The sequence below is a fragment of the Lepidochelys kempii genome, chromosome 9, assembly GCF_965140265.1.
Source record: "Lepidochelys kempii isolate rLepKem1 chromosome 9, rLepKem1.hap2, whole genome shotgun sequence".
NCBI lineage: Eukaryota > Metazoa > Chordata > Testudines > Cheloniidae > Lepidochelys > Lepidochelys kempii.
In genome coordinates, this window is record NC_133264.1 from 83,270,003 (window position 1) to 83,342,091 (window position 72,089).

A 72,089-nucleotide genomic window follows, 5' to 3' on the forward strand; every position below is an offset into this window, starting at 1 on the left:
TTTGTTGTTCTTCTCTGGATTTTCTCCAATTTGTCCTTAGCAGTGTGGAGTAGAGCAGAATTACTTCTGTTGTCTCTCTTACAATACTCCTGCTAATACATCCCAGAATGATGTTTGCTTTTTTTGCAACAGCATTATACTGTTGACTCATATTTAGCTTGTGGTCCACTATGACCCCCAGATCCCTTTCTGCAGTACTGCTTCCTAGACAGTCATTTCCCATTTTGTATGTGTGCAACCGATTGTTCCTTCCTAAATGGAGTACTTTGCATTTGTCCTTATTGAATTTCATCCCATTTACTTCAGACCATTTCTGCAGTTTGTCCAGATCATTTTGAATTTTAATCCTATCCTCCAAAGCACTTTCAACCCCTCCCAAATTGGTATCATCCACTCACTTTATAAGTGTACTCTCTATGCCATTATCTAAATCATTGATTGAAGATGTTGAACAGAACCATACTCAGAACTGATCCCTCTGGGGCCCCACTCATTATGTCCTTACAGCATGACTGTGAACCACTGATAACTACTCTCTGGGAATGGTTTTCCAACCAGTTTTGCATCCACCTTACAGTAGCTCCATCTAGGTTGCATTTCCCTAGTTTGTTTATGAAAAGGTCATGCGAGACAGTACCAAAAGCGTTACTAAAGTCAAGATATACCATGTCTACTGATTTCCCCCCTATCCACAAAGCTTTCCTGGACAGGGCAATAAGCCATCAGGTTGGTTTGACACAATTTGTTTTTGACAAATTCACACTGACTTTTACTTTCACCTTATTATCTTCTAGATGTTTGCAGATTGATTGCTTAATTATTTGTTCCTTTATTTTTCTGGGTACAGAAGTTATGCTGACTGGTCTGTAATTCCTTCGGTTGTCCTTATTTCCCTTTTTATAGATTGGCTCTATATTTGGCCTTTTCCAATTTTCTAGAATCTTTCCCATCTTTCATGACTTTTCAAAGATAACACTAATGGCTCAGATTTCTCCTCAGTCAGCTTCTTGAGTACTCTAGGATGCATTTCATCAGGCCCTGGTGACTTGAAGACATCTAACTTGTCTAAGTAAATTTTAACTTGTTCTTACCCTATTTTAGCATCTTCTGATCCTACCTCATTTTCACTGGCATTCACTACGTTAGATGTCCAATCACCACCAACCTTCTAGGTGAAAACTGAAACAAAGAAGTCATTAAGCACCTCTGTCATTTCCACATTGTCTGTTATTGTCTCCCCCCACACCAATTGAGTAACAGGCCTACTCTGTCCTTGGTCTTCCTCTTGCTTCTTATGTATTTGTAGAATGTTTTCTTGTCACCCTTTATGTCTCTAGCTAGTTTGATCTCATTTTGTGCCTTGGCCTTTCTAATTTTGTCCCTATCTACTTGTGTTATTTGTTTATATTCATCTTCTGTGATTTGAGCTTGTTTCTACTTTTTGAAGGACTCTCTTTTGATTTTTAGATAATTGAGGATCTCCTGGTTAAGCCAGGGTGGTCTCTTGCCATACTTCTTATCTTTCCTACGCAGTGGGATAGTTTACTCTTGTGCCTTTAATAATGTCTCTTTGAAAAACTGCCAACTGTCTTCAGTTGTTTTTCCCCTTAGACTTGCTTTCCATGGGATCTTACCTACCAACTCCCTGAGTTTGCTAAAGTCTGCCTTCTTGAAATCCATTGTCTTTATTTTGCTGTTCTCCCTCCTACCATTCCTTAGAATCATGAACTCTCATTTCATGATCACTTTCACCCAAACTACCTTCCACTTTCAAATTCTCAACCAGTTCCTCCCTATTTGTCAAAATCAAATCTAGAACAGCCTCTCCCCTAGTAGTTGTCTCCACCTTCTGAAATAAAAAATGGTCTCCAATACATTCAAAGAACTTATTGGATAATCAGTGCCCTGCTTTGCTATTTTCCCAACACATGAATGAGTAGTTGAAGTTCCCCCATCCCCACCAAGTCCTGTGCTTTGGATTATTTTGTTAGTTGTTTAAAAAAAGCCTCATTCACCTCTTCTTCCTGGTTCGGTGGTCTGTAGTATACCCCCACCATGACATCATACTTGTTTTTTACCCCTTTTATCCTTACCCAGAGACTTTCAACAAGTCTGTCTCCTATTTCCATCCTAACCTTGGTCCAACTGTATACACTTTTAATATATAAGGAAACATCTCCTCCCTTTTTCCCCTGTCTGTTCTTCCTGAACAAGCTGTACCCTGCTATACCAATATTCCAGTCGTGTGTATTATCCCACCAAGTCTCTGTGATGCCAACTATGTCATAGTTGTGTTTATTTACTAGCATTTTGAATACTTCCTTCTTATTTCTTATACTTCTCACATTAGTATACAGACATCTAAGATACTAATTTGATTCCCCCCCGCCCCCAGTTCTGTCTTGTCTCTCCTTTATCCCTGCTATAACAGCCCATGCTCCCCCCAAATTCTGAATCTTCTCCCAGGTCTTCATGTTCTTGACTTACCTGTGGGCTTTGGTCACCTGCCCTCTTCGAACCTAGTTTAAAGCCTTCCTCACTAGGTTAGCCAGTCTGTATCCAAATATGCTCTTCCCCTTCCTCGAGAGGTGGACCCTATCTCTATTTAGCAGTCCTTCTTCCTGGAACAGTATCCCGTGGTCAAGGAAGCCGAAGCCCTCCTGGTGACACCATTCTCCCAGCCAGGCATTTACCTCCAGGATGCATCTGTCTCTGCCTGGGCCCCTACCCTTAACTGGAAGGATCGAAGAGAACACCACCTGTGCTCCCAGCTCCTTCACCCTTACTCCCAGAGCTCTGTAGTCACTTCTGATCTGCTGAGGGTCATACTTCGCAGTATCATTAGTGCCCACATGGGTGAGCAGCATGGAGTAGTAGTCAGAGGGCTGGATGATCTTTGACAATCCCTCTGTAAAGTCTTGGATATGGGCCCCTGGAGACAGCATACCTCCTGGGATGCCATGTCAGGGTGACAGATGGGTGCCTCTGTCTCCCTCAGAAGACAGTGACCAACCACCACTACCCTACGTTTACTTCTGGGAGTGGTGGCTGCGATTCTCCCAGCCATGGGAGTACATGGCTTCTCCTTCTCCACTTTTGGGTGTGATTCCTCATCGCTCGTTGCCAGGGCAGCATATCAGTTTTCCATCACCACGGTGGGTGTGTTGGAAGTGGGGGTGGAGTGCTGCCTGCTGCCGGAAGTAACCAGCAGCCCGTGTCCTCCCTGGGACAGAGCCATATCCTCCTCCATTGTGGCCAGCTTACACCGAGGTTGAATCTGGTCCTTAATTTACAAGATGAACTATGGCTGAGCACATACTGGCTGCTGTGTTGGTTTATAGTCCCCGGACAACTCGTCTCTAACTCATCAGTGTAAAGTACCTCAAGTTGAGTACGAAAGCTGCTATGTACAATCAAAACCTATTCTGGATTTAAACAAATGGAGCCAATATTTTTAACATGGGCTTCAATTCTTGCCCTCATGACCCTTCCCCGTGTCCTAACTTTTATGTCTGGCATTAGTCCTTTCCCATAATAGTGACTGCTCATGGTGTTCTTGGATAGTACCTGATATTGCTGTCTGGAGGACTGTAGCCTGTTCTACCCAGTGTCATCAAGCAGCCCTGGTTGGAAGCATTCAGCATGCTCAGAGTTAATTCCTACTAGGTAGTGAGGCTTGAGAACTCCTCCCCTCCTTCCCAAAGGTGAGTGGCTGCACACAGGCATCAGAGAGGAGAGGAGCTTTCATTACAGTGCCAGTGTGACTGGCAGAATGTCGGAGAGCAGCAGAAGTTTCTCACATCACAACCTGACAGGAGAGAGACTGATTTAGTGGTAAGGAGATTAATTTGCAGTCTGAGCTAAATGCATTTAAAATTGCCATTAAGGAAGCTTTTTACAAGCTCAGGGCTTTAGCAGCATCTTAACCCCAGTCTATTCATTTGTTCTGTTGTTACATTTTATTTTTTTATTTCATTTTGTTTTATTAACAAGAGCAATGTCATAGGGTGTTTGTTTTTTTCCTAATCCCATCTGTTTTGCTATTGTTTGTAGAATATTTACCTGGGATTAGAATCAGGATTTCACTTTTCCATTAACACACATCAAAGACTTAAAGGTAAAATGATAGCAGACTGAGTATCTGAAAGAGAGAACTTCCTAATGCGATAACACTACAGGAGTTAAATAAATGTATCCACTGGAGCTTGGTTCAGATAATCGGCTTAATCATGCACAGTGTTTATTGAAAATATGGAAGTTAAATTTCAGTGAAATTAAGTTTACACAAATTTCACATTTATTGCTCTAAAATTGCTTGTATTCCCTTAACAACCAGACATTCTGTAATGGCTTATGTGATTTTTCTTTTCTTTTTTTTTTTTTTTTGCCTGTAAAGAAATGAAGGAAATGACAGCTGATGGCAACATAATATGTCAAATCAAAGAGCAGAGGTCAGAAAGACTAAGTACAGTTATAAAATAATGTCTTCCAATAGTTTTCCTTACTCTAGAAGTTTGCAAAGGGGCTTCTATAAAACATGGTTTACTTGCAACTTTTTCTTTTTGCATTTAAAACTACTCCAAGGTTGGACAAAATGCCATGAAATGTTCAGAATGGAAAAGCCCTGCACGAGCACTATATGAGCGAATAGGTCTTTTTCATCTCTAGATCATGGTCTAGGCTCTGTGCTTTATTTGATAGGTGCAGAGCAGGGGAGGGTCGAAGCCACAGATCGAGCTGTCTGTCTATCTTGTGGTTTTATACAGCTGCCCATCACCATCGTATCTGAGCACCTTCCATGTAAAATCAATAGCAGTAATGCTGTCCCTACTGGACTTCATGAAGTCCCTGGAACGGCTCCTTGACTAGGGCTCAAAACGTTGCTTGGGGTAGAAGTTGATGAGCTAACTGGGGAGGTAGTATGGCCTTGTGGATGGAGCACTAGTCTGGGACTCAAGAGAGCAGGGTTCTCGTCCTAGCTCTGCTGGTGGGTAACCGTTAGCAAGTCACTTCCCTGGATGTGCCTTAGTTTCCTCTTCTGTAAAATGGGGATAATAATATTGACCTCCTTTTGAAAAGTGCTGTGAGATCTACGAATGAAATACGTTATCTATGAGCTAAGTGGTATTATCCAGTCCTATGATGACCCAGGCTATGGCATACTGTAGGTTCTGCTCTAAAGTAGGCAAGCTAACTAGGACCACCTGTGGATTGCTGGTGGGTAGTAGTGCTCTGGTCGTGCTCCCTCCCATGGTTTTCTACCCCTGACATGCCCCCTTCACTGGTGACTACAGGACATGTGGCGCAGCAGCCAGCTACACCGACTTTGCACCAGCTGAGAACTCCCCCATGTGGTGGGAATCACCAGCTGGGAGAAGCTGGTAGCCTTCCAGCCCCTTTAGGCCGCCAGAGCAGCTCAAAGGAGATTGATAACAAGAAAGGCCCTGGCTCTATAATTCAATGATTTATGTTACATCACAGGTATGAGGCAGTTGCAATATGATGGCTTGTGTGTGTAACTTTCTGTCTGTCTCAAGTACTATATACAAACATGTTTCTGCTCTGCCTGGAGCGAATGCACGCAGAGGATGAAGGTCTTAATAGTGGAACAGTTATTAAAGATTATCTCTTAGATCTCGTGGTAGGGGTCTGTGGTTTTTTTTTTTTTTTTTTTTTTTTTTTTTTTTGAACAGAAGGCCCTGAGTTCTGTGCCTGCTTGTGACCATGAAGTCCAAGTGGCTACAGGATGTGGAATGGGTAGTGATGGCAGAGACTTCTACGACCACAGAATCATTATGGAGGCTGGCCATAGGCCTGTCCACCACGTCGGTCATGTGGGGACCCTTCACTCTAGAGTTCTGCTGTTTCCTGCTTGAGTAGGGATTCAGTAAACTACAAAAGGTCCTTCCAGCAATAGGCCATGGCACCTGCCCCACTGCCTCTGCCTCCATCACTTGGGAAACTGCCTTCTGCTGCTGCTGGGTGGATACTGCCTGGCTAGTCTTTCTGCATTGCTGCCTGCCTCCTTGCTCTGTGGGGCTGTGACTTGTGCCTCTCAGAGCGTGGCACAGGAGCTGCTAGGAGGAGTTGGCTGGCGCCGCTCTCCTCTGTTGTGCTAAGGAAGGGTGTAGAAGGAAAGGCAGATTGGGGGAGCATGAAGAGTGAAAGGAAGAGATGTGGGGTTTAGGTGAGTCATTTGTATGTTGTTTATTCATGTTCCTGTATGATGATCTCTTGGCGGATGCCCCACAGTGCTGTCTATCTGAGGGAAGATGAAGGCAGAACAATATTACTCTGGGGGCTTGGGGAAGGACCAGATTTTTGAAAATGCTCAGGTCCCAGTTAGGCAGCAAGAAGAAGGGAACAGATTTTCAAAGGGGTTCAGCATGTTGGGGGAATGCGGAGGGCTTCTGGAAATCCGGCCAATTCCCTTAGGCACTTTGGAAAATCTGGCCCTAACTTTTGGGCAGGTATGTTCAAAGGGGACATGTCCCATAGAGTAGATACAAAAAGCACTTCATCCACCATATCTCACTCAGAAATGCAGTCATCTCTGGAGTGGAGCCCAGCAGCTGTTTATCAGTATACAACAACATTACACCTCACAAGTTTTAGCGCAGGAAGAGAAGAACAGTGCATGTTGAGATGGGTCTAAATTACAGAGTTTGCATCCAAACTGGAATTTTTCCAGTGTCCAGCTGTGTCTAGACCTGATGTGGTGGTTTGGTTTGGATTTGGATCTGAATGTCTCCCACCCCTGCTGGTGTTCGCATCTGGGGTTCCAGCTCAGGCCCATCTCTAGCAGTATCTAACGGGTACTAGAGGAGGGAGTTTAGGCAGGGATATAATGTAATATTCTATACTTCAGTTTGGCCAGGTCAAAGTGGCTAACACCCCAATTCCAGCAAAAACCATTATGGGGTCATTTTATCTCCTTTTAAAAATTGTTTTGTATGAATTTAGTGCCATGGAGACTGAAGTCCTCGGTCAACAGAACAGGGACAGCATGAGTAGCAGCACAGAAAACTTCCCACTCAGTACTCTACCCTGAACTGCAAAGGTCACCTCTAAAGGGAAGAGGCTACTCTCTTTTCTGTGCCCATTCACTCCTTGGCCTCCCGACTCAGATTGCCAGCTAGGGTACTTGTGATGGTTGTCCTGCGATGTAGACATCCGCACACTAGGAACGAAATGGAGACCACAAACTCATTTAACATAGGAGACAGAACAGCCACCAGATGGTAACAAGTTCCAGTCACTTCTGAGCTGGGTTGGATCTGGACCAGTGAAGTAGATTAAAATGGCAAAATCTTTTTTTCTACTGAACTTTTGCTGTTGACTTCAATGGGGCCAGTATTTTACCCAAAGACTGTATAGCCTAGGGTATTACTGCCTGTCTGAGCTATTCAGGCTCCTCTGTCATGGGACTGTTTAATAGCACAAGAGTGTGTGGTAGGGAGGTAAACTTGATTCCAAAATGAAGCCCAAACCAACAGATTTTAGTCTGAAGTTGCCTAGGGCTCATGCAGATATAGTACAAATTTAGTTTGCTTCTCAGTGGGGAAGAGGAAATTCTCCACTGCAGTGGGGGAGGGAAAGAGTGCCTATAGAAGTAGCAACCAGAGCCCAAAAGAGCCACACAAATCCCACTGTTTTGTATTCACCAGACGACTTGTTACTGCAGCTGCTCATCTGTTTAGCTTTCTTCTGTTTGTTAATTGCATTTCATTGAAGAAGCAAGAGAGAGATCATTCCAAAGTTATACTGGGTGCATTATAATGTGAAAGGACAAAAGATGGATTTTAATGACCTGTCGTATATCTGATGTGTGTAGAGGAGATGGATCCTGGAGAAATGACATGGGTCCTGGTTTGCTTTTTTAAAAATTCATTTATTCTAGGTCTCAATTTGAATATTTTTACTAAAATTAAAATAATAATAAAAAATCACTATCCACTAAACTGGAACATTGACTTTCTCCCTTCCCTCCCTAGATGTAACTGACGAAACATTTTCAACCGGAACATGCTGGCAGGGAAGAGCAGGAGTAGAAATGACAGCTCCTGCTGCTCCTGCTATGCTATATTTTAATTAAAAAAACCCTCAACCTCTAAAAGTTTCATAAATCAAACGCCTTTAACATCTGTTTGAAATTCTTTTATTAAAGCGCAGAGTTCCAGCATGGCTGTCATTTCACCAATGTCCTCAAAGGGCTCTCTCTCTCCTTAATTAAAAAAATACCCACCGCCACCCCAGTAATAGAGTTCAAGGGGAAGGAGTTTGAGAGGGAGAGAGGCATGTTAGTGCTGGTGTGGAACTGGGATTGTTATCCATTGTTGTGACAGGAAGAATGGTCCAGGGCTAGCTGGGGACTTGAGAGACTCAGCTTCAATTGCCTGCTCTGCCAAAGACTTCCTGGATGGCCTTGGACAAGTCACTTAGGGTATGTCTACACAGCCCGTGGAAGCGAGCCTCCCAGCAGGGGCCGAGAGACTTGGGTTTGCGTCCTTAAGCTTCAGGGTCCAAGCTCCAGCCCAAGCTGGGTGTATTCAAAGAGCTGTCTGTGCAGCTATTTTTAAAGTGTTAGCAGAAGCCCCGCAAGCCCAAGTCTCTCAACCCGGGCTGAGTTGCTCGCTGCTGCAGGCTGAGTAGATGTGCCTGTAGGCTCTCTGACAGGTTTCAGAGTAGCAGCCGTGTTAGTCTGTATCCGCAAAAAGAAAAGGAGGACTTGTGGCACCTTAGAGACTAACCCGTTTATTTGAGCGTAAGCTTTTTCTTTTTGTGAATACAGACTAACACGGCTGTTACTCTGAAACCTTTCTTTTTGTAGGCTCTCTGTGTCTCAGTTTCTTATCTGTAAAATGTGGATAATAGCACTGCCCTACCTCTCAGGCCTGCTGTGATGGTAAATATATTAAAGTTTGTGAGGTGCTCAGATATTATGGTAATGGCAACCACATAATACCGCTCAGTATAATTCTTCTTGGGATTGCTTTGAGGCCATCAAGTAAAGAAAGCAATTGTTGCCTAGAAGGCACAAACCTGCCTGTCTGTATAAATACAGTGCAATCTCTTCTGTAAAAAGAAAAGGAGGACTTGTGACAGCTTAGCGACTAACAAATTTATTTGAGCATAAGCTTTCGTGAGTTCACAGGTCTTCCTTTTCTTTTTGCGAATACAGACTAACACGGATGCTACTCTGAAACCAATCTCTTCTGTGTGATTGGAGTGCTCGCTGCCCCAGTTCCCCTAAGAATGCTCAGTGGGGGAATACACATTGCTATATAAAGTCTCCGTTTGGTTAAAGGAACATGGTCAATATTCAGGTTTCAGAGTAGCAGCTGACTCATATGAGAAACATTCTTGTGTCTGAGAGAGGCCACAGGCATTGAGGGAACAAACTGAAGCAAAATGCAAATGACTATTCGTTGCTAATTTCTTTCAGTTGCAATAACTTGCAATTCGCTTTTAATTTTTAATTTAATTTCATTTAACTTTTAATGTGTTTAACTTTTAACTATGGGAGTACAAGACTGGGCCCATGGTTTGCATATATAGGAGGATCTTTAAGTGACATTAATTCCTAAACAACCTTTCTGGAGTGAAGAATTTTTGAAACTTACAATGTAAAGTATGAAATCGCTTAGCCAGTAATCTGGTTGGGTGGCTTTTCTATTTCAGAGATTGCAGCTGAACATAGGAATGGCATCAGAAAGACCCGCTAGCACTGTCAGAGTCGGCTGTGAGGTCAACTGACAACGACACAGCAGAATCAGAACTTTCAGCACCCTGAGCAAATAATAAACAAATGTTTCCAACAAGAGACTGTCTCTGGGCCCAAATGTATCAGTCAGCAGGCCTGGCCGGGCCCAGCACTCAGGAAAAGGACTAAGAACACAATGGAGTGAAATAAGAGGGATGCTGTTGGTTTGTTGGGTGCAGGAGGAAGTTGGCAGGGATCCATAGTTATTTGCAATATATAGATAAGAATATTTTTAGGACTTTTTTTGAAGAAAAAAAAAAAAGGATAATTTTGCCTGGAGGAAGCTGGTGGCTTCAGAAAGTAGAGAGGCAGACCCGAGCATGGTTCCTGTTTTCTCTCTGGGCTGAGTCCCTTCTATTGGCCCTCTTTTGTCCCTCTCTGAGGTTTGTGAAGACCCCTGACAAGGAGACACTTTGAATGCCCTGAGGCAGCTATCTTTAATTTCACTTCTAACCAGAGATCTAAGAAGATGGGCAGCAGTTTGACGCTGGTTGGGGCCCTCTGGGCTTTCCTATCCTTTCTCACAGCAGTTGCCAGCTCGGCCAGTTATTTTGTGCCCTGTTGGCTCTTTGGTTCCCAGCTGGGGAAGCCAGTTTCATTTGGCACCTTCCGACGGTGCACGTACCCAGCTCAGATGGAGGAGAGGCACCTGGTGATGGTGGAAGAATGTGGGAGGTATGCCAGTTTTGGGGCTATCCCCAGCTTATCCTGGCAGATCTGCACCGTGGTGACCGGAATTGGCTGTGCCTTGCTGCTCCTGGTGGCGTTAGCAGCCATCCTGGGTTGCTGCGTGGAAGAGCTCATCTCTCGGATGATGGGACGCTTCATGGGGGCAGCCCAGTTTGTAGGAGGTAATGGAAATCGTTTGCATTATGCTACATACGTGAGTGGCTTCAGGTTGCTGATTAGCATATGCTAATACTGTACAGTGATCTTCAGAGCACTGCTCAGGACACCAACGATCACTGAGCTGGAAACATCTGTACTAAACATCTGAAGTAAATCTTGGTAGCATGAATATGATTTTTTATTCCAATACTTGACCTTTCTGTTTTCATGTATAGTCTTTAATTTCCTGTTGGCTCTACATAAATACCACGTCTGTTACGAGAGACACTCTCAGTACATTAAATGTTCTTCTGGTTTGTTACCAGGCCCAGAGCTGTAACATTCCCCAAAAGCCAGGAATCTCTGTGGGAAAACATTCTGCCTACTTCAGCTGCTGGTTCTTTCTGTTTAATACACGTCCCCTGATGACAGTAACTTCAGCACTGTATTTCCACTCTCGTCTTTAACACCTCTGGTTACTTCAGTCATGCCTATTCCAGAATAAGGAGGACCTGGCCTTTCTGAACCCTCCTAATGCTTGTCTGCACAACAAGTTGCTTCACGGCAAGCCAGGATGTGACTCCACAGTGCCTTGGCTTGCTGTGTGGTAGCGTCTTATGTGGATTCTGCTACAGCGCAGTGAAAGCCCCAGAGAGCGGCTTGAAATACTTCCGGCAGTAGTACGCCGAGCCGTGCTTCGGCCCTTTCACTGTGCAATAGCAGTGTCTGCGCGGGCCATTACTGCGCTGCAGGCTCAGGAGTTGTAGATTCACTCCGGGACATGCCATTCGGCAACTTGCCGTGTAGACAAGCCCTGAGAGAGTTCAGAAGGGCCAGGCCCCTCTCACTGTAGAATGACAGGTTTCAGAGTAACAGCCCTGTTAGTCTGTATTCGCAAAAAGAAAAGGAGGACTTGTGGCACCTTAGAGACTAACCAATTTATTTGAGCATAAGCTTTCGTGAGCTACAGCTCACTTCATCTGATGCATACTGTGGAAAGTGTAGAAGATCTTTTTATACACACAAAGCATGAAAAAATACCTCCCCCACCCCACTCTCCTGCTGGTAATATTGTAAGGAGAGTGATCACTTTAGATAAGCTATTACCAGCAGGAGAGCGGGGTGGGGGGAGGTATTGTTTCATGGTCTCTGTGTATATAATGTCTTCTGCAGTTTCCACAGTATGCATCCGATGAAGTGAGCTGTAGCTCACGAAAGCTTATGCTCAAATAAATTGGTTAGTCTCTAAGGTGCCACAAGTACTCCTTTTCTTTTCACTGTAGAAGAGGCTTGCTCTGTAGACAATCCCGTGGCTATGTTTTCACTGCAAACAAGAGTTGCTGTCTTGTTGGGTGAGGGAGGGAAGTTGGCAGGGACCCACCATAGTTTGCGAGACAAAGAGGATAATATTTGTAGGTGTTTTTTTGGGGAAAAAAAGGATAATTTTACCTGTGGGATGCTAGTGGCCTCTGGAAGCAGGGAGATAGCTCCCTCTGGTGGACACGGGACACTGTAGTTTTCACCTCAGCTAATCGAGGTCCACTCCAGGCAGGGCATATATTGTCGATTTTGACTAGCTACATCCAGGTGAAAGCCACCTATGCCTTGACTCCACAAGGATGTTACGTTGTGGCAGTTCTCTGAGGTTAGCTATCTCCACATATAAATACACCTCTTCTTGCAGTCACGATATAGCTGTGGAGAGGTTCCCCCAATGCAGCTTTCTACCTAGCATAAACCCCCTTGGCATTTTATCAGTCCTGCCCTTGTCTGTCTCCACAATTCTGTTATCATTATCTGTATTTCAGGAATGTGTCAAGACCCCATTGTCCTGGGCACTATACACACATACAGCTAGAGACAAACCTGCCCTGCAGCGCTTACAATCCGAAGAGAGAAGACAAGAAGAGGGAAACTGAGGCACAGAATGGGACAGGGACTTGCCCAGTGGCAGACAACAGGCCAGTGTCGGGGCTGGCAACAGAACTCAGGTCACCTGAGTCCTTGTCCTGTGCCCTAGCCAGAACCCATTCCTATTCATAATGTCCTTCCTCCATACATATGGACCAGTGTAACCCCAGTTTGACATCCGCATCACTCCTTTGAAATCAGTCTGGTGTGAAGCTGGAGTGACACCTTGGTGAATCAGGCTCATTGTCTCCAGAACTGTGGGATGCCAAAAGAATCCTACCTCTATCTCTGTCCTCTCTTCCCCATGCTTTGTTCAGTCCAAACTGATCAACTACTTGTCCCCTTCCTGTTTGCCTTCCATTCTCAGCTCCAGGCCTCCTACCCCCTCTGCCTTCATTCCCTCTCTGAGACCGCTCACCATGCTCAACCTTCTCTTCTCTCTCCTTCCCAGAGGGTTCCATACCCTCCTTGAGCCAGTTAGTAAATTACCATAGATGACTGATGGAAAATAAAAGGCAAAAGCTTCCATCAGCTGCAGCAGCATTGCTCAAGGCGGGAGGTACCTCAGTATACAACTACCAGCAGTGATTTGCCCCAGTGCCACTAACCCATCCGTGAAATATAGTTTTGCACTGGGGCAACTTATCCCAGTTTCAAGTATCAGCACAAAACATGACTTATGGCCTGTGGCTTTGCATGTCTACACTAGGGGTTTGCACCACCGCACCAGTAGTCAAAATCTCCACTGTAGCCAAGGCCTTAGTGTGTTGTCTCCATTTTTGTAATAAACTGGAACGTCTTTGTTTTCCCTCCCCAGTGTGATACTGCTAGTTTATTTACACAATAGCTTGAAAACCACGGAACACATAGCAAAGCACCACAGCAAACCAATGTGCGACTGCTTCCCTCTCACAAAGGAGGGCTATGAGCATAGAGGGCTAGACATATAAAACCATGGTGTGATGGATTGGAAGCAGCCATCTAGGCAATGCAAACAGGAGTTCCAACCACACAGCTGAGCTGGCACTAAGGGAGAAGTTTAAACAAAGGAGCCCTCGAGGAGTTGAAAATAAATCTCATTTGTGGGTGCTATATTCAAATGTGAAATCTATGTTTACACTAGGCTATCATCCCCCTCCAGGTTCTGATCTCTGTTATGTCAGTATAAATTCCAAAGAACGCCACCGATACCAGAATCTGGCTGCCACACTGTAGGGAACTGAAGTCAGTGAACTAGGGCTGCTCAGCACTTCCGAAAATCAGCTCACCACTATTTTCTCTAAGGCCGTCCCTTTGTATTAAGATGTCCTCATATGCGCGTGCTGTGCATAATATAGATAACTCATTGCCATGAGGCTTTCAGCTGCACAAGCCCCAGAAATCAGCACCATGAAGGATGAACTATTTCTGGGGAAATAGAGTTACATTTGGATTATTTTTTAAAATGTGATAAATATTGGAACGTTCGTAATTGCCTCCTTTTACGCTTTAGCTTGGCATGCAATGGGCTTGTCTAGGCAGCTGGTTGTGTTTGTTGGAGACTGCTTCCAACTGAACAAAACAAAGAGGCATTGTTTAAAAATGCACATCTAGCCTTACTGGCAATAACCGTAGGATTACAAGGATGGTGCCAGAATCCAAACGCTTTAATTGACTGCTGTCCGAGTCCCCCCACCATCCAGAGCTCTGTAATAGATGCATTTCTCTCCAGGATCTCCTCCCATCCCATCTGACTAGAAGGATTTATTCATCATAGTGATCTATGTCACCCTCAGCAACAGAGTACAAATTGCTTTCAACAGATCTTTGCAGAATCAGGCAACTTGCCCTGGGACATCAGACTATAATAGCAGGGTAGCAGTGTTCTGCACAGTGGTATAAAGGGGAGGAAGAAAGGGTTTGTCGTTAAGGCCCAGGACTGTATTCATTAGATCTCAGTTCAGTTCTTGACTCTGCTACAGACTCTTTGTGTGGCCTTGGGTCAGACACTTAATCTCCGTGCACTCTGGTTCCCCATCTATAAAATAAGGACAATAATACTTCCTTAAGTTATTGTGGGGGAGAACCTACTAACGTTAGTGAAGGGCTTGAATCCTACAGCAGTGAAGGAAGATGCGCCACAATATCTTGACACCAATGGATGTTAACCCCTCTTGTGATGGATGTGATAATTTTCAGTTAAGAAAAATAAATAGTCCCGATTCTTGGCTTTGCTGGGGCTGCTTTGCATCTCTCTAGCAGTGCAAAGCAGCCATGAACCCAGAAGATTCATCCCTGTACAAGGAGAATCCACAGGTGGTACAGAGCATATACTCTGGTGGTTCCTGGCTGCTAGACTAGCTCCGGGGAGTGTAAGTAATTTATATTGGACGATGGGCTGGCCCCAGGATCAGGGGAGCCCCTCTCTGGCCCTGCATCAAGTGCAGCATGGCCAGACCAGCAAATCAGGCACATCATTCTTTGATGATGGGAGAGTGGAGACAGCTGCAGGTTTCACAGGTTTAGATGAACAGAGGTAGAGGATGGCAAATAGGTCTAAGCATCAGGTTTGAAATACCTAGAGTCCCTGCCATCAGGGCTAGGAATCCCAGCAGGGCTGACTCAGCTTTTGACCTTTCCATGAATCTCCTGTTTGGCTGATTGTACATCCCTTGGGCAGGTCCTCGATCTTCTCCACACCAAACCACTCCTTAGTCTCAGTTCCCTGTGGAGCAGTTCAACCACCTCCACCTTCCATGTAGACCAGGGTAGATCTACTCATGGAGCGTGCCCTACATGTGTAGAGTAGGGGACTTTGCTGCCAAGCTACATTCTGGGCAGAGTCTGCAATTCCCCACCACAGTCGTGTTTGCCTAGTTATTCAATTTAAATGCAATCTTTTGATGTTGGTTCCATATAGTCTCATGGCCTATGCTACACTGTGAGAAACAAGAATGATGTAAGATACATCATTGGGTTGCATGTACGTTAGCAGAAATCACTCCCTGGGTGACTATTCCTGCTGAAGAACTAGTTTTCAGATTATGTTCATAGAATATCAGGGTTGGAAGGGACCTCAGGAGGTCATCTAGTCCAATCCCCTGCTCAAAGCAGGACCAATCCCCAACTAAATGTTGCATTGTTCTACTTAATTTCTGTTGCCAAGTCTGTTATGTGTTTTCTTCAGGACCAAGCAACAGGAACATCTGACCACAAGGATTTATTCGTCATACTAATCTAGCAACATTTGAGTATGTTCTACTGCCATCTAGCTAGCTCCCAAGGTAGTTTGCATTACTACACAGCCCTGTGAGAGATTGAAGGCTGTTTTATTTTTACATTGAAGATTGGCCAGAACCATGAAGTTCAGGTCTGGATATGAACTGCCTCAGAATACTTTTATATGTGGGGATCTGGTTTGGGCTTGTCTTATTAAGGTTGCTGAACACTGGTTTCCCTGAATTTCCATTTCTACTTATCCCATTGAAGCATACCTCAAAAAATAATTGTTGCTCAGTATTTTAGGTGTCAACCTACGTTTACAAAAAAAAAAAGGACAGCAGTATGAAAACTGCAGGTCAAAGTTTATTTTGAAAGGTCACCACCGCACAGTGTTTCCCTATTCATCATGTGTGATCAGGGCTTAAATTCTCATAGAGTATTTCCTGGAGCCCACCACGCCTTCCCACCCCCATTGTCCGCAGGGCATGCTGGGGCTCAGGGCTACAGGCTTCAGTCGTGGGGCCCCAGGGACCCCCTGAAACTGGCCAGTGGCCCCCGCAGAGGCCCGCAGACCCTGGGCTGAGAACCGCAACAGCATGAGGCTGGAGTCAAGGTTTGAAAATATTTGCCAGAGCTCTGGACAGCTCCGGCTGAATTTAAGCCCTGCGTGTGATCCTTCGTACGGTTATTGCTTGAATATATATTTTTCCTCCAGTCAAATGCTTTTTAGTTCTCAAACTGGGGGTCATGACCCCTCAGGGGGTCACAAGGTTATTACTTGGGGGGTCGCGAGCTGTCAGCCTCCACCCCAAACCCCGCTTTGCCTCCAGCATTTATAATGGTGTTAAATATAAAAAAAATGTGGTTTTAATTTATAAAGGGGGGGTCGCACTCAGAGGCTTGCTGTGTGACCAATACAAAAGTCTGAGAACCACTGTCTTAGTAGATCTTAATTGGGTACAGGTCATGAGCTATTAAGCACCAAGTAGATAAAAGGTGGGGTGAATTCCCCTAATAACAAATAATTAAAAATCAATCATCATTAAATAAAAATATGCCCAAGAGCAATGCGTGTTCCTGAACAATGATGAACCAACATGGCTTGTGGCTACTGTCTCCTGACAATCCTGCCACGCAGGTAGCAGGTTACAGAATACTGTAATTGGATGAATCAGCTTGTCTCTTTCCTTCCTTGGGAAGAATTCGTATTGCTTAGTTAGCCATCGTAGTCAATGACCACCCAGCTAATGTCAGTGCCATAGAGCAATACGCAAGCGTAGACTCAGGTTTAAATAATTTCATACCGCAGCACAAGTAAACCACTCTAAGTACTATCTTTACCAGGTGCATTGCCTAGCTAATGAACATTCCAGATAAATGCGCTAGTCATGTTATTTTAAAAGAAAACATTTCTCCATCTAGTAGTTTTACAGGTTTTTTTAGAAGGCTTCAGGAGATTTGTAATTTAAATGATGATATTTGTATAATGACCCTGCTTAAAGGCCCCAGTCAGGGATCGAGCCCTATTGTGCTAGGCACTGCACACACATAGACTAAAAAGCTTCCTGATGTCTACTGATTCTCAACCCGTCCAGCTTCTCATAGTGTTGATTCACATGTGCCTGCAAAACTCTCTGGATTTTATGAAAGGCATAGAAGGTTCTCGGCAGTAGGTGCATTAACTGAAATACATCTCGGGGAGAAGTGCAATTCGTTTCCAGTCAGAGCAATCTCAGCATGGCAAAAAGTGCGGAGAAAATGGGTCCATTAAGACTTAGACCTCAGATACATTTTCCTTTCACTACACATCAGTTTGTTTACTAGCCACAGAGACAGACAGCAAGCCCCCTGCAAGTTTGTCCTATCAGAGTAAACAGCGGGTTGCTGAGGTTAATCTTCTGCAGTGATGGCCTGGCTGTAATATCCCCAGGAGACTAGATACGTCACTTCCACACACTAGTTCTGTGCCCCTTTTGCTGGTGATCGAAACAGGCCTTTTGTCCCTCCATTCACTGAAGTGTAACATTCTCCATCTGAAAAGGCCACAGAGCATTATGGTGAGTTTTGCTGTTTAACCCTTTGGACACGGGTATTTTTTAGGCTTCCAGCCTTATGAATGCTGTAGGGGGAACACACAAAATACATTAGAAATGTGATACATTTTTCATTTGTATTTGCTTCCCACATAAATGCTGCCTGGCAAGTTGTATGTATAATATTTGTATAGTAGCAGTAAATATATTGGATGTCCTCCCTTTAAACATTCCTATGGCTAGGCGCCTGGCCAGTGCTGGTGTTCTCAAAGTTAAGTGCTCAGTGCTATACTCTGAAGCATGCCAGGGCCCAGCCTCCGCAGAGTCCCAGGCATCCCTCCTATTGCACTGACTCCTCCCCCCCACCTGTCACAAGTGCAAGGATCACACCTGGATGGTGCAAGGCACGGCAAGTTTCAATTAATGCAAACATCATATCTAGCTATGGTCGAGCGTGCATGTTAAATGCATGATCCTAGCATCATGCCCATGTGATCCTTGCACCTTTGCCAATGTGAGGCCTCCTCATACTTCGTCCTGGAGGTCCAGATTCATCCCATTCCCAGTGCAAGATATGCTTGGTGGCCTGCCTCCTCCTTACACCTTATCCTTGGTTCCAGCATCCCTCCTACTGACTCAAATTCTGCAACCCTTCATAGGCTTTTGTAGCCAGCAATGAAATGCTGATGCACTATTTCATGGAAGTGTTTACTGCAAAGGAGATAATATTTTCCATACTATCCAGCTTCACAGTCAGTATTGGGCAGATAGCATGGCTAATTATTGCACATGCAGCCAGTGCTAAACACATGGGTTTGATGTCATCCCTGCCCTGTGTATTTGTCTGTCAGGTATCACCCTAGTTTTCAAGCAGTAACATCAGAAAGCCACATCTCCAGGGAAAACTGATCAGTTCCCCCTTCTAATAAGATGTAATATAGGAAATGCTGAAAAGTGCAAATGTACTGCCGGATAATTTACTTACTACTTCATTTTTAAGAATATGCCCTTAAGGGCTTCCGTTAGCCCTTTCATCGAGTATAATGGGATTAGTTGTCAGTTACGAGTCCACAAAATGCATTTTTGGCTTCGTGCCTTTTACTTCTCTGAAAGGATTGGGCATGGGGGTGCGGCTGCACGTGTATATTATATTATTTGGAGATGCTCTCGGGGGATATGGCTGACTGCCACTAGAGTATGCATTGGCTTCTCAGCCCAGACAGCATTAGTGTCAAGCTGTGTTCATACTGTTGTTATTCTCCCGGTATGACTTCTATCCAGATACATTTTTCAGAGTAGCAGCCGTGTTCGTCTGTATTTGCAAAAAGAAAAGGAGTACTTGTGGCACCTTAGAGACTAACAAATTTATTTGAGCATAAGCTTTCGTGAGCTACAGCTCACTTCATTGGATGCTTATGCTCAAATAAATTTGTTAGTCTCTAAGGTGCCACAAGTACTCCTGTTCTTTTTATCCAGATACACTCCACCTGAGGGGAGTTTTTTCAGGCTCTAATTTTTAGGCTTTGATAGTGTCAGATGAGGGGGAAAAATGTTTCACTAACTGATTTAAATTATAAATAAATGTGATTCAACTGGGCAGTTTCCCCTTTTGTATTTGGGTTCTGTGAATATTCTGGGGAATGAGTTTACTGGCAGGAATGTCATCAGACTGATATTTTTTAAGTAGGGCAGTTGATCGATTGCAGTTAACTCATGCGATTAACTAAAAAAATTAATTGCAATTAAAAATACTAATCGCGATTAATCAGTTTTAATCGCACCGTTAAACAAGAGACTACCAATTGAAATTTATTAACTATTTTGGATTTTTTTTACATTTTCATATATATCTTGTCTTCTGTGTTGAAACTGATATTAAAGTGTATATTTTGATAACAAATATTTGCACTGTAAAAATGATAAACAGAAGAAATAATATTTTTCAATTCACCTCATACAAGTACTATAGTGCAATCTCTTTGTCCTGAAAGTGCAACTTACAAATGTAGATTTATGTTTTTGTTACATAACTGCACTCAGAAACAAAACAATGTAAAACTTCAGGGGCTACAAGTCCACTCAGTTCTACTTCTTTTTCAGCCAATAGCTCAGACAAACAAGTTTGTTTACATTTACAGGAGCTACTGCTGCCCTCTTCTTATTTACAGTGTCACCAGAAAGTGAGAATAGGCATTTGCATGGCACTTTTGTAGCCAGCATTACAAGGTATTTACCTGCCAGAAATGCTAAATATTCATATGCCCCTTCATGCTTTAGCCACCATTCCAGAGGACATGCTTCCATACCGGTGATGCTCATTAAAAAATAATGCGTTAATTAAATTTGTGACTGAACTCCTTGGTGGAGAATTGTACATCTCCTGCTCTGTTTTACCTGCATACTGCCATATATTTCATGTTATGGCAGTCTAGGATGATGACCCAGCACATGTTGTTGTTCGTTTTAAGAACACTTTCACTGCAGATTTGACAAAACGCAAAGAAGGTACCAATGTGAGATTTCTAAAGATAGCTACAGCACTCGACCCAAGGTTTAGGAATCTGAAATGCTGTCCAAAATCTGAGAGGGACGAGGTGTGGAGCATGCTTTCAGAAGTCTTAAAAGAGCAACACTCTGATGCAGAAACTACAGAACCCAAACTACCAAAAAAGAAAATCAATCTTCTGCTGGTGGCATCTGACTCAGATAATGAAAATGAACATGTCGGGCCTCACTGCTTTGGATGGTTTTTGAGCAGAACCCATCATCAACATGGATGTATATCCCCTGGAATGGTGGTTGAAGCATGAAGGGACATATGAATCTTTAGCGCATCTGGCATGTAAATATCTTGCAACGCCAGCTACAAGAGAACGCCTGTTCTCACTTTCAGGTGACATTGTAAACAAGAATCCGGCAGCAATATCGCCTGCAAATGTAACCAAATGTGTTTGTCTGAGCGATTGGCTGAACAAGAAGTAGGACTGAGTGGACTTGCAGGCTCTAAAATTTTACATTGTTTTATTTTTGAATGCAGTATTTTTGTACATAATTCTACATTTGTAAGTTCAACTTTCATGATAAAGAAATTGCACAACAGTACTTGCATTAGGTGAATTGAAAAATACTATTTCTTTTGTCTTTTTACAGTGAAAACACTTGTAATCAAAAACAAAATATAAAGTGAGCACTGTACACTTTGTATTCTGTGTTGTAATTGAAATCAATATATTTGAAAATGTAGAAAACATCCAAAAATATTTAAATAAATGGTATTCTATTGTTTAACAGTGTGATTAATTGCAATTAATTTTTTTTAATCGCTTGACAGCCCTATTTTAAAGCAAATATTGGAGGATAGTAGCAGCAAACGAATCTCAGATTTGTAATCTGCACTGTGGAAGGAGCAGCTTCTCAGCTGGTGTCATTGGCATAGTGCAATTGGTTTTTGTAGAGCTACACTGATTTACACCAGACGAGGACCGGGCCCTAAGAATAACATTGATCCAGTCAAGGACCAGAAACATACCAGATGACCTGTGTGTCCAATCAAAACAACTTGTATTTCAAAGGTCAATTACTAAATGCTCACAGAAGCTGTTTGCTTCAAAAATTCAAAGGTCATTGGCTGAATAATCATGAAATTTTAGAAATTGGTGTTCCTTTTCTGGATAATCAGAACAGACGAAGAGGCAACATTCATTGTATAAACTACACACATCCGAATTATTCACCTCCCTTGTACTGAGCCCCTTAAATCCCATTGCTTTAAGGGAGTTCAGCACCTGACAGGATGGAGCCCATTGTAAACTTGGTTAGAAAATTGTAGCCGTGATACTGAGGGGGATGGGGATGTGTGTGTGTGTTTGCATGTTACTCACTAGCATCCTTTACAGGCAGTAGTCAGCTCTTCAAAACATTTGTTCCAGGAGAGAGAGAGAGAGAGAATTCAAAGCAACTTTGCATCATTAAACAGCTGAGAACGATGATGGACCCAGCAGGAGACCCAACATCCACTTGAAGGAGCACAGTGTATTTATCATTCTCTGCTAGATTGTTACATTCTATGATTATCTACTGGAAGCACATATCCTAGCAAGCCATTTACAGCAGTCAGTGACTGCTGAGTTGGTCCAGGGAAGACAACGACAGCACAGATTACACAGGGCAGGACCAGTTACTGAACCAGAACTGAGCTTTGCTGCATTGCTATGTCACCAAACAAATAAAAACAAAAACAACCTAAAGCCCAGGAGTTGGAAACCCAAATCAGACTGATGCTCAGTTGGACAGGTTTTCTGTTCAGTCCCAACCTTGTCATTGCAGAGCAAATAGTTGCAATCTTTTTTGGGTGCAGGCACAATTTTCTGCAGTGCTCCCACTGATCCTCTTGATGGCTCATTACACATACATGCTGGGCTTACAGTGTGTGTGTTGGAATAGAAGGTCACAGACCCAGCACAACAAGCAAACAAACAAACAAATAAATAAAGGAATCAAGCCGGGTCACTGAGGCATGCACTTTAAGCACCCGTTTTACCAAAGCTGCTGCTCCCCGATTTATGAAAGACTCTCCCAGCACAAGTTTTCAGACCACTGTAAACACTACACACGTGTACTCCCCTTTTTCTAATTCTTGGCCAGAACTGGGCGCATATTACGAGCATTTTGATATTTGTTTGACTTTTTAACTGAGTTTGCTTCAATTCTGTACACATTCCTATAGGGTCCTTACTGCCTGTTATGGCACATGATGTGTTTCTCTGTCTAGCTGACTTTTGTTTTAGATGAAGCAAGAAACAACAATTGTCCAGAGACCCATTCTGCTTTCAGTCAAAACAAGAGTAACTCAATGGCCCAAAGTCACCACCAGAGCGAGAACTCAGTGGTTCCCTTTCTAACATTGCATGTCTGAAACATAACAATACACGGCAGCGGACCCATCCAGCAAGGTAGGCCCTTCTACATTTAATGGCGCAGTACAGAGGAGACGGAATAGCAGCATCACCATGGGCCAATGTGGCTGAGCTCTGTGAGTTTGTCCACACTGCAATTAAACACCCACAGCTGGCATGTGCCAGCTGATGGGACTTGAGGCTGTAAAATTGCAGTGGAGATGTTTGGGCTCAGGCTGGAGCCTCAGCTCTGGGACTCTGCTGGGCTGCAGCCAGAGCCCAAATGTCTACACTGCAATTTTACAGCCCTGCAGCCCAAGCCCTGCGAGTGTGAGTCAGCTGTGAGGGGCCAGCCAAGGGTGTTTAATTGCAGTGTAGACACAGTCTCAGTGTCCCCTCTTTTAGCAGCCAGAGATCTTGATTTCTCAGAACACTAGCTTTGCTTTCAAACCGCATTTGTTTCTACTGAGGCTTTTTATTGAATTGTGTCAATTCCCACTCCCCTGTTAATCTTCAATGAGGTTTTCAGAAACATCTATTTGATGATGAATGAAATAAAATCTGCAGCCTAAAAGTCTGTGTTTCTAGGGATCCTGTCACAACAACCCCAGAGTGGTGGAGTTTTATTTGGTTTTTAAAAACTTCTGTGGGACGTCTTTACATTTCTCTCTCTCTTTCTCTCTCTCTTTCTAGGGCTGTTGATAAGCTCAGGCTGTGCTTTGTACCCCTTAGGATGGAACAGCCCAGAAATACAGCAGACATGTGGGAATGCCTCCAAGCAATTTCAGTTAGGTAAGGCAGCCCTGGAAAGGAGAACACCGAATGGCTAATGGGTTTTTACACATATTCTCTCTAGTTAATCACCTTATATGAGTCCTGAATCAATGACAACAATAAGAAAAGGAGTACTTGTGGCACCTTAGAGACTAACCAATTTATCTGAGCATAAGCTTTCGTGAGCTACAGCTCACTTCATCGGATGCATCCGATGAAGTGAGCTGTAGCTCACGAAAGCTTATGCTCAAATAAATTGGTTAGTCTCTAAGGTGCCACAAGTACTCCTTTTCTTTTTGCGAATATAGACTAACACGGCTGTTACTCTGAAAAATGACGACAATGTTATTCATCTCAGCCAGCACCTATGCTGGCCTGGTAGGTTCAGCTGTTGTGGCTGCTGTCAGTATCATGGGTCATATCACACCTCTGCCTTCTGCAACTTGTGGGATTTTCATTTTCTTTTGTTTAAAGTTGACTAGAGAGCTACCTCCCAGCCCTATTGCTAATGCTCTTTCTTTGATGACTGGAGCAGCTGATTGTGACTGTCGGGTAAAACAATACGTAGCGTATCTGAAAAGTTGATCTGAGGCACTTGTTATCTGGATTGATGCCCTATTGTGCAAGGTGCTGTACAGAGAGATAGGCAGACGTGCACCTGTGCAAGGGGTGCTTCTTTGATGCACCAGTAGATATTTATCCTTGTATCTTCAAAGTTGTGCACAATACACAAACATTAAGTAGCGAGCCCCATAATACTTTATATTTCCTTGTTTCTTTTTCTTTTTTTTTAATATTTTGTTAAGAAAATACTTGTGATCTGACAGAGAATGAAGCCCTCTGTTTATCCACAGGACAGATGCAGCATAGGCAACAACTATGCAAACTTCTTTGCCAATGTTCCCAGAGCTGACAAGCTTAGACTGACCTGGAAGGACCACCTCTGCTGAGGACAGAGGAGGTCAGTTTCCATGGCTCATTCGCTCCGAGGGTTGCCAAACCTCCAGGATTGTCCAGGAGTTTCTAGGAATTAAACATGAATCTTTAATTAAAGATTGTCGTGTGATGAAACCTTTGGGAATACAACCAACCAAAACTGGCTACCCTCTTTGCTCCTGGGTTTGTTGACAATGAAGGCAATTAGCATCAACTGTGGAAGCCCTTTCTGTAATACAGACATTTGTCCACTAGGTACTGGCCTAAGACCATAAATTCATTCCATGTAGCCAATAAACAGCTCTCCAATGGTATTAACTTTTGCTCATTTTTAGAAGTGGCTGTGTTTGAATCTGTTTTAGGTTTGGGCTTAGGACTGGTAATTGGAGCTGAATTGGGATTTGGGTATAAGGTGTTAAAACCTTTTGAGTAGCTCTCATGAGATTTCAGCTCCCCAATGGTAGAAGTTTGTGAGATCAGCTGATCTCATGAGGTTTACAGATTTGCTGAGCTTGAGACACTTCCTCCCTTGTGGGCTACCTCTGAACCTAGACTTCAAAGTGGGTCCCAGTTTTGAGAGCTGATCAGGAATCAAAATCATAGAGAGATGGTTTGGATCTAAGGATTCAGAACTGAACCCATCCCCCCCCAAAAGCCTACTGGGCTTGGACTCAGGGTTTGGATCTGCTCAACTCTAACAATTATTGATTTGAGTCAGATTTGAATTGGCAACCCAGGGTAAAGACTCTATACTGCATTATCATCCCCCTGAGTCACCCATTACCCCAGAGACATCTCATCCCTTTCTAAGGCAGAAGGGCATCCTTTCTTTGATTCTACAAAGCATCCAACATGTGTTTTAACTGTAAGCACATGACTTCAACGGCACTCGAGCACATGCTTAACATTATGCATGCACTCAAGGGCTTTGCTGAATCAGGGCCTTGCGGGATGCTTTGATCTAGGCATGCTAAATATAAGCCTTTGTATCAGGGGATCGCTTTCTACTGTGGCTTTGAAGGGGACAGAGAGTGCACCAAGAAGGGATAATATTATGCAAAACCCCCTCTCAGGAGGAGCAGCACAATGGAAAACTATTCCCGACAGTGGAGTTCTTCTGTAAACTGTATCAGCTCCCTTGAGTACAATGTGCCGTCTACATCAAACACACAGGGAGGACTGGGGAAGGAGGAGAAGAGCTTCTTCCTGGCAGAGCTCTCTTTACTGCAGACTCCTCTGAGATAGCAACAGATCAGGGCTGCAGTGTACATGAATCACGGGGGCATGAAGCTTATGACAAATGGGCTGAGGCCAATTACAGATGATCAAAGCATCTCTCCTATATATTCTAGCCCACAGCTTTATTTTTTCTTAATCAAATTAAGCCATAAAATAGCATTTAACTTGCTGTCTGCTGCTCTCAGAGGTACTGCTGATTTCTTGTTAATGTCAGATACACGTTCTGTTCTGGTTTGGCCCTTGTACCACACCTCTCACCAGGGTATCCGAGCTTCTCAATGGAGAAGCTCTCACCTTAAAGTGAAGTGACACTCGGAAAAGTGACTGTTTAAAAAAAAAAAAAAAAAAAAGGGGGTGGGAGGTGAGGGGAAAAAAAAAAAGATTCACAATTCCAGTTGAAATCTACTCAGTTCGAAAATAAAACCAGTGACTTTTCCCAGTTGCTCACTGAAGTAGAAACTTGATTAAATTATTGTACTCTGGGATTTTCAAACGGAGAGTTAGGCAGCTGGTTCCCTTTGAAAGACACCCAACTCCCTTAGAGCCTTTGAAAATCCTAGCCCGGGTCTTTATTGTAAGCAGCTCTGACTCCATCTATGCATGGAGAGCAGTGCACATCTATTGAGTATGAAGGTCCCTTTTTTGCAGTCTATTTTCTGAGCATGGCCTTGATTTAAGGACAAGACCCAAGACCCATGAACAGGAAATAGGGCATGATACACATGATCTCTTCTTAAAAGTTACATGAATGTATCATTAACGTTAAGAAATACACAGGAAAGTCATAAGTTAAGGTTGTCTCAATACTGTTATGCTTGTCATATTGCACATATAGACTCACAGCAAGCACAAGAACTAGTGATTTGATTGATTGCTTTTCCTTTTAAATCTCTGCCTAATTTGATACATATATGCTGGGCAAGAGAATTCTCAGGGGCCCAAACACGCTGAATTGTCAAGACACTTCTCCTTTGGGGTTCTGACCATAGATTCATGTAGCTACTGTACTCCAAATTGCATTTGGAGTCTGGCACACTCTGTGCCTTTCTTGCCTTTTCACAATCAACCTCTTCTCCCATCGCTTCTTGTGCTATCACAAGGCTTTTCAAGTCAGCAACTGGTAACCCAGTTACATCCTGAATTTGTGTTGCAGGCAGCTGTCCACAAAGGACAGCTGGTTATAGAAGTATATTTATTTCTAATGTTGGTTTTAACCTTCAAATTGTCTGTATAGAGAGGACAAATACTAGTGGGATGGATTGGCTGCCTTGAGTTGTAAGAACACTTGCAATACTTTTTATTCTGAATTAACCCAGCTCCAGCAGAGTTACTGGGCCCAGCCATTTCATAACTGCACAATGGTCCCGTGATGCCTGTTGGCTGGTGCAAAGGTAACAGAATGTTGGGAATCATTAGGAAAGGGCTAGATAATAAGATGGAAAATATCGTACTGCCTCTATATAAATCCATAGTATGCCCCCAACTTGAATATTGCATGCAGATGTTGTCACCGCGTCTCAAAAAAGACATGTTGGAATTGGACAAGTTTCAGAAAAGGGCAAAAAAAAAAAAATGATTAGTGGTATGGAACAGCTTCTGTATGAGAAAAGATTAATAAGACTGGGACTTTTCAGCTTGGGAAAGAGATGACTAAGGGGGGATATGATGGAGGGCTATACAATCATGACTGGTGTGGAGAAAGTAAATAAGGAAGTTTTATTTACTCTGTCTCATAACACAAGAACTAGGGGTCATCAGATGAAATTAATAGGCAGCAGGTTTAAAACAAACAAAAGGAAGTGTTTCTTCACACAATGTACAAGCAACCTGTGGAACTGCTTGCCAGAGGATGTTGTGAAGGCCAAGACTATAATAGCGTTCAAAAAAAGAACTAGTAAGTTCATAGAGGATAGGTCCATCAGTGGCTGTTAGCCAGGTGTCCCTAGGCTCTGTTTGCCAGAAGCTGGGAATGGGCGACAGGGGATGGATCACTTGATGATTCCCCGTTCTGTTCATTCCTTCTGGGGCACCTGGCATTGGCCACCGTTGGAAGACAGGATACTGGGTTAGATGGACCTTTGGTCTGACCCTGTATGGCCGTTCTTATAAGGTCCCCCTGGGAACATCTTGGTGCAGGGAGCCCCTGTGCTAAGGTAGGGAGCAGGCTCTCTGGCAGTTGTGGGTGCAGGGTGTGACCGCGTGCCTGGATGGGCCTCACTGAGAATGCCACACTCAAGGCAGACCACACTGAATAGGGCAGACAGTCCCCCAAACTGGTGGTTTATTCTATAATTAGATTAATCAAGCCAGTAACAAAGGAGCTTCTGCAGCACCACATTGGTTAACCAAAAGCCAAACACAATCCCCTGTAGGCATTCCACCCCTTGGCTCCTATCCTGACAACCAAGTCTAACATAGTGAGGGGTTATTGAAAACTGATTTCACCATATGTGAGGTTCTTTCTAATCCCAAAGGATCAGACACCTATCCTCAGGTCAGTATGAATCTCAGATCTTACCCAAATATCACACTGTCCGCCAATTCTTAGTCAACTAACTAGAGGTTTAATAATAGAAGAAAAGAAGAGAGTTATAAGTGGCTAATAGATCATATACGTGCAAGTGATTGCAAAGTCCTTGTATCAGGTTTGTAGCAGTGGTGGAATAAACTGCTGGTTTGCAAAAGTCTCTCTGGAATCACCCAAACAGATTGGGGGGTCATCAGTTCTTGTTCAAAGCTGCCTTGTTAGAAATCCAGTCCAGAGAAATGAAGACACAATGGAGATGTCTCAGGTGCCGTTTTATATTCTCTGCCATATACATGAAAATTTACTGTCCCAAACAAAGCCCACATGTGCATGGACAGATACTGACCCAAGATGGAGTCCAGGGTCACGTGAGTATGGAAAGTTACTGGGAGAAGATGGCATCTCAGGTCACATGTCCTTATATGCTTTGCTGACTCGCTGGGGTGGCAGTTGGTCCCTGGCTGTGTGAGGCATCCTCAGGAGGAGCTATCTGGGTGGGGCATCTTCAGTGGCCCATTGTTAGAGCTGAGTGACCTTAATGGCCCATCAACACATAGTTGTGTCGCCTGATCTGAGATGTGACTCGTACAAACACATTTGAGATAGAAATGTATTCATAACTTCAGATACAAAGATGATACATGCCTATAAACCAGATTATCATAGGTAGTAAATCATAACTTTTCCATTGATACCTTACATGGTATATACTTTGTACAGGAGTTGTTGCAATTGTATAACAGTGGTAATATCAATATAAATGGTCATATTCAATCATGCAGCATCATGCAGGGGCATTCTGTGCTGGGATGGGAGAGGAGTGGGGTGAAGCAGCGGTGAGCTGGCAGGGAAGGAGGCAAATAGTAGTGAGAGTTGCGGCCAGGGTGGAGCTGCATCTCATTGATTCTGCACCCACCCTCTGCAGTGGCCCACACTGCCCATTGCACGGGGTACAAGTTCTGGCAGGCCTGAGGGCTGTCCTGGTCTGCACCAGGAACTGCACCAGTCCCTACAGCATCTAAATAGTGGTGGTGCAGTCTGCCCCCCCTCTGTGCCTGCATCAGTGTAGGGATGAATCTGCTAGTTCTAGCCACTGGACTAACGTAGTTCCAGGAGTTGTCTCCCTATTGTGACAGGGTCGGGGCGGATGGCTGCAGAAGCGTAGTAGAAGGCAGGTTAGCCCCAGGTTAAGTAGGTCCCTTTTCCCTGGGTAAGGTAACAGGGAAGGTTTTAGAACAACCAGGAACCTTCTGGAGACAATTAAGACAGGCAGGCTGATTAGAACACCTGTAGCCAATCAAGAAGCTGCTGGAATCAATTAAGGGAGGCTAATCAAAGCACCTGGGTTTAAAAAGGAGCTCACTTCAGTTTGTGGTGCGCATGTAAGGAGCTGGGAGCAAGAGGTGCTAGAAGCTGAGAGTAGAACGTATACTGTTGGAGGACTGAGGAGTACAAGCATTATCGGACACCAGGAGGAAGGTCCTATGGTGAGGATAAAGAAGGGGTTGGGAGGAGGCCATGGGGAAGTAGCCCAGGGAGTTGTAGCTTTCACACAGCTGTTCCAGGAGGCTCTCTAGACAGCTGCATTCCACAGGGCCCTGGGCTGGAACCCAGAGTAGAGGGTGGGCCCAGGTTCCCCCCAAACCTCCCAACTCCTGGTCAGACACAGGAGGAGTTGACCTGGACTGTGGGTTCACGAAAATGTCCAAACTGAGGGCTGCTGTGAAGCTCCAAGGCGAGCAAATCCGCCAATAAGTGCAAGACCCACCAAGGTAGAGGAGGAACTTTGTCACACTATCTATAACCTCAGACAGACAAGTGGCATCATTCATTGGGAATCTCTCTACTGAGGCTGGGTGATGACACTGGGGAAAAACCTCAAGTGTATTATTATAAAGTAAAAGGAGTGAACAGATTTTAGTAATAAGCTTTGTCAGGGAGGACTCAGAATGATGCACAGAGGTTTAGACCTGAGGATGGTCTTGCAATGTGGAATGCTTACATTGCTCACACTTGTGCATTGCCTCTTGGACCATATCAGTCTTCAAGGCTGTCTCCAGGCCAGGGCCGTCCTTAGGCATATGCAGCTACGTCCCGAAAATTTGGGGCAACCCTGGGTTTTAGTGTCCACCCTGCCGCCTCTTCCAATCCCTGTTCTGACCCTTCCTGCAGGCTCCCACACCTGGCTGCTGCAGCCTGGTGACTTTTACTCCAGAGGGTATCTAGTAACTTAAAAGTGAAAAAGCCTTCCAGCCTGCCAGACCTATTAGCACAACACCCCTTTCCTGCCAGATAGCTGGACAAATGAGTTTCTCTTTCTTTACTTCTAACTATTGGATGAACTAGTTTTAAGAGAACCCTCTAGCAAAATCAGTACAATGAATATTGTTATGAACACACTAAACCTCTATGACTGATTAATTTAAAATAATATCTTTGTTTCAGTGAGTTAAATATGTAGTAATCTGGAATGATTACTTTATGTAGGCTTAAGAGTACATTGAAAACATAAAATCAGCTTAGAAATACTGATTAAGAAAATGTAAAACAGAGAAGAGCTGCATCATGTATTCCATAATATTTAATGTTGTATTCAGCAGCACAGCTGACTTGCCCTTACTACAAAGTTTTTGCAAATAAATCTCTGACAAACTTCAGGGTATATCAAAAAGCCTGTGAGTGACGTTTTTTATTCCCAAATTTAGTGCTTTTGATTAGGTCCCTTCTGCATGTCTAGTCTTCACCTTCTGGCATGCAGTGGAAAATGTGCTCCATTTTCTTTAGAGAGAAATTGCAGAAGAGTGGTTTTTTTCAAATGTCATTTGCTTCATTTGGGTTCAGTGATTTGGCTGGAACGGGTTGATCAGGGAGGGGGAGGGAGGAGAGGAGGGAGACAGTGGGGAGAGGGCGGGGCCTGGGCAGAGTGGGGGTGGAGTGTGGGCGGGGCCAAAGGTGGGCTAGGGGGCTAGCCTCCCTAAGCGGTGGCTTCACCCACTGCCCATGACCCCAGGTAAGAGTGGGTCGGCTCCCGCACACCCAGCGTGCGCTGCAGTCTCCTTAGGCACGGGCCGTCTTCGCAGAGCTGAATGCGTTGGTACCGCACATTCTGCGTGAGGGAGAGGGTACGGGGGTCTCTGGGGGAGCTGAGACACTCTGCTGCCATGAGGCAGGTGGGGCGGCTCGGTATCCTTTGCTGCCTCCCCCCTCCCCCCAGGCTGCAAGCTTGGGCTGTCGGCAGGCACAGGGGCACCAGTTTAATAATACTGCGTAGGGCCCCATAAATCCTAAGGATGGCCCTGCTCCAGGCTCCTTTCCCAACATTAACAAAAAGTACATTCATAGAGAAATCCAGACTAAAGCTGTGGCCCTGAGTGAGGAGCCTGTCGTATACTTCATATCTGAAAGAGGTTCTCAACCATTTTCCTTCGGAGGGCCCCCCAACATTTTGTAAAAACTCCACAGCCCACCTGTGCCACAATAACTGGTTTTCTACATATACAAGCCAGGGCTGGTGTTAGGGGGTAGCAAGCAGGGCAATTGCCTGGGGCCCCATGCCAGAGGGCCCCCACAAAGCTACATTGCTTAGGCTTCAGCTTCAGCCCTGGGTGGTGGGGTTCAGGGACCTGGGCTTCAGCTTTCTGTCCTGGGCCCCCATGAGGCTAATGCTGGCCCTGCTTGGAGCCCCTCCCCGAAACCTTCTTGAGGCCCTCTTGAGGGCCCCAGACCTCTGGTTGAGAACCACTGGAATATGGGACATCTCTCATGTATGCATCCCCAGTTGCTGTGGGTACTCAATGCTTTACCAACACACACTTCCTCACTTCCGAAGGAACAAGGAGCATGTTACTGTACACCTGACTGTACCCTAAATAAACTCTAGATGTCAGTATAGCCAAATCATTTAATCAGCTGCTCCAGACCTTCCTATCTCTTAATCTTGCAGCATTTTTACACTCATCCTGCTTTCTTCCCTCTCTTTCCTTGCAGCTGGTTTCTACTTTGGATTTTTATTGTCAAAGGAAGGGCAAATGGCTCTGAAGATGAAAAAAGACAGCTGTGTGAAAACCAGCTCTGTAATGGTTAGATGAAGGGTGGTAAAACTACATACTCTATTACTACTACTATCCGCCATTGCTGCTACCAGGAGAGCAAAGTAATTATGAATTTTCTTAGTGCAGACAGAGTCTGATGAGAGTTCCAGGTTCTCATTGCTCTTTCCTGGCACCCTAGCTTTTTAAGGGGCTACAAGGCTGCTTTACTCAGACTATATCAAGCTTGAAAGCCTAGTAAAATCCTGAAAAAATGTCCCCTTCATGAATGTGCTCCTGGATCGTCAGTCTGTTTCATTGTAGTTTAGTAACTCCAGTAGTTGCCACTTCACAATTTATACCATCTACCTTCTGCTGGCACGTGTGTCTTAAGAGAATAAATAGATGGAGGGTCTGTTGGTACATTCAGAGTTCCTTCAAAGGGAACAGGTCTGTTTACATCTGGCTGAGATCAATTGTTCCCTGATGGAATATGGAATGTCCTGTGCACACACAAGCTGTTCCCCCATTGTTTTAGTGGCAATTCATGGATATTTTATTAGTACTTCGAGAGCTGTTTGCTTCACTAGAAGGGTAAGTAAAACTGAAGTGTGGTACAGTGCAGCATGTGTAATTTCAAACAAAGATATGTTAAAAACATTACTCCTAAAAGTGAATTCCTTGAAGCAACAGGATCTCTGGCCTTCAAATTTGGCAACATGAAGCACTGGGCTCCAACTATCCACTGTGCACTGTGTGAGACCTCCCACTGTGAATTGATCAGCCTTGCTGCTGAGTAGACCATCTCTGCTTGTGATCAGTCCCAGAGTGGTGAACAAGAAGCACTTTACTTGTGAAAGGATCCAGAGGTGATTTGCCTGCCTTAGTAGGAAGGCACTAGAGAGACCCTCTCTTTGTGACAAGCAAGCAGGAGATGGGGAAGGAGCTGCCTCAATCAGCATCGTATTTTGGATGGAGGTGTTGATCTCGTTTGGTGAGCGAGTCAGGAGGTATATATTCTGGATTCCACTTAGTCCTAATCGGCCTCTGAGTGTTCCTGACCATCAGTTCTCATCTATCCAACAAGTCTGTGGATATTCAAAGGGCTCTTGAAACCCTTTCCCACAGGATCAAAGACTACAGAGTAATTTATTTTGCTGTCTCTAGGAAATGGAGAATAGGAGAAGCCAGAACTATCAGGGTTTTCTTCTGCCTGTGGATTGTCTCTTTCACACACGAACCTTGCTGACTGCAGACATCTACAATAGAACCTAAGAGTTATGGACACCTTGGCAATGGAGGTTGTCCGTAACTCCGAAATGTTTGTAACTTTGAATGAAATACGGTTCCGGCTCCAGCAGTTCACGCTCTGGGCCAGGTTCCAGAGGCAGCTTCTTTGCAGGCAGCTTCTTTCCCAGGCAGGGCAAACTTGTCCCCCGCCTGGCTGCAGTGGGTGGGGTGAAAACAGCGAGTCCCCCTCCTGGTAGGGGGTGGTGGTGGTGAAAACAGCACCCCCCCCGCCCCCGCTGGCCAGGGGAAGCTCTAAGCACCCATGGCTTACAGGAAAGCAGCGTAGACTCCAGTGCTGCTCCTGCCTTGCAATCTCAGTCTCTTCAACTCCTAGCTGTAAGTGTGCCCCGCGCATGAGGGTTGGGACGGGGTAGCGGTGGGAACAGGCAGCCCAGATCTGCCTCCCTTGAAGATGCAATTCAGGCACAGTACAGTATTTGCTTTTTTAAAATTTTTGTTTCTGGTGCTGCCTGATTGGATACTTCCAGTTTCACATGGTGTCCAGTTGACCGGTCAGGCCATAACGCTGGTGTTTGTATCTTTGAGGTTCTGCTGTATGTCTAATCAAATTAAAGTGCCAAATCTAACAAATTGATATTGATTGTGCCTTGTTTTCTTGCAGAGTGTCTGCTGGTTAGTAGAGCTGATTAGAAAATGAGTTTTTTCTTCACATAATTTTTTGACATTTTAGCAAAAAATTGAAAACCAAATAAATTCAGATGGAAACTGACTTTTAAAATTTGGAAATCCTGCTATGGTGCATGAGAATTGTAGTTTGGATTCCTCATACCCTCATTCTTCTCTATAGACTGGCCTCCTTGGCCAGACTATATCTACCATGGTGCACCATGGTACCATGCTCTTGCTGAGTCACCCTGGTGCATCATGGGTAGCGTAGTCCAGCCCGGTAACCCAGAAGGCACTGCATCAACATTTCCAAAGCAACATTTTCAGTTTTTGGAGGAAAGTTTTTGGCTTTTGGATGTTCATTTTTTCCATGAAAAGTTGAAATTTTCAGTGGAAAGCAGACACTTTACATGAAAAGTTTCACCCAATTTTCTGTCAAAAACAGTTTTGATAGAAATTTTTCAAGTAGTCCTACTAGTTAGTTAGTCCAATGTAATTCTAGCTATTCTCCCTGTTTTATAGCAGCATGTTGTTCTTACTGGTTATACAGCACCTTCCATGAGCCTCAAAGCATATTATACAATTACAGAGCATTTAATTAATGGAATGATTTTGCCCACCCAACAAAACAATCCCATCTGGAGTGGAAGTGAGACAGGTAGGATATTTACATTAAGTCAGTGCTGTAGATTCCAGTAATGAGAAGGATAATTAATGTCCTTTAACAGCATTTGTAGACTACAAGATATGAAAATAGAGGGATCACGTTTCATGCTTCAGGGTTTCAAATGACTGAGTGTAGATTGAATCCCAAAAAAGTACCATTTGCCCATTTTCCGTATACACACATACACAATTCACTTGATGCATCTTGCATCTTCCTCTGAAGTGTTACGTATTATGATTGCTGAAGACAGGATACTTGAAATGATTTACTTGAAAAATGGTCTTTTGTTCAAAAACAAACAATATTGGGGTTCTTCTCTTTTTCCTGTCGCTCTCCCTTTTTCAACAGCAAAATGGAAATGGAAAATAATAAAGGAGGGTGGGGGAAGGTGAATAATGAGCCAAATCCCCAACTATTCAGATCCTTTTGAAAACTTCAAACCTTTCTAAAACTTCCCCTTTCATCTTTTTATCCAGCTCTCCCACTGACTTACACTCCATTCTCTGGGGAGAGGAGGGATGGAGACTTTCCTGTTAGGCACATTCCAAGCACTTGGCTAGACAGAGACAATCACTGTATGCCAGTCTCCCCTGCCCTCACCCATTGATTGCCATTCTGCTGTGCTTTCTGGCAGTGCTCCTCTCAAGGCCATTGGCTTTTCATTTTAGAATTACTAGTACTTGAGTGCTGTCTGGGGAGAGCTTCCTTAACCCTACCATCACTGAGCTTGGCTGCATTGAAAAATATGTTTAAACTTCAGCACACAGTGAGGCATGTATTCAGCAGTCACTTTTCTGAACAGATGGGACCTTCAGCTTCCGTTGAGCCCTGCTGCTACTGCTAATGCAAGACGTATTTATGTGTCGTGTCATGAAATCAGAACTCTCAGCTCCGAAGGAAGCTGCCTTGAGACAAGCTGAATCACCTGAACGCCAAACCCAGCTGCACGGCATTATGGAAATGCTTTAGAATAAGATCTGGCTTGGGAACAGGCTCACACTGACGTAGGTCTGGTAAGAAGGAAGCTTTTCCCAGCAGACGGAGTGACTGTGCAGTTCTAAGAAACAAGGCTTCTCCTCCCAGATGTAACTCTTTCAAAGGACATAGATTAATTTGGCTCAACATAGAGCGTGTCTACACTGGCACTTTGCAGCGCTGCAACTTTCTAGCTCAGGGGTGTGAAAAAAACACCCGCCTGAGTGCAGCAAGTTTCAGCCCTGTAAAGTGCCCTTGCAGACTGTGCACCAGCGCTGGGAGCCATGCCCCTCGTGGAGGTGGTTTTTTTTAGAGCGCTGCCGTGGCAGCCAGTGTAGACAAGCCCATTAGCACACATAAAATGCCTTGCATCACGTGTAAATTACTACTCTGTTAGGCTCTGGTGGCTTCTGCAATAGAAGACAGGGATAGAGGGCACCCAAACTATTTAAAGGGTACTCAATTGCTGAACACTACAATGGGTGACTCTGGCCCAATTACTCCTAGGTGAATTCTTTACTAAAAAATTAAAAATTCTGCACACAATAGTTTAAAATTCTGCAAAATTTTGCATATTTTATTTGTCAAAACAACACAGTGTAATTATACCAGTTTCAATTATTTTGGTAATTTATTTCAAAATACCTGTCAGTAAGTAAGTCTGTAATAATACAGACAAAAAAAAAAAAAGATCCAGGAAATGTTTTTTTTTGTGACAAATAAATTCTTTAGTAGGCTATTAATACAGAACTTTGAGGAATTAATTTAAACTATAATACAGAAACGTATTTCCTGCACCCCTCAGAAGCAGTGCAAAGGCTTGGGGGAGTCAGAGGTAACGGAGGAGCTGAGGTAGAGGGAAGGGGTCTGGGAGTGAACCTAGAGCAGTAGTTCCCAAACTGGGGTTCGTGAAATGTTACAGGGGGTTCTTGGGAAAAAATTCCCTAATGGCAGACAGAGCTGTCCCTAGGGACTCTGGGCAGTGCGGGGCCCGCAGCCTGGAGCCCCTGGACCTCCAAGAGCTAAGCAGATCAAAGCAAGGATATCTATCACACTGAGGAGATTTAAACTTCAAGACTCCTTATAACAAATGGAAAGGGAGGTAGCTATTTGGGGGGAGGGATAGCTCAGTGGTTTGAGCATTGGCCTGCTTAAACCCAGGGTTGTGAGTTCAATCCTTGAGGGGGGCCATTTAGGGATCTGGGGCAAAAAATTAATTGGGGATTGTGCCTGCTTTGAGCAGGGGGTTGGACAAGATGATCTCCTGAGGTCCCTTCCAACTGTGATAGTCTATGAGTCTATATTTGTTGCTATTTTTAAAATTAAATAGGCAACTAGTATTGTTTTTAAAATTATGATGAAGAACAAGTTTAAGCTTTATTGTAATGTGCATTGTTTGCCTGGACTGCTCAAGACCTGAATGCTTGTTTTGGAGGAACTTTGAGTTGGCTTCTTAAATACCTTCATGCTGTTGCATATCTGATACTCCTTGATGAAACATAGGAGCCTGGTCTTATAACAGGCTTATTCAAAGTGACATAAGCTACGAAAGTGAGATCTTGGAAGAGTGTTGCCATTTTCATAATGTAATAAAAATACTGTAATGATAAATATTAATAATAAATAGTGTGTAATAAGTGTATTATAAAAACAAATTTTATATTTCCAAGATCACTGCTTTTATAATTTATATTTAGGTAAAGGACAAAATCCCTGGAAATATTCATTTTTAGCAGGGGGTTTGCGAGACTTGACATTTTCGTGAAAGGGGTTCACAGGTTGTTAAAGTTTGGGAACCACTGACCTAGAGGGTTATTGGGTGTGAGTAGAAGTCTGGAACAGTTTTTCTGGGAGATGTGGGAGGGTTTGTTAGGGAGTTGGGGCACCTCCCTCATATGACCCTGACTGACCCTTAGCCTCTCCCATTCAGTCCTCCCATCCCTGTGTGTCCCTGCACCTCCTACTCCCTGTGCCCATGTGGCCCTGCAGCCCCCTACCCTCCATCCCCATGTGGTCCTAAAGCCCCCTACCCTCCATCCCCATGTGGCCCTGCAGCTCCCTACCCTCCATCCCCATGTGGCCCTGCAGCCCCCTCCCATTCAGTCCCTGGCTCAATGCTGTCACCCCACTAGCTCTTGAGCTCCCACCCCAGTCTATCCCCCCACTAGTGCTTCTGAACACCAGTCTGTGACCCCTCAGCAGCCCTCTGTTTCCCCCCGCTCTGTCTTCTGCCCATGCCCTGTGCCTCCTAACCTGGCTCCATGGGCAGGGTGCTGTGATGAATGCAGCCAGTTGCCGACTGTTACTGCTGATCAGCTGCTGCTGTCTGTTCTGGCGCCACAGCAGCCGCTGGTGGGTGAAAGGCACTTCTCCAGCAGAACGTATTTTCTGCACAGAAAGAAAAAATTCTGCACCAGACATGAATTTTGCACATGTGCAGTGGCACAGAATTTCCCCAGGAGTACCCAATATTAGGAAAACGTGATTGCACAGCACACAGCAACTGCTGTGCCAAAGCTGGGGTTGTATTAGAGCTTTTCAGAGATTGCGTGGTTCACCAACCACCAGATCCAGAGCCATGTTTTTGGGGTGCCCATCCACTCGTTGATTAGATACCTGAAATCAAAAAACATTCCAACTGCAGCTAGATGCACGGTCCTGCAAGAAGACTACAGCCGGGGTGAGAACTGAATCCAACTCTTCTGAGGCCCAGTCCAGTGCTGTACCCAGAGGCCATACTTCCTCTGCCCACTGTCTCTGACCCACCTCTCACCTTTAAAATATTCGCATTTAAGGCTTCTTTTTTTAAAAAAATGGAAAACTATCTAAAATCTTAAGTCCTTAACAGAGTGTGTGTGTGTAGCCCTAACATTGCAATTATTGTAAATATATTGTAACACAAAATATTTCAAAATGCATTCCTACTTTATCTACCTGCCAAGACTTGTGTTTTGTACTTCACCAGCAGGCCTGCTGATGTCACTAATGCAGCACCTAAAACCATTTAAGGAAATCACATAGGTGACCTGTTTAGGACCCTGATCCAAAGCTCATTGAGATCAATGGAAAGTGGCCGATTCACTTTAATAGGCTTTGGATAAGGTCTTAGGCGCTTATGATTTTATCACATGCCGTGGGAAATGCACAGAACCCAGAGTGCCTGAATTCAGGTCCCAACATGTAAATAAACTTTTAAAATTGACTTTAAAATATTTTAATTGTCATGTTTTAGGTACAGCTGGTCAAAAATAGGAATTCTCAGAATTTCTTGTGGGAGATGTCTGGGGCATGTGACAGTCGAACTATAACTTCCATGAGGCTCAGTGGCAGCTCAGATGGACATGTTACTGTTGAACTGACTGGAAATGAAGTGTTTCAATTCAGTTCAACCCACTAAAATGTTTCAATTTGGGTCCCCCAGATCAGAAACAAATATTTCATGATGATTTTCCTAATGGGATTTTATTTGGCAAAACAGAAATTTTTCCGGAAACTCCATTTTCAAAAAAAAAAAAAAAAAAAAAAAAGTTGATGGAAGATTTCCAACCACTCTAGTTTTAAACCTATACATCTATCTATCCCTATACCACACCCATTACTGTGGTAGTTGAATGACTAATGACTCTTAGTAACAATCTAGGGTCTCAGACTTGTTTTTGGAACAGCATTTTATTCATTTTTTTGTTACGAAAGTATTTTAATTTACCTTTAAGTCTTGGGTTCCCATGGGTCCCCATCCCAAGACATATATGGGCTCTTTGCACATGCTCACTCTATCTGTCAGATGCCAGCAAAATGTTTTGCACAAGATGGTTTCTTGCCCAGTTGGAAGGGAGGTTGCAGTTGGATACACCAAGATATTGACTGTCAAGTACCAGGGGCCCTTCAAGTGGTTGGGGCTTGGTCTGAGGGCAAAGTTTGATGGTTTTACCTGGGCTTTGTTTTAATCCCAATTCAATCCCGTGGGAACACGAATATACTACTCACTGGGCAGAGCAGGGTAGAAGGGATAGAAAAAACACTTCTGTGGTTTGCGCTTTCACTCCTTGATTCTGTTTGGTGCTTAGATACCATGGTGATAAGGGTTTTTATGAAAAACAGAGATGAGAGAGAGATTAAAATGCCACTCAGTGGCTTAGTTCGCTTAATGTTAACAATGCAATTTAATGAACTGCTGAATCTAAGGAAATATAGCCACATTCCAAACCAAAGAGATTTGCAACTTGGAATAAAAGCAAAGTCTCTGATTGAAATGTCAGACCCATCTCTGAGTGATGATTTAATAACTTTTATGAGTGATCCTGTCACAGCAAATCTCAACACTCGAATGGAGTGACTCAGTGAGAGCCTATTAACAATGATACATACCAAAGAGGAACAAGGTGAGCTTTTTACCCCTTCCCGACTTAGCTTAAAAGCTTATTTGCTGTGGGAACATTTTCTCTTTCTCTTACAACTCCTTTCCCTCCCCCTGACTCTCGTAGGATAAAATACTTCCGGGACTAATTGACCTGTGCAACGTGCATCAAGGAAACAGGGCCTAGGGTAAACAGAAGGTGAGGTACACCAGGTCCGATCCCCTGTGCTTCTGTCATGAGTTGTGAGTGGGCGTACAACTGGAGAAGGGCTTACATGTCTGGGTCACATGCTGTGAAGGTCTGGCAGAAAGAGGTGGAAAATCTTTTATCCCACATGCCTCCCGCATGCCATCATAGTGTTACAATGGCTACCAGCACTCCCAGCTACCTTCGAGACACCACTGACTTCCTGAGGAAACTACAATCCATCGGTGATCTTCCTGATAACACCATCCTGGCCACTATGGATGTAGAAGCCCTCTACACCAACATTCCACACAAAGATGGACTACAAGCCGTCAAGAACACTATCCCCGATAATGTCACGGCTAACCTGGTGGCTGAACTTTGTGACTTTGTCCTTACCCATAACTACTTCACATTTGGGGACAATGTATACCTTCAGATCAGCGGCACTGCTATGGGTACCCGCATGGCCCCACAGTATGCCAACATTTTTATGGCTGATTTAGAACAACGCTTCCTCAGCTCTCGTCCCCTAAAGCCCCTACTCTACTTGCGCTATATTGATGACATCTTCATCATCTGGACCCATGGAAAAGAAGCCCTTGAGGAATTCCACCATGATTTCAACAATTTCCATCCCACCACCAACCTCAGCCTGGTCCAGTCCACACAAGAGATCCACTTCCTGGACACTACAGTGCTAATAAACAATGGTCACATAAACACCACCCTATACCGGAAACCTACTGACCGCTATTCCTACCTGCATGCCTCCAGCTTTCACCCTGACCACACCACACGATCCATCGTCTACAGCCAAGCTCTACGATACAACCGCATTTGCTCCAACCCCTCAGACAGAGACAAACACCTACAAGATCTCTGTCAAGCTTTCTTACAACTACAATACCCACCTGCAGAAGTAAAGAAACAGATTGATAGAGCCAGAAGAGTTCCCAGAGGTTACCTACTGCGGGACAGGCCTAGCAGAGAAAGTAACAGGGCGCCACTGGCCGTCGCCTTCAGCCCCCAACTGAAACCCCTCCAGCGCATTATTAAGGATCTACGGCCTATCCTGAAGGATGACCCGACACTCTCGCAGGTCTTGGGAGACGGGCCGGTCCTTGCCTGCAGACAGCCCCGCAACCTGAAGCGAATGCTCGCCAGCAACCACATACCACACAACGGAACCACTGACCCAGGAACTTATCCTTGCGGCAAGGCCCGTTGCCGGCTGTGCCCGCATATCTATTCAGGGGACACCATCACAGGGCCTAATGACATCAGCCACACTGTCGGGGGCTCGTTCGCCTGCACATCCGCCAGTGTGGTGTGTGCCATCATGTGCCAGCGATGCCCCTCTGCCATGTGCGTTGGTCGGGCTGGACAGTCTCTGCGTAGAGGAATGGATGGACGCAGATCGGATGTCAAGAATTGTGGCATTCGTAGGCCAGTCGGAGAACACTTCAGTCTCTCTGGTCACGCGATCACAGACATGAAGGTCGCTATCTTAAAACAAAAAGGCTTCAAATCCAGACTCCGGCGAGAGACTGCTGAATTGGAATTCATTTGCAAATTGGATGCTATTGATTTGGGCTTGGATAGAGACTTGGAGTGGCTAAGTCATTATGCAAGGTAGCCTGTTTCCTCTTGTTTTTTCCTACCCCCCCCCCCAGATGTTCTGGTTTAACTTGGATTTTAACTTGAAGAGTGGTCAGTTTGGATGAGCTATTACCAGCAGGAGAGTGAGTTTGTGTGTGTATGGGGGTGGGGGGGATGTGAGAACCTGGATTTATGCAGGAAATAGCCCAGCTTGATTGTCATGCACATTGTGTAAAGAGTTGTCACTTTGGATGGGCTATCACCAGCAGGAGAGTGAATTTGTGTGGGGGGGTGGAGGGTGAGAAAACCTGGATTTGTGCTGGAAATCACTTTAGATAAGCTATTACCAGCAGGACAGTGGGGTGGGAATAGGTATTGTTTCATATTCTCTGTGTATATATAAAGCCTGCTGCAGTTTCCACGATATGCATCTGAGGAAGTGAGCTGTAGCTCACGAAAGCTTATGCTCTAATAAATTGGTTAGTCTCTAAGGTGCCACAAGTCCTCCTTTTCTTCATGGTATATAGGTTAAAGCTGCTTCCAGCAGGTTTTATACACTCACGTCCCCCACTCTTCACAACACAGAAGCAAATCTCTGGGTGGATGTGGGTTATGCAACGCTTGCCTATCTTGAGTGGAGGCACAGGGCTGTGTAGCTGTGAGCGAGGTTACTAAGTGGTTCTGTTCCCAGGCACACTCTCGCACACAGCAATGTAGCTCCTTAAAGTGTGTGTTCTTTGGGGGAAACAGGCTGGGAATCTGCTGCCTGTACATATGTGTGCACAACTGCATATCACGCGCGAGTGCCGCCTCAGTGCCAATGTCCATGTGACATCAGGACTGACATTCAGTCTTGTGTCCTCATCTAATGGGTGGAGCTTGACTAGAGGTGGGCAAATAACTCATAACCCATAATTTATGTGATGTGTTATTCCTCTGTGATCTGTTCATGGGCACATGCAAGCTGTTTTGATTGGGAGGGCCCATGGCGTGATTTGGATCCCTGACTCGATGAATGTAGCTCTTTGAAACAGGTTGCCAGGGTGAATACTTGTGATTATGAATTTGAAACGTTTAAAATTCACCATCTCCATAAACATTCCTGCCAAAAAAATCACTCGCTGGAGTGTTCCTGATAAGCAGGGACTCAGCCAAAGGGGAATTCATTTCAGAATACAAAAGAATATGTGTGGACATTTGTCATGTTTGTCCAGAGCTAATCAAGGGAGTGTCACTGAGCTTTATTTCACCACCTGTTGAAGCCCCGACTGGGGAAACCTGCATGGCTAGTCACATCAGCAGCTCTCCGCTGTGCTGCACGCCCTTGCTGTGCTTGCTCAGCGTGTCTGGATCATCAGACGGCAGTCAAAACAGAAGCACATTCAGCAGACTTTTACTCATCCTCTTATGAGCCCAGACCACTTCCACAGCTAAGCTTTGCTTAGCTTAGCTTTGGCTCAATTCTCAGATCCATACTCTACAGAGCTGAATTGTTTTGGTGCATCTTTTTTCCCCACTGTGCCCTGCTTTATGCTAAAAGGGATGGCTGGACCCATAGATCAGATTCAGAAAGGGACATTGAAACAACTAATCTTGTGCTTGCTGTAATGTATTTATGCAAGGATAGATGCTTCAGTCATTCTGGGGAGCAATCCTTCCTGCAGGCCTTGAACAAACTGAGTAAACAATGCAGATAAATGAATAAATGAAATAAACCCCAGTCCAACAGAATAACGGGGCTAGACATAGTCCTGAGTTACACAAAGAATATTCAAATAGCAGCACAGTTTGCTTGAACCAGCCTATGCTAAACAATTAAATCAAAAAAGCTGACCATTGGCATAACAGTGCAGAGAACATCAAACTACACGTTACTCGCGTTGTTCAGAGGCTAGCTCTAAGGACAGTAAAAATGTGCAAGGTATTTATATATCTGCTTTTGCCAATAACATAATCCAGCCAAGAAGGATGACATCTATTGAATGCTTGCTGTTTTCTAGCAGAGAAGCCAGCACTTTCTTTAATCAGTGGAAATTATCCATAGAATCCCATGAAGATCTGCACATCTGTCCCTTGAACCATGGGGATGCACATTGGCTCTTTTTTATCACCATGTTTGCATTATAATACCTTGTAGTGGATTTTTAATTTTTTTTTGGCTAGGCAGTGCAGGATATCTGACAGCAGAGGGCCTGAATTGTTCGCATAATAATAATACTACCTAGCCTACAAGCAGAAGACAACAGTTTCGGAGAGATATTACTTTTAATTCTTACATTTGCCATCTTTACTGACTGGATGCTTACTGAGCAAGAGAGGGGCAGCTGGCAGGGTAGGGGGGTGTCCTTTAGCAGATGACCTTAAATCAGAGACTGGCATAAACCCTGGCTCCGAACTCCCCCCGCACTTTGAAGGATTTGAAATGTGGTGCAAGATGTGAATTGTGCGGTGGAGTCCCTCATTTTCAGCCTGATCTGTTCAATGCTCACTCAGGGCTCTGCGTATGGTACTGCAGTGTACATGACTGAAAAAGAGGTTCCTTGGAGTGAGTGTTGCCCACTGAGCAACACGGCATCATTTCAAAGGATTTAACTTCAGCCGGCATGTACAACCAAGGCCAATTTGTGCGATTTGTTGACTCTATAATTTGCAAAATCTTTCTTCCTAAAGTATAATTGCCACCTGCTGTAGATGTTCCTTCGACATGAACTACATTCCCTCCCGCTAAAATGACATTGGTGCCAGACACTGCAGTGTGGACATGAGTTACTCTCAGCACGCAAAAGACCTAATGTGGAGGGCTAGTGTGAATTAATATGTCATGTGTTAGTTACTGTTGCTTTCAGTGGACTGCTCTAGTAACTACTGAAATTACGACAAGGTATCACGGCGTAAAGCACAAAACCGCCAGCGCCATCATGGAATCAGTTCTCTCCATTCTTGGAGCATGTATTGTCTCTCCCCTCCCCCCCAGGTTTCTGATTGTCTAGCCAACCTCAGGACTCATGGATACTGATTGGTCGGTGAAGGGAACTCAAGGCCAGATGAATATTACTATCTAATTTGGAATTAAGGCAGGAACCTGGAGATTTATAGTATCACAGGCAATGTTATAACATGTTATAATATCACGTATGTTATAAATGAACATGGGCTATACCATAACTGGTAATAAACTACATTTTGGAGATAGCCCGATGAGTACAATTGTCTTCACCCCACCAGGTCCCTTTGCATGGTTTAGTATCATTTGCGGATGATACTAAACTGGGAGGAGTGGTAGATACGCTGGAGGGGAGGGATAGGATACAGAAGGACCTAGACCAATTGGAAGATTGGGCCAAAAGGAATCTGATGAGGTTCAATAAGGATAAGTGCAGGGTCCTGCACTTAGGACGGAAGAACCCAATGCACAGCTACAGACTAGGGACCGAATGGCTAGGCAGCAGTTCTGCAGAAAAGGACCTAGGGGTGACAGTGGACGAGAAGCTGGATATGAGTCAGCAGTGTGCCCTTGTTGCCAAGAAGGCCAATGGCATTTTGGGATGTATAAGTAGGGGCATAGCGAGCAGATCGAGGGACGTGATCGTTCCCCTCTATTCGACATTGGTGAGGCCTCATCTGGAGTACTGTGTCCAGTTTTGGGCCCCACACTTCAAGAAGGATGTGGATAAATTGGAGAGAGTCCAGCGAAGGGCAACAAAAATGATTAGGGGACTGGAACACATGACTTATGAGGAGAGGCTGAGGGAGCTGGGATTGTTTAGCCTGCAGAAGAGAAGAATGAGGGGGGATTTGATAGCTGCTTTCAACTACCTGAAAGGGGGTTCCAAAGAGGATGGCTCTAGACTGTTCTCAATGGTAGCAGATGACAGAACGAGGAGTAATGGTCTCAAGTTGCAGTGGGGGAGGTTTAGATTGGATATTAGGAAAAACTTTTTCACTAAAAGGGTGGTGAAACACTGGAATGCGTTACCTAGGGAGGTGGTAGAATCTCCTTCCTTAGAGGTTTTTAAGGTCAGGCTTGACAAAGCCCTGGCTGGGATGATTTAACTGGGAATTGGTCCTGCTTTGAGCAGGGGGTTGGACTAGATGACCTTCTGGGGTCCCTTCCAACCCTGATATTCTATGATTCTATGATTCTATGGTGTACATTGGCCTACAGTGAGCTATCATAGGAAAAAAGAGCTGCAGGAGCTCACCTATCCCTCATCCCTCTGCATCAAGGCCAATCTTGCCATATACATGCTTGTCTTGAAGGCTTTCTAATGGCGAGGCCATAACTCCCTCAACAGGAAAATTAGTCCCCTGACCATCATTTTATGCAACTTAGCTTTGCCTCACAGTTGCTGGTGCTCTAATTTTCTGTTAGAGCCTGGATGAAATTTCTGCTAGGGGTTTGCTGTTAGGGCTGCTCTTGTGTTGTACAAAAGCAGTGACTCCAGGTGTGGAAACTTTATCAAAGGTCTTTAGAGCAATCTGTCTGCTTAGTGGAACTTGGATTCAGAGAATCACAGCTGGGCGATTTATTTCCTCTTCTTAGATTTTGTTCTGCTTTCAGGGCAAAATTCTATGTAGCAGATCTTGACTTGGCGACTCCTTTCTATCCACTCATGCAGAAACCAAAGGGAGTTCCATACATAAAACAATATATACAAATCTGCCATGAGCGTCTGAGAAGAGAAGCTTCCCTCTAGGCCTCCACTGACTGCGTTAATGACCTGGATTTTCCTCCTGGCTGCTGTGTAACTTTTGCCTGAAGCATGTCTCACCCATTCAAAGTGACCAGATGCCCCGGTGTGATTTTTGCCCTCGGTGTCTCACAGGCTCAAGGCAACCAGATGCCATGGTTTCCATTGGAAAAACAGTGCCAACTCTGTCACTGATTTGATTCAAGTATAAAATAGTAAAGTTTTAACAAAGCAAACAAACAAAAAGAAAAGATGTATTGAAAAAAATGGGACCAGATTCACCATGGCATTACCCCAGCTTTACGCTGGTGTAAATCTACTGCTCTCTGCTTAGATTGTAAACTCTTCGGGGCAGGGACTGTTTCTTTGTTACAGGTGTGTACAGTTGCTAGCACAGTGGGCTCTAGATGCTACTCAATACAAATGAATAACAACATTAACTTTAGGACTAAGTGTAGGACTGGACTAACACAGTGGGGAATCAGGCTCTATATACTTGAAATCAACCCTGATTTGTCTTACCATGGAAAGGACGAAAGAAGGACAATAAACAAGTAGATTATGTATTATTATTTATTTGTATTAGGGGGCACCTAAGGGCCTCAATCTTGGGCAAACAAATTACAGAAAGATGGTACCAGCTCCCAGAAGTTTACACTCTAATATAAGACAAGAGACAGGTGCTGGATACATACAGAGGGATGGGGAACACAAGGAAACAGTGAGGTGATATGGGTTGGCATGGTAGGTAGTGGTCTGACCACACCATTGCTGAGTTTTTTGTTTTGTTTTCTGAGGAGAGTTTTAAGGCGAGATTTGGAGGGGAACGCTGCCGTGGCTTTGTGGATGTTTACAGGGAGCTCATGTATGAGAGGCTGCATGGGAGAGAGCACAAAGGGATTTGTTTGAAAATCTAATGAGTGGGAAGTGAAAGTTGGCAGGAGTCAGCAGCTCCATAGTGTCTGAGAGACAATGGGTAGGCTGGGGTTAGGTCACAAAGGGCCTTGGATGTAAAGACGATTTCAGTAAAAGTGTATCCATGTACCCCATGCGCCAGGCTACATCACTGTCTTTTCCCCCACTAGCCTGGGGAGGTGCAGAGGTAATACCAGGCTGTTTCATGACTGACACTGCACGACAGCATGTACTGGGCTCCTGATTTCCCCTCTTCTTTCTCCCTCTGCAGGAACCTGCAGACTTGGCTGGGCATATTACTGCATGGGAGGTGGGGCGGCTGCAGCCATGCTGATCTGTACCTGGCTCTCATGCTTCGCCGGAAAACATCCCAGACCTGTCATGTTAGTGAAGAGCATCATGCAGAGTGCAAATCCGTATGGAGTGGAGCTCGAGTGCTGCCTTAAACAATGAGCTTTCCCGGATACTCTCCTAAAAAAGAAGGAGGAGTGCTGGCCACATGGTCCAAACTTCTCTGACTGATACACATGAACCCCCACTTTTCTGTCGACAGCAGGGGCCAAAGACTGCTCCCAACTACTGTTGCGTATCTGGGCTAACTACATTCAGGTGGGGTCACTCTAGATTTACACTGGTGTAACTGAGAGCACAACTTGGCTACAATGATCATAGAAACAATGACAGTCTCCTTGCGGACCAGGCGCTAAGAACAAGAGGCCAGTTTCCTCTGCATCGTGATTCCCTTGAAAGCAGGGGATGAATTTGGTCCAAGGAAAATAAGAATTCATTTCATGCATTCTCTGAATGTAAGATACATCTCCATTAATAATAATACATAACTCTTATCTAGCATTTTTCCTCAGAAGATCTCAAAGCGTTTTACCAATGAGGGCAGTGTCATTATCCTCATTTTACAGATGGGGAAACAGAGAGGTAAATTGAGTTGCCCAAGGCCACACAGTAGGTTAGTAGCAGGGCAGGAAATAGAACCCAGATCTTCTGTGTCTCAGTCCAGTGCGCTATCTACTTGACCACACTGCCACACTCAGTAGTGGGCTTCAGGCTGCTTTGCTTTGCTCAGCTTACTGGTTATGCCAGGTTATGGTTGCTTTACAATTGCCGGAGCAGCGCAGTACTGGTGCAGAAACAGGAAACGGAGCCCCATGTGTAGTGTGTATCTAAAATGTCTCCAGCTGGGACAAGGCTGAAGCAAGGAGGGGGAGGTGCTGCAGCTGTGTTCCTTGCATCCAACCTTAAATATAGGAGCTTCTCCCTTCCCTAACCTAGTGAAGATATAGAGTTTGTCTATCTAGCATATGCGTCCCTCGATGGAGTTAAGATAAAGCTGGCAGTGAGTGGTATACATAGATTGTTCTGTAGCAATATGGAGTTCTGAGTTGAGTGAGTTCCTCTCCATGGCTATTGCAGGGCCTCAGAAATGTGAAGATTGTCTCCAGAGTACGGTCATCTTAGGATCACTGAGCACTTCATCAGTGCCATATGCTGCAAAGTCCAATGAAGGGCACGCTCTGGGCTTATAAATGTGTGTATTCCTTTAACCCTGCAGGAGAACAAGCTGGAGAAAAAGCTTATGTGTTTGCATTTATATTCTTGTTGCAATGTCTTGTAAATAAAGGCTTGTGACCATTTTCACCCATGGGAGTGAAACCCACATCGATTGCTGTATATTACACCCAGCATTATGGAAATTTATTATCATCTAGTCATGTAGCTATTTTGACTCTCCAGAGCTATCTGATCTTGTGCATTCATGAAGTGACATAACTGGCATCCTTTTGGAGAGAAATGTGAGGTTACTAATGAGTACTCTTAATTTCTGCCAGAATCATGTAATATGAGGAAGATGTTCTAATGCCTTTCATGGCAGAATCACCTGGGGTTACTGCAGTGCCCTCTGGTGGACTACAGGACTGTCTGCAGACTGTTGAATATTACCCCTCAACTGTCTGTTAATAAATACAGGGCAACTGATGCAGAATTCATGAACATGTCGGGATGGAAACAACTGACAAGTGTGAGATGAGCTAGACAAAACCTGACCTGTACAGTCTTTGCAAATTTGTATAAGCAGCACCTTCGTATTTAACTGAGCCTTCAATCTACTTTTTTATAGTTTAGTTTTACACAGAAGAAAACAGAAATTTGTATAAAGAAAAGGAGGACTTGTGGCACCTTAGAGACTAACCAATTTATTTGAGCACAAGCTTTCGTGAGCTACAGCTCACTTCATCGGATGCATACTGTGGAAAGTGTAGAAGATCTTTTATACACACAAAGCATGAAAAAATACCTCCCCCCACCCCACTCTCCTGCTGGCAATAGCTTATCTAAAGTGATCACTCTCCTTACAATGTGTATGATAATCAAGTTGGGCCATTTCCAGCACAAATCCAGGTTTTCTCACCCCCCCCCCCCCCACAAACCCACTCTCCTGCTGGTAATAGCTTATCCAAAGTGACCACTCTCCTTACAATGTGTATGATAATCAAGGTGGGCCATTTCCAGCACAAATCCAGGGTTTAACAAGAACGTTGGGGGGGGGGGGGGGGGTTAGGAAAAAACAAGGGGAAATAGGTTACCTTGCATAATGACTTAGCCACTCCCAGTCTCTATTCAAGCCTATTTCCCCTTGTTTTTTCCTACCCCCCCCCCCAACGTTCTTGTTAAACCCTGGATTTGTGCTGGAAATGGCCCACCTTGATTATCATACACATTGTAAGGAGAGTGGTCACTTTGGATAAGCTATTACCAGCAGGAGAGTGGGTTTGTGTGTGTGTGTGTGTGGGGGGGTGGGGTGAGAAAACCTGGATTTGTGTTGGAAATGGCCCAGCTTGATTATCATACACATTGTAAGGAGAGTGATCACTTTAGATAAGCTATTACCAGCAGGAGAGTGGGGTGGGGGAGGTACATATGCACAAACCTGCTGGAGTTGAGAGAGGAGCAACAGCAATCAATTTATGAGGACCAATGAACGATTAAACTCACTAGAGCAAGTGTGTATAGTTTGGCGAAACATTAGCTGACCGGTGTGTGTATGCGGGGGAGATGGTGGGGAATAGAATAACCACCTGCACATTTTTGAAGGGTATGAATGCTAGGAAGGAAGATGAATTATATAAGGTGGTAATCAGGGCGTAGAACTAGGAGTAACAGGCTCAAATAAGCTTCCGGGCAGTGGAAAGATCTCCTAAGGATAGGAGTGGAAGCTCCATCACTTAGGACATTTAGAGCAAGACTGGTCTAAGCACTCATAAATGTCCTGTATGGAATAATCCTGCACAGGCACTAAAGTGGACTAGCTGTGACAAACCTTTCCCATCATTAATTTGATGAGAAATCTCATCCTTTAAAATGGCTTGCTTTATTTTTCACATGTATATTTTAGATGGAGGCTGGACTCTTAATCCACATTTTGGGCTCTGCCTTCCTCCCAGATCTAGGAAATCCCAAAATATTGGGAGGGCGGGCTAGCCCCTTAAAGAGATCAGGTGTGTTGTTCATACAGGTGGATATTTGCCTGCTCTTTTCTTTTTTTAATCTGTATAGATTTGTTTCATGTGGCAAACTCTTCAATTTGTTCTTCCTGCTCTAAGTTTTAAAAGAGACTCTTACAAACAGTGTGGCCTCTTGTAGCTGCCTATTCGTGAGCCTCAGCTGAAGGTCCTTCGCTACATGCCCGGCAGCTAAGACAGGTTCTGTAGAGGCAGGGCGAAGTCTACGTTCGTGCCTTGGTGGAATGGCTTTACTCTCATTGCTGTCCACAAGACACCCTGGAGGCTTCTCTTTTGCAGTGAGAGCGAACCCCCCTTGCCCAATCAGTTCTTTAGTAATTTTGATCCTTGATCCCTGCATCACTCTATGCTCAAGTGTAACCCTAATGACCCCAGCCGTACACTGTTTCAGATGGAATCTGAGCAATGCCATACAGTCTATAGTGTGAGTATCATCTCTTGGTTTGTGTTTTTTCCCCTTGCCTCTCTCATTACTTCTTTTACGGCTGCTGTACACTGAACTGATGGTTTCAGTGATTTTTGCCTCCTACTCCCTTCCCTTTCCCCTGGTCAGCATGGTGCCTTGAGATACGTCAATCTCTTTCCATTCTTGCACTGCAGATCATCAAGCTAAGAGATCAAATGTAAAAAATGCTTTTGGGCATTAAAATAAATGGATTAATTTTGGATAGCGCTCAAATGCTGCAAACGGTTTGTTCCTTATGCTTAGTTTCTTGAGCCTAGGGGTTTGAATCTGAACTCGCCTCAGATTTGTTACTGCTCACAATGAGCAGACTAGTTTAACAACAATGCAGTGATGCTATTAATTAAACACACTGGGCCAGATTCTTAGCTGTGTTCTGGACCCTTTGTGCTGCTTTGAGCAGAAAAGTAGCTTGTTCTGGCCAGCTAAGACTTTCCCAAGCATGGAAGAGCTCTCAGCTCAGAGGCTACCTATGCCAGATCTGCACCCCCACTCTCAGGCCCGGGGGCATGTTGGAGCTGGGGTTTGGTCAGAGAGTGCAGTGCTTTGCCTATGTCAGGTGACGGATATTATCCGAGGAACCATTGAGAGTTGGCATAATTTAGAGCAGCCTCAAGGCTCTTCTAACCTATGCTGGGGCCCAGAACAGTGCAGCTCTGCCTTGAGAATCAGGGCACCCCCTTCCCTGCCCCAGCTCTGCTGCACCGAGCAGAAAATAGGCACAGCAGAGAATCTGGCTCACCGTACATTTAAGGTTCTTTCTTGAATAAATATGGATGATGATAGTGATTTAGAAAAAACCTTGGGGTCTTTGCTGTTGTGCTCTCTATGCTCTTCTGCCTCAGGCTCCTCTGGGTCTATCTATCTTAGGCATGTTTAAGTTGGTGGTCTCTATAGCACCGTATCTAAGCACCAGTGATGAGAAGGGCTGTGAAGCTGCAGTTTGAACATCGCCATGATATTTTTCCTACTTTCATTTCCTATTACAGTCTGCATCATGAGACTGAAGCAACAAGACAGGAGAAATTTACAGGGCACTTTCTTTGAGAATTTGCTATTCACACTGGCTTGTTTTTAATCTCTGTACCTGGCTTTGCCTGCTTCATTCATGACAGGGCTATAACTTTAGTGACACTGGCGGTGGTGAAAAGTGTCCCACTCTGGCTGAGCTGTGAAAATAGCCAAGGAAATGTCTTCCACTCAGACATTTGCTTCTCCCTGACCCTTTCTGAAATGCGTAAATGGACTACACTTACTAACTTCCCACCCCAGGATATGACTCTTGTTCCCTTGTGTCTTGTGGAGAATACATCACTCATTACTGAAATGAAAAGCCCTCTGTACTGCTTTGCAAGAAGAACCTAGGCTCTCTTGCTGTAGTGTGATGATGGTATAATATCAGATTTATCTCCACTTCAGTGTTTCCATTAGAGACGAGCTGACTTGTCTCACTCCCTTTAGAGAATCACTGAGGGAGAAAAGACAAAAAAATCCAGACCTGCTTTGTCTGCTTGTTATTATTAGTAAGCACTATTTTTAATCACAGCCCCCATTTTTTAATTTTTAAACCAACACATGAATCAGACTTAAGGGAAAAACAAACAAACAAACCAAAAAAAAAGGAGACTTTGCCTTGAGTATTACATAAGTGAATTAGTGGAACAATGATCATAGTGATGCTGATTCCCAACAGACATAAGGTCATAAAGAAGATTGTTGATGCAGGCAGGCTGTTACATGAGCAGAAGTGAAAATATTCGATGCTACTTTGGACTAGGATCCTTAAGGTGTTTGCCAGATTCTCCTCTAGCACTTCCCAACTAGTTTTAATATTTAAATTAACCCTTTGTGAACCTTGACAATATTGAGTTTGCAGTGGCAAGTCCTGTTTTGTGGTAGGAAGCAGTCATAAAACTGGCTCAGAGTAAGACCACCATAGTAGGGTGGTATTTTCAAAATTGCTCAGCATTGACTTAAATCTGCTCCCACTGATGGCAATGGGAGTTTTACCACTGGAATTGTTATGCCAGATTCTCGTTTACACTAAGGCCCATACACTAAGGTATATCTACACTGAAATAGTATGTGGGTTCATAACTCAGGTTAGCTAACCCACCTTAGCTAACTCGGGTTAAGTATCAATGAAGACAAGATAACTCAACTTTTCTAACTTGGATCTTACACCAAAGCCCAGGCCTTCCTTGAGCTTGAGCTGCTAACCTGAGTGGAAAGCTGAGTGACTGTGTCTTCACTGCTACTTTAACCTGAGTTAGTTAATGTGTGTATGCCAACCTGAGTTACGCACACCCCTTTTTTGTGGTGTAGACATAATCTTACACAACCCTGGCAGTGGAAAGGGTGCTTAGGGAGGTACGTCTACACTGCAGCTGGGAGCAAGACTTCCAGTCTGAGTAGACAGATTCACAGTAGCGGGGCTCGAGCGAGCACGCTAAAAATAGCAGCGTGGATGTTGCGGCTTGGGCTCTCAAACCGAGGGGGTCAGGTGGGCTTGAGAGCCCAAGCCACAGTCTCCACACAGCTATTTTTAACATGCTAACTCAAGCCCCACTAGCATGAGTCTGTCTACCTGGGCTGGGAGACTCACTCCCAGCAGCAGTGTGAACATGCCCAGTGGGGCCCTGGTGTAAAAGAGAAACTGGCCCAGTGGAAGCAGAGCTAGGCCAGCGCTGAGCGGCTTTGACAATCCTACCATAAAGCCGAATTCCGATTACACTGAGAAAAATCTGACGGCTTAGCGTCGCAAGGAACGAAATACACTGAGCTCAACAGAATTGCTGGTCGCTCGTAGTCGACATGAAAAGCATCTGAGGTTGACCTCCCAAGCTGCTAGATGATCAGACACATGAGGTGAGCCCAGTGTGGAAAGTGCCTATCACTTCCACAAGCATGAGGATAATGTTTTCTCTCATCGGTTCAGTTTGTCCATAGCTTATAGATTAACGAGGCCACAGACCATGTGTATTGCCTCATGAAACACAGCTATTTTTTCTGCTTAGGGATCGTACATAATGTACCCATCCATAGTATGATAATACTGCACAAGTAGCATGGCGTTTTTTATAACTTATTGTAGTGATCACTGTAGATCTGAGGCCAGACTCAGCCTTGCTGTCAGCAGACAGAAGCCCCATTGAAAGCACTGAGGACTGCATGCATGTACACACACCATTTCTCAACTAGGCCCTTGAACGTCTGCTATTCCCAGCTGCACTAACCTGCTGGGTATTCCAGTTGTAGTAGTGCCATAAGCATATTGTAATGGCAACTGAACGCAGAGATGAATTAAATTCCCCTTTAAATGACCATTGGGAACTTCTAAACATGGGAGGTACTTTGATCAGTGGGTACATTTGTATCCATATTGTCAGCTAACCATTACCTGAGGGCACTGTGTTTGTAATACTGTTCAAAGGAATTTTGTCTCTGAATTATGTTACTGCTGTCCCTGAAATGTTGTTACAGCTCTGGAAATGCTGACTGCAAACTGATGTCCCATCTTATGTGTCCGCATCCTGGGAATCAGATGAGATTGTGATGCATGAGAGTGTTACTAGGGTAGATACAAACCCATTCTGGGTAACATGAAGTATCCCTCCAGCTTTCCTAACAGTCTAGACATTGGAATGTGTTATGTTTTGCAGAAGCCCAGATACCCCCACTGAGAGTGAGTTTAGAACACAGGAGTGGGAGTAAGAAATTGAATTACTGGTCTGACACTGGCAGACCAGGTCATGCTAGCATGTATTCAGGTCAATTCACTTGTGCATTAGTATAGATCAAAGTGATTAATGTTTAAACTTCATAAAATTAATGGGATGTTACATGCATTGTTTTCACATATCTGTTCCTGTCATAATGTAATAGCAAACATTTACATGGTAAATATCCCTGTAACTAAATAACTTCTCAAGCATCAAAGAAATCTTGTGAAACGCTAATGAAGGACTTAAGGACTTGAACAGAAAATGCTAATTTCAAAGCAAGTGGCCATTAGGTGATAGTCAGAGGTTCAAAGGCTAAGTGCATTCCTCACTCATCATCATCAAAGGAAAAGCCCACGTGGGTAGAGACATTGTCAGCTTGCTTTCTATGTGAGGAGACTATAAATATGGATTCAAAGAAAGGTCCTTCATCTCCCGACTGTTTGGATTCTAACAGTGCAGAATAACTGCAACGAGAAGACGGAGCTCCCCAGAGTTATTCTGGGTAGCCCCAAGAGACTTTTGGGAAACTGGCCAATTACTACATCTCTGCTACCATTTGGAATTACTAACTGTGACTCACCTGTTATTATATTTTACTTGGTTTAACCTTTCAATAACTCTCATTTCCTTTTCTTAGCTATTAAACCTATAGTTAGGTTGCTACCAGCCTTGTCTTTGGTGTAAGATTCACGGTACCAATTGATCTGGGGTAAGTGACTGATCTCTTTGGCCTGGGAACAACCTGATGTGGTGTGATTTTAGGATTAAGTGACCTTTTATCAAAAAGTTCAGTTTGCCTGGGTGGCAAGATAGACGGGAGAGTCTAAGGGGACTGCCTGTGACTCCATGGTAGGACTGCTGCAGGGATCCAGGAGTTCACATTTGTTACTGGCTTGATGAAATCTAATAATGGACTATATCACCAGTTTGGGGTGTCTACGCTTGTTTTGTGACAGTCTGTCATGAGGTCGGCACTCACAGTTGTGAGCCACTCCAGGAAGCATGACAACTGACTTCCTGTGCAACCCTGAGCAAATCTCCTAAGCTTTCTGTACATCTGAAGAATTGGGATAATAATGCTTTCCTATTCACATGGGTGCTGGGGGGTGCACTAACTTGCTTCGTCGAGTGCTTTGAGACCCTCTACTGAAAGATGTCTCGCAAGCACAAGGTACTAAGATAAAGCGAATTATTATAAATTTGCAACACAAACTAATAAACTTACTTGGGCATGACCATTTTTGTGGTGCTGTTATCTGAGCTCCATATTTCCCTTTATTTTTCTTCCTGACCAGCAATCCCTTTCCCAGCCCACCTTTTAATTGGTTCATAACCATGTTGTGCTCTTTGTGCCTGTTTTTCCCCGGAATGTATTTACTTCCCTGTGTTGCTGTTAGTTAAGAACAGTCAGTAAATTTGTTCAGCCTTTCCCTTGTTATCCCATTTGTTTCAGACTCATGCTCAGCTGGGGAAGGTAATTGCTGAATGGGAAGCCAGGTACCCAGATTATTCTTTAACAAATCCTGATTTCATACCAAGTTTTGTCCAGACAGTGCAGACCTGTACTTCTCCCTGAATGGAAATGGATAGAGCCTTTAGACTTTGGTTATGAAAAACCATGGACCTATTATGCATAGGGCCATAGAGCGCAAGCATTTTAATGGGACTGGGTACATACGGGATCAGTGGCTCTCAACCTTTCCAGACTACTGTACTCCTTTCAGGACTCTGATTTGTCTTGCGGACCTCACTTAAAAACTACTGGCTTACAAAATCAGACATAAATCTACAAAAGCGTCACAGGACACTGTTCCTGAACAATCGCTGACTTTCTCATTTTTACCATATAATTATAAAACAAATCAATAGGAATATAAATATTGTACTTACATTTCAGTGTATAGTACATAGAGCAGTATAAACAAGTCAGTGTCTGTATGACATTTCAGTTTGTACTGACTTCGCTAGTGCTTTTTATGTAGCCTGCTGTAAAACTAGGCAAATATCTAGATGAGCTGATGTACCCCTTGGAAGACCTCTGCGTACCCCCTGGGGTATGTGTACTTCTGGTTGAGAACTCCTGTACTGGATAAAGTGAGACATGAAGCAATACATACTGGTTTTGTTTTTCTGTAATTGTTGGAACTGTAGCTATCCCCTTACCCCCATCCTTCCTGGCCCTGAGAAATGCTATAGAAATATGATCTGTGGCGTAACTGGGGCTGCTGTTGGGAAAGAGTGTGGGGTGTGACTGCAGAGGCCAAAGGTCATCCTCAACCTCGGAAGGCGAGATACTGGACTGCAGGCAAATTGGGGACCTGCAGACAGCAAGTCTCTGGGTACTATGGTCTATGTTTCAGTAAATTGCCAAAGACAAGCTCTCCAAGGCCTAGTCTACCCAGGGGTGTGTGTGTGGGGGAATCGATCTAAGTTACGCAACTTCAGCTAAGTGAATAACGTAGCTGAAGTCGATGTACTTAGATCTACTTACCGTGGCGTCTCCACTGCGGTAAGTCGACGGCTGACACTCCCCCGTCGACTCCGCCTATGCCTCTCGCCCTGGTGGAGTACCGGAGTTGACGGGAGAGCGCTCAGCGGTTGATTTATCGTGTCTAGACTAGACGCGATAAATTGACCCCCCCGCTGGATTGATTGCTGCCCGTCGATCCAGCAGGTAATGTAGACAAGCCCTATGACTTAATGAGAACAATCACAGATGGAGCCACATTTTCAAAGACCTGAGCATTCACCCTTTTGAGACCCTGAACAGTTATTTGAAAATGCAAATGGGAGCTAAGCTCTTTCGGAAAGTCTAGTCCCTCATGGATATAACTGGGAAATGTTTCTGGGTACTGCACTTTTAAATTTCTAGATGTCAGCTGCCATTTTGGGAAGCAGTGCTCATGCAGTATGTTACTTTGCTCTCTCTCTCTTTCTTACAGAGATGTTACTTTTGTTGTTTCCCCTTTCTCTAAAATAAAAGTCACTCTGGCTGAAAATATATGGTTTTTTTTGTGCATGGAAAAAAGCATAACTCAATAAACAAATGCATTTGCTATCTGCTTATTGCTTATATTGCTTATCTGCTTTCCCCACACATTCTACATCTGTTGGGGTACTTAATACCACGTTAGCATACACAGTATATTAACAATTACTACCAGAAACGCAAGTGCTGTCAGCCATGGAAGATCTGTCATCCAATTAAGGTAGTTACCATGCATGCACACTGCCCCAGCAGCTTCACTTTAATGACAACAGCAGCAAAATGAAGACAACCGAAGGAGAGAGGCAAATCTGATTTTGATGGGACTATCTGCAGAGCTAGTGTGCTGTAGGTGCAGTTGATCAGGTGCCATTGACGGAGATAAATGACAATATTATAGGACAATATTACAACATTACATAATGATTTAATAGCCATGGGCCTTCCACCTCCTTTCCACAAAAAAAGGGCCAGAGAGCAGCCCCGTGTATGAACAGCTTATTCTGCAATGCTGAACCATTGTAAGGACTGGAATTAGAAACTAGACACGATGGGCCAATTTGTGACTGGCCCCACATGGGAGTGCTAAGAACGGGGATGGTGCAACTACATTCCTGATCACCTCCTTATGTCCCTGTACAATGGCCAGCCAGAATCCCAGCAGTGAGCCCAAGTCTCGCACTGCTGGAAATAGAACAGGAGGACTTGTGGCACCTTAGAGACTAACCAATTTATTTGAGCATAAGCTTTCGGGAGCTACAGCTCACTTCATCAAAAGCTTATGCTCAAATAAATTTGTTGGTCTCTAAGGTGCCACAAGTCCTCCTTTTCTTTTTGCGGATACAGACTAACACAGCTGCTACTCTGAAAACTGCTGGAAATGACAGTCTCACAAAAGGAACTAAGGCAACATGATGATAGAAGTATGACAGCTTCCCCTCCTTCCCCACATCAGCGCTAATCTGGTTGGGGGTGTCATATTTGGGTCCGGCACGTGGTAGTTTATGAAAAAGGTGGCAGATATCCTACTCCAGTGACTGTTCCCCTAGGGTGACTGTTTCTGCATTAGGAAAACTGGTGTGTTCTTAACACAAGCTAATGAACTCAAGGAAAAGCCCTAGTGAAGACAAGGCAGTCTGTAGTCTTCACATATTAGCAGATCGTGGGAACTAGACTCTCTTTAACTCAGCCTGCTAACTCATGTGAGAACTATGAACTGCTATGTCTTTACCTTCAGTTAGGGCTTGTGTACACTTGGAAATTTACCCAAATAGCTTTCCCGCACTAACTCCACATAGGGAGTTCCAAAGTGGATTAAACTAAATCAGCAAAAAGCACTTTTATTCCAGAATAAGAATGTCCATAGGAGGTTCATACAGACCTAATTATTTTGGGATATTTCCAAGTGTAGACAAGCCCTCTATCAACTCAGGTTAGGAACACACCTTTTTCCCTAGTGAAGACAAGGTCCTAGAGGTGTCAGGATCTCTTGGAGTGGGATACAGAAAAAGAAGCCCATGCAGTCCAGACCCTGACTAATCATCCTTTCTATGCTGTCTCCTCTCCCTTCACTTTATAGTCAGAGCACTGAATGCGGAAGAGTGGCTTTCACTACAACATAAATCTGCTGGCAGTTCCTTTGATGCTTGCAGAAGGTGAGGACACAGGCAATCATTACAATGAGGGCGCCACAGGAAATACTGACAATTTGAGAGGGGCTTACATAATGCAGGAAATATCTCTGCTTGGCGACAGGACAATTCGTTTGCCGGGGAAAGAAACATGCCACTCTATTTTATATCAGCACTAATTTGCTCTTTGATACCCTCTGCAAAGCAATAGTGCATGAGTGCACCAAAAAATACAAAAATGCCATGTTGTTTCAGTCTTTATGCGGCTTTAATACATTAAGTTTATGCATTTTGCATTTATTATTTGTAGCACAGCCGGGCCTAAAGCCCCCAGCTGAGATCTGGGCTCCATTGTGCTAGGGGCTATACACACTCAGCAAGAGATGGTCCTGGCCCCAGAGAGCTTACAACCAAAATAGACAAGTCACACAAAGGGTGGAAGGATGGCTTGCCCATGGTCATATAGCAGGTCAATGGCAGAGCCAGGAATAGCAGCATTGTGTCCTGATTCCCCATTCAGTGCCCTATGCCGGCGCTGCTTCCCGCAGCCACTATTGGCCTGGAGCGGCAAACTGCGGCCAGTGGGAGCTGCGATTGGCTGAACCTGCGGATGCGGCAGGTAAACTAACTGGCCTGGCCCGCCAGGGGCTTTCCCTGAACAAGTGGTGCCCCTAGTTTGGGAACCGCTGCTGTAGTGGGAAGGAAGGAGAAGGAGGCTGGCTTGGGTAACTAACATTCTATAAGAAATCAGAGTAAAAGCACTTTGAAACAGACCACAGATCAGGCCCTCCTGTTTCTCTGCTATGCAGCCTGTACCTCTCTCTAGCTGTCTCTGAAGACAGCACTGCCCATCTCCCATGTCTTGCCAGAGTACTACAGAGGCTGAAATCCCATTGCAGCGCCATGGGCCTTGCTCTTCTATAGTATAACAGGTTGGAAGGGGTAGTTAGGGCAAATATCTAAATGCTCTGATGGCTCTCTTGTGGAAGGCTCTATTTTATCAAAAAAATCCAACGCCCCCCCCCCCCCCCCCCACACACACACACTGTGAGGCCGCTGGGCAAGATCATGAGGGGACTGGGCCTGCAATGCCATCAGGGTGAGGATGGCTGCTGCATGTTTTGGTGAGACCCAGATAGTGCAGTGTCTTTGTGTCTGGCTGAGATAGTGACGAGAATGAGCTGGACTAGTAAATCCGTATAAGACAAAGGCAATGCTAGTGGGTTGGAGTCACAGGAGTTGTTGATGGCCAGAAGGACCATTCCTATTAGTGCATGGTTAGATGTTTCTGACTTTTTCTCTCTGATCTGGACCTTGCTACTATGAGCCAAGTCTTTCTGATATCTAGGTTGCATTCCTGCAGTATGTTCTGCCTGGGGCTACAAAGACCACTCAAAAGCTACAGCTGGAGTAGAATGCAGCTGCCTGCCTCTTGGGCAGTATCCAACCTAGGGAACATGTCACACCAGTCTTCCTACAGGTATGCTTGCCGCCTATTCATTTAATAGCCTTTGATTTTTACCACGGCAATTTTCTATTGCATTTTACTTTCAGGTGTACAGAATATTTAGTGTCAAGAAGCCTATTAATTTATATCAGCAATGCTTCTAAAAAGTGATTCACTCCAGTTCTAAGTACAGTTTAGCCTGTGAGAGAAGTACAGGCTTATTAGTAAGTCTCCTGCCCCTTTACCAGGTAATCATTTAGCTGGGCTTCATTATATATGCACAGCTAACTTTACCTTCTAAGCACTTAGTTATAAATCATCGTATACTATATTAATTATTTCACACAGAAGGATAAGACATAAATTATAACCCAATGGGTTATAATTGCCTGTTCTGAACACATGTGCCTTGTTACTAATTATCCTTATTCTCCAGAGCAACTTAGAATTAGAAATGTTTAATTGTAGCTTGAAAGAAATAAAAGTACTGAGGGACGAGATTATTCTACTCTACACTGTACTGCTTTCTACACTGTACTGCTTTCACAGTCAAGTCCCTTCAGAGCAGCTTGTGGATAGGGTAGGGCAGGGCATGGTTAGCATCAGTTTGGTATTCTACCTTGGGAACATTGAGGTATGATGTAAGTCTGGGCCCAGGAAATAACCTTTCCCTAAGATCTCTGCAAGAGCTGTTTATGGAGGTTAATATTTCATGTTCAGATTCCAGGACCAGAGAATTATAGCCAATTTGGCCAACCCTAGTGAAAATTTTAGAAAGCTACATTAGAGTCCTTCACCTGGACTCTCTTGGTTTTTAGGTGGCTTCTGTTGTTAATTTCAATTAATCTTCAATAATTTCGTATTAAGGACCAATTGCTCCTGAAATCAGTAACTAATAGATTTTCCAAAACCTAATTGCCAGCTGAAGCCAGTAGGAACCAGCTGAATTAGCTGGAATTGCCACTGGGGATAGGGTTGCCAACTTTGTAATATTTAAAAACCAGACGCTCCAGCAGGAGTGCCAGAACCTCCCCGACCCTTCTTCTTCCCCCCGAGGCCCGACCCCTGCCCTGCCTCGCCTCTTCCCCCGAAGACCCCACCCCCCGTTCAGTCCTCTTCCCTCGTCGCTTGCTGCTATTCCCCTCTCTCCCCTGCTCGGGTAAGGAGGAACTCACCTGCGGAGCTGCGGCTGGGAGCTGCAGCCTCCCGATGCAAGCAGGAGGCAGCCACTGCTGAGTAGAGATTGCACAGGTGATGACCTGGCGCCTCCCTGCCTCCCCCACCTGCAGTAACTGGACTTTGTGTGTCTGGTCAGTTGATTTGACTGGACAGTGTCAGGTCCCCTTTTCGACTGGACTTTCTGGTCGAAAACCGGGCACCTGGCCACCCTAACTGGGGAAGGGAGAAATATGGTCCTAAATGCTTCCTTTACCCCCTTTCCCAAGATTAAAACAAGAAAGCTTATTTGGGAGGACTGTGCACCCCTTAATTGTTCAGAGGTTTCATAGGTCCAGTGACTGGGCCTCATACCCCGAGAGTCACACACTTATTCCACCCACTCCTTTCCTTTCTCCCTCCTAGATTCCACTTCATTATTGTGTTGCGTCTATCATGCTAGTTGCTACCCAAGAGGAAGAGAACTATCAATCCCAAAGCAGCCACAGGAACTGGCTCTTTAATTAGAAATATGGGCTAACATCAAAACACGCCCTCTCTACCCAAAGTCATGTTAGGCCTATGCTGTCCCCTCACCTCTCTGAAAAAGTCAGGGAGAAAAATGGCCTCTCCCTTTGTTCATGCATTTGACTCATATATGACACCAGATACAAAGCTGCCTTGATAGTAATTATTTTCTTGTGGAAAGGAAGGTAGGTCAAATGTAGGTCATTCTTGTTGGAATCCATGTACAAAAGACAGTTCCTCCCAGACTGATCTATCGTGAGTACCAAAGAATATACAGCAAATATAAAATAATTAAAGCTTAAGTATCTGCTGTAGTTGTCATGATCATTAATAAGAACAGGTGGTGCTTACTGTCACCTTCCATCTGAGGATTTATTATTAGTGTCTGGGACTAAAAATCCAGCAAACTCTATGATCTCAGCCAGGACATCAGCCAGAATAGCCATGAGATCTTTCACGATCCTGTCAGACATGGTCAAGACCCTGGATTTATTTCTCTGGTAGATCAGTGGGTCAGTTTAGCAGGCTGTACTAAGTATACTTCAGAGGGCGGCCAGTCAGTGCAGCACTCAGCAATGTAGCTGTCCTTATGCTTGACTGACACAAAACCTTCACATTTAGTCTCAACAGAAATGGGCCTGGGTGCAAAAATCATACAAAGATTTGGGTTTCAAATCCCACAAAGCTGGGGCGGGGGTTCAGACCGAGGTCATTGGTTCAACTAATTACAGAGATGCTATGTGTCAGATACCATGGAGATATGCATGGTATAAGAACCTGATAGACAGTTTGATAAACAGATAGAGAAAAGTGGCAGCCATATCTGGGTTCATGTTCTAAATCTCCCCAACCATCAGAGTATTCAGATCCAGTGGAGTGGGTCCTAGCTAACAGAATAATGTTCTTTATTCTTTGTATTGCAGTGGTATCTTGATTCCCCAGTGGGGTTTAGGGCCCATTGTGTTAGGCACTGTACTAACAAACCCAAAGGAAGATGCGATCCCTGCATTGATGAATTTTCAGTCTAATTTTGAGTTCACAATCTCATAGGAGCTGATCTATGGCTGTCATAAAATGCTATGATAGCCAGTCAAGGCAGTACATAGAACAATTACAACTATAAATAGTGAAAACTAACCTAGCTCAGCAGCAAAAGGTGATGGCAATGTTATTTTTGTAAGCATGAAAGGGCGTATTTCACAAATGAAAAGAACATAATCACCTTTCAAGGGTGAGGAATTTAATTTATTCCACAGGGAGTCATTTCAATCTGTTTTTATACTAATCTGTGCTTTGAATTGTTGGTGCCCTGCCATTAGGGAAGGATGCTGGCATGTGAGAGCCTGCTTAGAGGGAGACAAAGAGCATCTTTCTACATGCATGGCTGTAAACAGTTTTAATTTCCTCTTGCAGCTTGGTTTCATTTTGAGCTGAGTCAAATCACTGCCTCTCCTGCAGAATAATCATTGTTACAAACCTGATTGAACTGAGGGAGCTTTCTTATTCTTTAATCACAATTCCTATGTGGTGGCAAATAAGCCACAGGAATCACAACAGCCTGAGGCCAAATTCCAATTTCACTTAAAGCCAGATTGGTTTTTACACTGGGGTGAATCTGGAGTAACTCTATTGGGGTTACTCAGCATTTGTATTCGTATAAACACGATCAGATTCTAATCCTTGGCTAAAAATGATCTTTGGCATTCTTTGCCATTTTGTTCTACTATAAAAACATGTTATTTCCTTCAAGGAACATTCCATAACAGAATCCTTGAGCTATTTTGGCCCTTGACTGCCCCTCCCTATAATGATCTAGATCTCATCTTTGCTCAATACATCTTTGGCCTTGCTTTCTGGGCTGGCTCACGTAGGGCAGAAAAGAGAACTGGCAGCTTTGTTGGACTGCAGACAGCAAACGTCGGACCTACAAAATCTTAGAATCACACAAATTCTTTATTATAATGGAAATATTCAGAAGTCAATAGCACAATTCTCTTAGAGTGGGGCAGTGAACACATTTTGACTGAACATTTGTACAGGCTCAGGATTTCTGTTTGTTTTCTGGGTAATGGGATAACACATGGGGGTAGGTGACACACTTCTAAGCATGGTGCATTGGAGGAGCTCCTTGTCACGCCTGAAGAACAGCAGAAGCCACCAGATTAGTGCCTACTATTATACAAGGTAAAGATTTGAGCCAGCCAAAAATAGGTCAGGCTCCTATTTGATGAGGAACTCACTGTCCCAATTGTGTGTTTGAATTCCTTTACTAGTTCTTTTTCACAAGCCAGCTGACTTAGCGCTGGATATTTTGCAGTTGCTAGTGGGTTCAATCAGTGTTGGTGTGAGCAGATTACAAGTACCCACCCTGTCCCACAACCCAGTCAACACGCACTGAGTGGGGAAAAATTCCTGGGGCGTGGCTTTATTAATAAGCTAGCACAAAATAAACAATAAACTCCAGCCCAAGTCTTCTCCCCAAGGTATTCCTAAATTTCTCTCCTGACAGCTGATCAGTCTCAGGGTGTGTCTCCACTACAATCGAGAGGTGGGTTTGCAGCATGTGTAGACATACCTGGTCAAAGCTAGCTCTGGTATGTCTATACATGCTGCAACCATACCTCCTGACCCTCAGACTTTATATTACTTCCTACCACCATAAATCCAGGGTGGAGTTAACAAGTTACAACTGCCACAAAGTCACGGAATCAGAAGGAATCAATTAGCACTTCTCTTTAGGGTCTCAGCACCTGGTAGTTGAGTCTATCAACAGAAGAACTAAAGCAAGGGTGTTATATCAAGGGTGTTTTTTGTTTTGTTTTGTTTTTTAAGCTAATTTGCTTGTCATGATCTTTAGAGGGAGTAGGTTGACTCAAACCTCCACTGGTTTCAATGGGATCAGCTTTGGGAGGTTATTATTTAAACACTGTCAGTGGCTTCCTCATTCTTTGCAACTGCACTTAGAGAAAAGATATTTCACTCTCGGGCAGTGATGTGCTGTCAGAATTTTGACAAGGGGCTCCTTTAAGAATATTCTGCATCAGCACCATACCGTACTGAGTAGCGTCACTAGCTGAATATGGGGGAATATAGCCATCATTGCAAACATTGTCCAAGAAGCATCATTCATACCTCCTGCAACTGCACTGACATCAATTTTCTGTGGTATTCTTCTTCCCATTTTATCGTACAGTGTTGCTGTTCTCTAGCAAATGGCTGCAACTTTCTACCCTAGGGATGACTGCATTTCAATGGTGGGTGATGTGATTCCTGTTTCTAAAGTGCTTTGAAATCCGTGAGAATTAAGGATACTTGTAGCGGGGTATACAACCCTTCCTCCCCCCCCCCCCCGCCCACTGGGCAACAAGTGGTTAAAGGATTATTTTGGGCCGAGCCAGCCCTGTTCCACCACACCAGCAGCAAATACTCCATCTGGTGGAGAAACTAAAAGACAGGGAAACAGGTCATTTGGGGGCAGACCTAGAAGAAAGCAGATTTGTAGCCCACAGCTCCAGCAGCACAGAGCACAGGGAAGGCTGAAATCTCCAAGATAACTGCCCCAAAGGGCCCTCCCTGAAGGAAGGGAGGCCCCACCTCAGAATCAGAGAGGGAAGCATTCCCCTCCCCCTGCATATGGACCTTGGACATTGGTAGTCCCTTTTTATTTTCTTGATTTGGACTTCTCCAGCAGGGGAAAGCCTTGGACTGAGCTGGCTGGGGGAGGGGGGCAGGGATAGGAACTGGCCCGGGGACAGCCTTAATTGCCAGATCTCTAGTAGTCCAAAGGGCCCTGGGTTGCCGCCTGCTGGAAAGGGAGGGTCCGAGCTCCCCTACAAACAACCCCCCTGCTGGTCATGGGTTCTGGCCCTGAACAATAGGCCATGCTTCCCAGCCCACCCCTAAGTGAGGACCATTACAATACTATATAAATACAAGATATTATTATTTATTATTTTATTCTTGTGATGACTATTTTGAAGTAACACCCACTCTCTCTATCACATTAATTGTAGCTGTGATTTGCTGTTGGCTCAAAGTAACTTTTGACATGTCTAGCAAGGTTCCATGCGTCTTGTGTTTTTCCATAAGTCTTTTATGGGCCTGTAGAAGAGGTAGCTAAAGTTCAAAGCTTTAATGCAGAAGCAACGCTGCAGTTAACGTTAGCACTTGTGTAATTTTAACTATAGATAATTCCAAATAAAGAATAATCATCCTTGAAATACAGGAGCTGCTCAAACTGATAGGCCTTAGCTTCTACTTGAACCCATCACCCATTCTCCTGAAATAGAGCTGTATAATGAAGGTTTCTGTGAACTTGTAGGAGAGCAAAAAGCAATTCTCCACCACATTAATTCCCCTAATACTCCAGAGACAAAAGCTTTTAGAGAAGTTCTGAGCTATTGACTTATCATTCAGGCTCTTTCAGATGGTTTACCTGTTGAGAGAGAAAAAATGATGAAATGGAGAATGTTCTTGCACAGGATTAAATGCATCTTTGGTGACTCTCATTGATAACTTCTCCATCACTATCTGCTTGAGAAACAAGTTAGTGGGTTAGGCTTTGCATTGTTTTAGAGATAGTTTTAAGTATAACATGGATAGGTGTACTTATATTAGGCAGTAACACATAGCTGGAGTACCACCGTCTGGTGAAAACCCATTGAAGACAGCTAGGAGGAGGAAATCACCAAAGGTTCTCATTGCAGGTTTCCTCTAGAGAGTTCCCTCTTATGAAATGCCTTGGGCCTATGAGCTAATCACCTTTTTCGGGTATGTGTGTGTGGGGGAAATAAAGTTTAGAGACCTCTTAGTGCTCTCTTTTAACCACAAGAGCACCCTTCTCATCCTAGACTAAAGCAAGAAACAGAAGAGCTAAATGATTTACATCTGAGTGAAGAAGAATGCAAGCCATCAGTTAAGTTCTAATTTCTCCTTAAACACCCACGTAGACTGCTGTATGTTTGATGCTGAATCCTGCACTCATTGCTACATGACTGATTGTCACAGACTAAACTCACAAAGAGCATTACATCATTGACTTTCTACCTAGGAAACCTGGTTTTAGGAAAGAAATGTCTTGTAGCTTTCAGAAATGTTAGTGGCGATTTAGCCCTCAGATATTGTGTGCAGCTCCTTTTGAGTTTGCTAGGATCTGGATACATTGAAGGGCAGATTTTAACTCAGAAAGTCTTCAGGGAGCAGCAGGACAGAAGACAAAGAGAGCTAAGCCAAGATGATGTTCGAGGACCAAATAATAATGCTTACATCCACTTCAGAGCAGAGAAGGAGAAGTCTGTGTTGATAGGCCTCATTCTCCTCGTACATCTGCTCGTATAAATCAGGAATAACTCCACAGAGGTGAGTGGAGTCAAATCAGTGTAAAGACATCGTGTGGAGAATCAAACCATTCTTTTTCTTTATGACATTATTATTTGTAATTATTTGGAGAGTCTGCTAGGCTCTGGCAGGCACTCAAGTGGGACACTAATCAAACTTCAGAAGACTGTGAACAGGCCCATGCAGTGACTTTGAAGAATGCGTTAAAGACAGAAAGAAGATTCCTCAGTTGTAGACCCTAATTTTACAAGGTTGAGAGACTAAGGCTTTGGAAGCAGTTGGCCTGAAAGGAAAGATTTGCATGGAAAGGAAGTGACTGAGGACAAATTTGGCCACAAACCTCTGTTCTTTTCAGCAAAAGTATCTCAGATTTTGATCACTTTCCATGGGACTGAGGGGACATCATGGCCCTAGAACAGGGGTCGGCTACCTGCATGTGCCGCCCATGTTGCTGGTCTGGGGTCCCGGCCGCCGGCCCCACTCAGCCTGCTGCTGTCCCGGGGTTCTGTCCATCCAGGCTGGCAGCAGGATGAGCGGGGCCGGCAGCCGGGACCCCAGACCGGCAGTGTGGGTGGCAAATGGAACCCCAGACCGGCAGTGCACTGAGCCGCTCAGCCAGCTGCTGGTCTGGGGTTCCATCCACTGGCCCCTGCCAGCCAGGGTCCCGGCCACCAGCCCCCCTCAGCCCACTGCCAGTCTGGGGTTCCATTGGGGGGCCCCTGCAAATGTAAAATGTATTACTGGCACGCGAAACCTTAAATTAATGAAGACTTGGCACGCCACTTCTCAAAGGTTCCTGACCCCTGCCCTAGAACTTGTGACTGATGGAGGCTCTCCAAGCCCAGGAAAAGAGACAAGGTGATTACCCTTTGGTAAGTCTTGAGAGAGATCTTTTGCAGCAATCTTTTCAAACTTCATCCAGGGTGTAATGTTAATAGTTATCTCAGAAACATGAAGTTAAAATGTATGTCCGAGTCCTGATTCTCAGCTTAGTAATATCAGTGTAACTCCGCTTACTTTGTCCAGGTTACTCCTGAATTTCACCAGGCTCAGCTCAGAATCGGGCATGTGAAAAGCAGGTGGGTTGCTTCTCAAATTGTTTTAACTTCTTAATCGAAACAGTAAGGATAAACTTGCCGAGTTAGAACAATGTATTCAGTCTGATTCCTTCTTGTTCATCCATGAGTGGGGAACCTGCCGGTTATATAATGTTAACACTGATTGCCTGCAACTGTCCCAGGAATGCTTAGTGCAATGCATGGCCTATTCTAACGAGAGGATTTCAGCCATCCAGCTTGGAGCTCTCTGTGGCACAGCATTAATTGCACAAACTGACAGTTGCACATGCTTCTTTCAAAAGCCTCAAGTGAACATTTAAACAATCAGATAAAATACGATCATTGCACAGCTTGCTGTGCTGTCTCTGAATAATTGGTAGCCCTTTGGAAACTTTGGATTTTACTCAAAGAAATTGTAGGCTGGAGAATGGAGAATTATTTTCTCTGTATTTCTTTTCACTGCAGCAATGCTGTATTGTAGCTTTCTGAAAGTTACCATTTTTTGAATAACACATTTTTCCATCCTCTCACAACTTCTTTATTGCTAATAGCTTTGTCATACAGCTTCACTTTAGGTTCTTGACAGCTTTTATTCTTAAGGACATACTTTATCATTTAAAAGATGTATCACAGAGACATCCAGGGTTTCTATATGTTGTATAAGAGGCAAGGCTGACTTTATGATGTAACTGTCTTTCTTCAGATAAGGCCATTCTTTTACCCATCGCTGTTATATTTGAGGCCTGTCTAGCTTTACTACACGACAACCTATGTTGTTATAATTTATGTCACTCAGGGGTATGAATGATCCACCCCCCCGAGTGACATAAGTTACACCGATATAAGCGCTTATGTGCACAGCGCTATGTTGGTGGGAGAGCTTCTCTCGCCGACATAGCTTCTGCCGCTCGTGGAGGTGGTTTTTTTATGTCTACAGAGGTGCTCTCTCCCATAGGTATCGGTACAAGCATGCCGCTGTAGCACTGGATGTATAGACATGGCCTAAGTATCAAGGAATTTGTTTATATCGCTAACTGAGCTGAGATTCTTACAACATCCCCTTGCCCAAACAGGCTTGGTGCAGTATGATCCCAAGAGGTAGAACGCTCTACATTTATGTACTGGTGCGATGAGGGTGTTCCATACCCCGCAACAGCCATGAAGGGGTCAATGGACAGAGCAACTACTTCCTCAAGTGTGGCTAATTATCTGACCAGCAACCATTGGCATAAAAGGCTGCAGCTCAGGCAGGGGAGGGCTGCTGCCTGGGAGCCTGAGGAGGACGCTGCACTGGCTACAGACTGGGAGGATGGGGCGCAAGGAGCCGAAACCTCCAAGGACAAAACACTGGAGTGAGCTGCTCTTTGAGAGAGGCCTGGAGGCAGATGAAGGTAGGAAGTGGCTGAGGGAAGCAGCAGTGAATATGAGGGAGCAGATCTTAGTCCCTGGGCTGCAATCCAGAAGAGAGGGACGGCCTGCGTTCCCCTACCTGCCTCCAAAGAAGGGGATGTAAAGTCCTCCCCGACCCCTGATGCAAGGGGACAAGAGCTACTGAGCCCAAGGTGGGCCTGAAGACCTGGTGTAAGGTCATTGGACTATTTGTTAGTTGGACTCTTTATTACTCTGGAAGGGGTGGGACTATAAGTGACCTGGCTGGATGGCTGAGCAGTGAGAAGGGGCAGGACATTAACGGGCAGCCAGTCTCAGAGGCACCATGACACCATGCCTGGCTACGAAGGGGCATACTGGCCAGTGAGTGAACCCTCTACAAGAGGCTTCCATTCAAGGATCTTGAAATGCTTTACAAGAATTAATGGAAGACTCTCAATGTGCCTGTGAGATTAGTACTGTCTCCATTTTACAGATGGGGAAACAGACACAGAAAGCCAGATCCTCAACTCGTACATATTAACATAGCTCTGCTGATCTACACCAGCCGAGGATCTGTCCAGAGTGATGAACTTGTCCAAAGTCATTCTTGAATCATTGGCAGAGCGTGGCACAGAAACCTGATAACTTGACTCCTAGTCTTGTGCTTTCATCACTAGATCATTTGCCCATCCTTCAAAATTCAGCCAAGTCTGATACTGCTCAAACCAATTTGTTCCCTGCTGGGTTAAGATCGCTTCTTCATAGCACTCTTTGGGGAGGGAATCCCTATTTTCTGTCCTATTTAGTTTCTTATCCTTTACATCCATCACTACAGTGTGTGAACATCTGTTTCTGCCCAAACAGTTGCATGCTTGATTCAGACTCTGGTGAGTTTACTTTTTTTCTCTCTGAAGTTCTCCAACAGCAAGTAGCCCAGATTTAACAGTTTCCACAGCCAATCTCAGTTGTTTTAAAGAAGGCAGAGTTTATTGGCAATGATCCAATCCGAGACAAGAACACACAAAACAGAAAATGAACAAACACTGCTTAGAATGATGTTCCTTTTAAAAGAAATCTAAGGTGAGAGAAGAGCTGAGGTTACTCAGGCTGGTTTATGCTACATGCCCTGTGCAATGCAATTAAGCTGACCTAAGCCCGGTGTAGACACTGCTAGGTCAAAGAAAGAATTCTTGTGTTGACTAGTGACTGCCTCAGAGGTGGATTTACTGCAGTGATGGAAGAACCCCTTCTGTTGCTGTAGTAAGTGTCTACACTAATGTAGACACTTTCTAGTTTAGACATACCCTCAGTATCGAGGGTCAGATGTTCAGCGTATTTGTGGGTGAACATCATGAATACACAGATCCCCAGATGTGTGCTTGCGACTTGGGGTTTGTGCTTGTGAA

General features: G+C 44.4%; 1 protein-coding gene across 1 annotated transcript; it reads left to right on the forward strand.

Annotated features, from left to right (window-relative positions):
• The first annotated feature begins 10,232 nt into the window (after nucleotides 1-10,232).
• Nucleotides 10,233-47,899, forward strand: LHFPL1 (LHFPL tetraspan subfamily member 1). Its single transcript, XM_073358713.1, has 3 exons — nucleotides 10,233-10,614; nucleotides 23,325-23,423; nucleotides 47,718-47,899. Exons 1-3 carry the CDS (start codon nucleotides 10,233-10,235, stop codon nucleotides 47,897-47,899), a joined length of 663 nt encoding a protein of 220 aa, XP_073214814.1.
• The last annotated feature ends 24,190 nt before the right edge of the window (nucleotides 47,900-72,089 follow it).

Excerpts from the sequence above, each read along its gene's own strand:
- LHFPL1 (XM_073358713.1), top strand. The coding sequence starts at position 10,233 with ATGGGCAGCAGTTTGACGCTGGTTGGGGCCCTCTGGGCTTTCCTATCC. Across the intron at positions 10,615-23,324 it reads GGCAGCCCAGTTTGTAGGAG|GGCTGTTGATAAGCTCAGGC; the intron begins GTAATGGAAATC and ends CTCTCTTTCTAG. Across the intron at positions 23,424-47,717 it reads CTCCAAGCAATTTCAGTTAG|GAACCTGCAGACTTGGCTGG; the intron begins GTAAGGCAGCCC and ends CTCCCTCTGCAG.